General features: G+C 38.2%; 2 pseudogenes; both read left to right on the top strand.

Moving 5' to 3' along the window:
• Positions 1-13993: 13993 nt before the first annotated feature.
• Positions 13994-33611, top strand: LOC141498640 (tubulin monoglutamylase TTLL4-like; annotated as a pseudogene).
• A 417-nt stretch (positions 33612-34028) lies between these two features.
• LOC141498639 (tubulin monoglutamylase TTLL4 pseudogene) lies at positions 34029-36102 on the top strand (annotated as a pseudogene).
• The last annotated feature ends 35987 nt before the right edge of the window (positions 36103-72089 follow it).

Raw genomic sequence — 72089 nt, 5'->3', positions numbered from 1 at the left:
GCTAAAGACAACAAAAGACCTTTAAACAACAAACAAAAAAGTCTGTGTGGGAAACTCAAAGACCAAAGAAGATTTAGAGTTAACCTTAGGTAGATAGGACAATGACAATGAGAAACAGGAGAAAGCTGAAGTCATTCTTCATTTTTCTTCAGTTTTATTTTCTGTTTCCAATTTACCACTCTATTGTCAATTCCTGGGAAACTCAGGGCTCCCCACCCTGTTCTGACTAGTAATTTCTAATAATCACCTATTCTCAAAGTAGACTCTTGGGAATCTCAGGTTTGGCCAGCAGTTTCTTGCTGCTCTTGTTCCCAGATAGAGGGAACTCCAAGGACACCTGAGCAACAACTCCCTTCAGCAATTCAGCTATTCTGATGATCTTGCTTTGGGGTCAGGTCAGTAGTCTGCCTTTGTTGGCTAGAAGTGATCTAAACAGATTTTGTAGTATTTTTTTTTCCTAAGAAGGTGCTATCATTCAGCTTTAAAACCCTGTAATCCCCCCGCTGTTCCATCTATCTACCTAGCTGCCTCTCCTGAAGGTATATCACTTCTGTTTGGAGCTTCTCTCACTGAACTTTTTTTACCTGTGACAGTGAGTTGTTCTGGATTGCTAGTCCTTCATACTGAATAAATAAATGCCTTTATTTATTGATCATTTTGTTGATCTGATTTTCATGTAGGCTTGATATTACACTTCCACTCAAGAAGATGAAAACCTTTCTTATACTGTACTATTCCTAAATGGAAAGAATACTCTCAGTCACCACACTGATAATTTAGACTAGGATTAGAGAAGCCTTATCTTAATTGTTTAAATGTTGAAACACTTTGGGGCAGCTAGGTGGTGCAGTGGATGGAGCACCAGCCCTGGAGTCAGGAGGACCTAAGTTCAAATCCAGCCTCAGACACTTAATAATTGCTTAGCTGTGTGACTTTGGGCAAGTCACTTAACTCCCATTGCCTTGCCAAAAACAATGTTTAAACACGTCATTTGGTATCAGTGATTTCACTGGTATGGGGAATTCTCTGTATGTTCCTTATAGTCTTGACTGAGTTATTGTTTAAAATAGATGTTAACTGAAGTATTCCCAGTTAAAAATTTAGTATATGTCAAGGAAAAGAGGTAAGCCCAGGTCTTCTTGGCTTCAAGGCTGGTCCATCTACCCAGTATGCCATGTTGCCATATTCTATTCAGGTTTAGCTTATGTCATGGTACAGTAAATTATAACAAATATTACATTTGAATCATAATTTCAGATAAAAAGTTGGCCAATTCAGATATATTAACCAATAATCAAATGCACTTTAGTTGATATCTCTATCTTTGATTGGCTAATGAATATTTCCTTCTGCTTTTGGGTCTTTTTAGTTCTGACTAGATTCAGGATGTACAAAATTTGGGGGGACTGAAGAATGACTTAAAAACCCTCATCCTTAGAAGAACATTACCTTCCTGAAAAGGAGAGAATGGGAAGTGTAGCTCACTCTTATGAAGGAAAAAATCCACACCTATCTTCAGAATGGAAAGCCAACTGTCTTTTCCCCCCTTTAAAATAAAGGCATCACAAGCAACTGGAAAAAAAAATGTGGCAATCTTTACTTATGTCAGGCTAATTGCTCTATTTCCACCGTCAATCAAACATAACCAGTCATTCCCACTGTGTGGTAAATAGAATAGCTATCCACGCTATCCACGTTATTTTATTTCAAGAAGAATTTTATTGGACATCAGGAAATTAAAAGCCATGAAAGCACTAAAATGAAATAAATTATTAGGGTTCCAGGAATTTAATAACCAGATGGCATTTTTCATCTCAAGATGTACCTCAGTGAAAATAATTGAAATATGTAATTAACTTCAAATTAGAAAACCCAATGTGTTGTCTGTGTGGCTGCTGAAATGACCTGTGTGTCTTTCAAGCCCAAGGCTATTAGAATGAATGACAAGATGCATTTGGTTTGTTTATCATAGTAAAGATTCAAGTAGCCAAAGCAAATGGGAAGAAAATATAGAGAAAGGAATATTCAACAAAGACCTTTAAATGTTGATAGACCTTTTCAGAACTTTGGTTGAGTTGAAACAAGAGGTATAGACCATTTTCTCTCTAAAATCAGGTTATTTAGAGTTTATTAGTCATAAAAAATATTCCAAATGGCTGCCTAGAGCAGAAATCTGCTTCTCCCTTTTTTATACTGGTATCATGTAAATTTTAGAACAAGGCAGAAGAAGGACACTGGAGGATATGAACTGATCAAAAAGGAAATTTAGAATGAAATTTTTTTCTTTTTCTATTTCTGCTTCTTGTTCAAGGCAAAGTACCTTGTTGTAAAATAATTTTACAAGCATACTTAAAATATTAATACTTCTTTCCATATTTTGCAATAGAGGAAACCTATGAGAGTAGAGCTGTGTATTCCAATTTTCTCATAATTAGATTTCTACAAGAGTTGAATGGGATAGGAACAAAGGAAAAGAAGTTTCCATCACTGGAGCCAGAAGATGTGAATCAAAAGGGGCATCCCTTCAAGGGGATATTGGACTGGATCACTTCTAAAATTCTATGACATTGACTCCGGTCAGGCCTCTCCTCTACTGTCCCATGATGCAAATCAATACCAGTGAATAGATGTGAATTGTGAGGAAAGCCAGGAGATTAACAGATATGAGACATGAATCAGGGAAGGCTACATGGAAGAAGAAGGGACTGAGCTCCACTTTCAAGGGTTTCCTATTTGGAGAAATAGGAAAAAAAGAGAACTATGAGTGAAAGGGACAATTTTGTCAAACATTGACCCACTTGATCATCCACTGAGACATTTCCACTTTTACTATTGGTTAAAAGTTTCAGTTGGAAATTAAGTAAGGCACATTCATCGTCAGGCAAAAGAGTCAGATAAATAGCAAGCAAAATGTGCGACAATAACCATTAATTTACAAAGCCCTTAATCGTCTGGATTCATCAAAGAGATAACAAGCAGATATTTTTCCTTTTCAAATTTTAATGAATATGTTCTATTCCTATTTGTTATTATACATAAATAATGAATAATTCTAGTAATAATTATCAAAGTGCTATATTTAAAAGCCTAGCACTTTATAAATATTGAATTCTCAGTTATATATCATTATTATTTATTATTGCTGTAATGCCATAAATTTGCATACATTACATCCTTTTTTTTATATAGAAGCTGCGTAAAGTGATGGCATAGAGAACTAGGTCTATAATTTCTTCCCTAAAATTTCAGCTACTTGTCTAATACTCCAGAATGAAAAACAAAATGTAAAGTAACAGTGTAGACAATAAGGCATGACGCATTTTATTCAATCAAAATAGTATCTACTGGAATAACAGAAGAGGATAAATGTTGAAAAAGGCAGTCAAACTGCTGGAATGTGTGTGTGGTATCCACATACATATATCCTATGAGCAGGGGGTATGGGGGACAATTAGAAGCTCTAGGTTCTAGTCTTGGCATGCTCACATATTACCTTTTCATTTCTCTGAGTCTTAATTTAATCATCTGCAAAATGAGAGCATCAATCCAAATGATCTCTGAGGTGGCTATTAACCCTGTCATCCGATGATTTTATAATTCTCCAAAGCAAATAACTGGGCTCTGTGATTCCTGCCTCCTACCCTCACCCCAACTTCCCTTAGTCTCATTAAATTAACTGTTTGGTTAGCTGAAATAATCAATGGTTTGAGTGTCATTCATTTTTTGAATTATAACTTACGAAGCAATGTGAAAATGAATGATATGTCCAGAAACAAGAGTTTCACTATTCTTCTAATACTCACTATTGTCCCAATGGTTTCTGTTTTACTCCCTACTCCTAATTAACTAATTAATCAATAGTCTTTTATTTATTTATTTATTTGTTTGTTTGTTTGTTTATTTATTTGCAAGGCAATGGGGTTAAGCGGCTTGCTCAAGGCCACACAGCTAGGTTATTATTAAGTGTCTGAGGGCAGATTTGAACTCAGGTACTCATGACTCCAGGGTTGATGCTCTATCCACTGTGCCGCCTAACTGTCCAATCAATAGTCTTTTAAGAGAAGACTCTACTTAGTCCCTTCCTCCCATTCTCTCATTCCTATTCTCCTCAACCTTACCTCACTCATGTCCTATTCCAACCCTGCCCAAATCTTTCATTGTGCCTTTTGAAATTTCTGTTCCATAATGAACAATCTTCTCTTTAACTTGAACCTCCACCCCATTTCTTCTGTCTCACTGAGACCTGACAACAGCTATCCTCTCCAGTACTGGATGTACCTTCTCTCACATGTCCAACACAGTGCTTTAGGAGGGAGAATAGGATTTGCCTTGCTCCCCAAGTCTCACTTCCACAAACTACCTTTATCTCTTTTACTCAGCAATATTTCATCCCATAAAACCCAAGCACTCAAACTTTTACTCTCAATCTAAATTAAAATAGCTGTAGTATACTGGTCTCAAAATCACTTTCTCCTTTCTCAATACAGTGAAGTGAGAATAGTAATTAGGGGTGAATCTTGCCTTGGCTAATTGGAAAACTGAATTTAAGAGGAGGTAATGTGAACTTGATAACAAAGAGTATATTTTAATAACTAGAAGATAAGAGTATTTTCTAAAGAAGTTACAGAATTAACAGTCTCAGAGTTGAAAAGAATTGTAGAGACCTCCTGTTCAAACTATTCCCTCTACAAGAGAGTTTTTAAATGTGAGGTCCATGCTTTTTAATATTTTGATTTTTTAGTTGTATTTTACTATAATTGGTTTTATAATCCTATGTGTTTTATACATTTAAAAGAAATGAGAAGGGGTTCATAAACTTTGACAGTATGCTAAAAGGGTGGAGGACACAGCAAAGGGAAGAGTCCTTTTTTCTATAGCTTTTCTGACCAAGCTTAAGTATGCCTCTCTTCAACTTCCAATTATACTTGACTTGAAGGAAGGAGAACCCTGAGTCCAAATCCTGGTTTTTTTTTTATCTTGAGCAAGTCAGTTACTTTTTCTCAGTCTGTTTTCTAATGTTTAAAATGGGGAGAATAATATCTGTAGCACCAACCACACAGGGTTTATCATGAATATTAAATACAATAATCTACATAAAGCACTATATAAGAAGTGGTTGGTGGCACAGTACAGAGAGTGCTGATCCCTGAGATAAAATCCTACCTCAGACACTTACTAGTGGTGGGATCTGGGCAAGTCACTTCACCTGTTTGCCTCGGTTTCCTCGTCTGTAAAACGAAAATAATAATAGCACTTACCTTGCAGAGTTATGAAGGTCCAAGAAGATAATATTTGCAAAAATCCTTAGCATATTGTCTGGCGTGAAGAAGGTGATAGTCCTAGTCCTGCAAGTAATTTTACTCTTCTTGCACCCTTAGCTAAAAGAATCTAAGCTCCTTCAAGGCAGGCATCAATTTCCATTTGACATGATTTCCCCAGCACCCAGCACAGTATCTTGAATTGTCATGTTCGACTCTTGGTGATCCCATTTGAGGTTTTCTTGACAGACATAATATGATGGTTTGCCATTTCCTTCGCCAGTCCATTTTATAGATGAGGAAACTGAGGACAACAGGGTGAAGTGATTTGTCCAGGGTCTCACAGCTAGTAAGTGTCTGAGGTCAGATTTGAACTCAGGAGGAAGAGTTGTCCTGATTCTATTCCTAGTCTAAGCCCTGCAGTGCCCCCTAGTTCTTCTATCTTTCCCATAATCAGCACTAAATAAATACTTGTTGGACTGGATTGCGTTGTATGTGATCTTTGAAAAGCCAGACCTTTCAGTGAAGCCTAAAAATAGATTCTATATGTAAAATGAGGGGGGACAGAATCAATGATCTCTGATTCCACAATCTATATTTGATGCTTCATAAAGTATCTATTAGAGTTTTTCCCTCCTTTTGTTTCATAAGTATCTATAAGAACAAATATTGTTCCAACTTCAGTTCAAAGGACTGATCTCAGAAAAGGGAGAATGTAGAGGGCTATTCATGTTTCCACTGAATTCACATCAGGTGCAATCACCAAGGTTTTAATATTCCTTGTATGGCTCATCCTCCCTCTAGCTCGTCACTTCAAGGAGAAATCTTAGAGATCTCAGAATAACAAGATAGAGAATGATTGTTTTTAACGCATCTCTTTGGTCTTCCTTCTGTGTCCTTGAGTGCTGAGGTGTAAATTCAATCTTCCTTCTTAAGTATGCAGCCTCCACCACCAACCACCATGGTTTCTCTGCTTCCTCAGATGCTAGATATGCTTCCAACCTCTCAGGAATGTACAGGAGTAAACTTTTCCCTTAATTCTTCAGAGGTCTAAACAGTAAGAATTGTGTGGCCTACTGCAGCACTATAAGGATCATAAATCTAGAGCTGAAAGACATTTCAGTGGTTGTTTGGTTCCACTCCTTAATTGTACAGGTGAAGAAAGTTAGACCCCGTTTTCCCCCATCTTTCCTGAGGGGAAACAAGAAACAATCTTCCATGAAGACAGAGGGGATTAATACTTTAAAGGCCCTGCGAAGTATTTTTTCAAACCCCTGAACTCTGAATAGGATCACTTTGGTGGGAGTGGGAGAAGAGCTCACTCTCTTCTCTCTCTCTCTCTCTCTCTCTCTCTCTCTCTCTCTCTCTCTCTCTCTCTGACTGGGTCTGGATCAAGTAAATGATTATATGCCTTGATCCTTCTCCCTCCTTTGTTTTCAAAACAGCATGATGACTATAAACTCTTTGGTAAAAGGTTCATATTTATATAAGACTTTAAGGTTAATAAAGTGCTTTCTTCATAACAGCTGTAAGATAGATTTTACCTATGTTGGAGAAGCTTGTGGCTCATAGAGTATTTGAACCTAGGCCTCCAGAGTCCAGGCCCAGCGATTTAACCTCTAAGGAGACATTCCTTTAACCAAACCTGCTAGGTTACATAAAGTCCAGGAATATGCTGGTCCTTCTACAACCAAAACATTTTAAGATTCTCAAGAAGGCTTTCCAGGGGTGGGCATTAATCACCATTAGACTAAATGTATATGCCTCTAAAATTCCCCACTTCAGACACATTAATACCAGAGAAATTGATATTGATGAATGTACAATACCTCCCAAAGCAATTCATAAGCTAGGTCACATAGAAAGGCTTTGACCTTCTGAGCTCAAGGGTCTTCTTACAATAGCTGCTCACTGCAAAAAGACAAAGCCCATGTCTGCTAGATCCCATTGACCTTAAAACTGAGGTCAGATCTATGTCTGTATCCAGAAACAGAAAGGACATGAGAGGCAGCCCAGTGAGTAGCCATAGTGCTAGCCTTGGAATCTGGAGCCCTGGGTTAAGTCTCAGATGAGCACAAGGATATACCCTCTGAAGTATTTGCCCCAGAGAAGAAATTGCTAACAACAGCTCTGACTATAATCACACTACCTCAGTCCAATGTGTTCTGGGTAGCTCAGTCAGCTGGAGAGAAAGAGTCCTATATCAGTGTCACAGCTGTGATCTCCCTATAGCCCACCTTACTTAATTTCTGTTCATTTCCAGCTCCCACCACACACACACACACACACACACACACACACACACACACACACACACACACACACTACATTACCAACCACAGTCAGTTGTATTTTCACTAATGTATGCCCTTATTCAGAAATATACTGTGAAGTAGTGCTGAGCAATCCATGATAGGACTTTATTTCCCTTGATGCACTCACAATTCCTGCCTAATTTTACTACTTTTATATATCCCATATCTTTTTGTTCCCTTCTCCCTTCCTAATGGCCTAATTGAGAGAGCACTTGGCATGGAGGAAGGAAGTCTGGTGTTCAAATATGGCCTCAGAAATTTATTAGGTATGTGACCGTAAGCAAATCACTTCACCTTGCCCAGGTCAAGTGCTTTAGCTTCTTCAACTCAAAAATGAGGGTAGCAATAGTGCTTACCTCCCAAGGTTGTTGTGAGGATCAAATAATATGTTTATAAAATACTTAGCAGATCTGGTCTGTAGCAGGCACTTGGTAAATGGTTCTTTCCTTTCCTTTCTTCCTTTGCTCAGTTTAGCCTCTGTCCTTAAATGGGGGTCAGCCCACACTTGCTGAAGGCACTCCCTTCCTTCAAGACCCTAACTTAGTAGGGGCCTCCTCTGGGAAACCTTTCTTGGCTCTAAAGGTGAAAAGTGACATTTTCTCTCCCAAATTCCCAGTGCATTCTGCCTCATCCTGGGCCTGCACTTCTCTCCCTTTCCTTAGGATTATAGACATTTGGGTAAATGATCGCCTTCTTCTTTGCCTAGAAACTCATCTTGTGCAGCAGCATCTAAATCTCAGATAGATTTTTATTCATAAATGGATGCTAGGAGGAGGCAATCAGGAGTTTCCTAGAGAAGTTAGAGGCAGAAGACCTTGCCTTGAGTCCATACTAGTGACACCATTTACTAGGGGGGTAGCCTGTTGCAAGTGACCTTCACTTTGGAGACCTCCTTCCCTCATCTCTGAAATGGGAATGTTAATGCTTAAACAACTGCGGGCACATCTTTGTTCTGAGGTTAGCATTTTGGAGATCCTGGGCCTTTCCCTCATTTTACAAAAGGAATCAGTTAACAATCATTTTCTGAAGTATCCAGTACCATCCTAAGCTCAAGTAAAGGCTAGCCCCCACCCTCAAGAAACTCCCATTCCAACTGGGGAAACAACCTGCCTCTCCCTTTGTTCTGAAACTCATACAAGATCATGAGTATAAAATGCAATATATATGGGATCTTATTGTTTTATAGACTGAAAAAGAATGAGACAAAATCAACTTTCCTCAAAAGAAGAGAAAACTGGAAAGTATAAAGCAAAAGAAAAAGAGAAACTGAGACCTACTTGGAATAGATGCTGGCCTTACCATGCCCTTGTTATCTCATGTTCCACTTCAATGTCCATGTAGTCCAACTCTGAAACAATGGCACACACTTAGTAGGTAGGCTCTTGGTAAACTCTGGTTTCATTGATTTAAGGCATGAACAATTGGTTGTCCAGTCTTTTTCTGAAGCAATGGGAAATTTGCTACCTAATGAGCCTGTTCTTTCCATTTTTGGATACTTCTACTTGTTAGAAACCTCTTCCTTAGGTTGATTTAAATTTGCCTTTCCAAAACTATCACCCATGGGACTCAACATTGTCTTTCTGTGGCTATTAAGAATGACAGCTCCCTCTTCTACATAAAACTTCTTCTGGGATCTGAAGACAGATATTATCCATGCCCTAAATCTTACCCACACACTTCTCCATTTTTGACATCTCTAATTTCATAGATATATCTTATGAATGTGGTTTATTCTGGGCAAGGTAGGATGGCACCATGATCTGCCTATTCCTGGATACTATACTTCTCTAAATGCAGTCTGCAACTGTGCTGTTGTTCAATCATGTCCAGCTCTTGGCGACCCTGTGGACCATAGTACACCAGTACTGTGCATGGAGTTTTCTTGGCAAAGATACTGGAGGGGTTTGCCAGTTCCTTCTCCAGTGGAATTAATGTAAACAGTGTCACATAGCTGGTTAAGTGAGAACAGATTTGAACTTAGGTCCTACTTGGCTACTGAGCCACCTAGCTGCCTTAAAGACTACATTAGGTATTGTCAGTGTCACATCTCTTGTATTTAAAATTGAGGCTCCTGATCAAATGCCAATTTGCCTTGATTTCCTTGTAACATAAGTTGTTGAGGAAAAGAATAGAGCCAACCAGATTGGTGTCACTGTAGTTTCAAATACTATCTCAGAAGTTGGCTTATAATTGGAGCTCAGAACAGAAAGGTAGCATTTTTTCTTCAGGGCGTTTACAGAATATATACATACTTAATGAACTTTGATCAGATAGATTTACTAATCCTTTCTCCCCTTCCATTGACAAAATTAGCTGTATCCAGTTAATAGAACTGTGAACTTAAATCATACTCTTCCCAGGTCTCTGCAAATTGCTTTGACACCATCTGGACATTTTGGGGCCCAGTGAGCTTGAACATTATTAACTTGTCATTGTCATCTGGTAGCACACTCTCATTTCATGGCCCCACACTCTATTTAAGGCAAACACCTTCATTTGGCATTGGTGGACTTTCACACCTACCCCTATTCTTCAAGTGATTACCATGTGAAAGAAACAATCTGAAATCTAGAATCACCAATACATTTTACATGGAAAGTGTTTAGCTTTGTTTTCCTTCATCTCCATTTCTATCGATCTCTTCCTCCAGCCCTCTCTACATCTCTATCTCTATCTCATTTGGGAGGACAGTATTTCCCTAGTCAGTGTTAAGGCTTTTATATTTTTCTAGGTTTCGACTTTTCTTTGTTTTCTGTTGAGGTCTTATGACTACTGACTGAAAATGTCCTGTAGACCCTGGTAGAAGTCTGCTTAAGAGAAGATGGCAGTGATCAGAAGGGGTTTTTTTAAAGATTTTATTTATTTTGAGTTTTACAATTTTTCCCCATTTTTGTTTCCCTCCCCCACCCCCCAAAGAAGGCAATCTGTTAGTCTTTACATTGTTTCCATGGTATACATTGTTCTAAGCTGAATGTGATGAGAGGGAAATCATATCCTTAAGTAAGAAACATAAGATATAAGAGATGGCAAAATTACATAATGGGGGTGGCTAGGTGGTGCAGTGGATAGAGCACTGGTCCTGGAGTCAGGAGTACCTTAGTTCAAATCCGGTCTCAGATACTTAATAATTACCTAGCTGTGTGGCCTTGGACGAGCCACTTAACCCCACTGCCTTGCAACCCTCCCCCAAAAAATTCCACAATAAGATAATGTTTTTTTTTCTAAATTGAAGGTAATAGTCTTTGGTCTTTGTTCAAACTCCACAGTTCTTTCTCTGGAAACAGACAGTATTCTCCGTTGCACACAGCCCCAAATTGTCCCTGATTGTTGCACTGATGGAATGAGCAAATCTATCAAGGTTGATCATCATCCCCATGTTGCTGTTAGGGTGGACAGTGTTTTTCTGGTGATCAGAGTGGGTTTTAAAGCATAGTTGCTGCTGATGTGCCTTATAGTACAGAGCCATCCCTGCTTGATCTTTTGATTTAAAATTCGGATATACTATGGACATCATCTAGTCTGATGCTTTCATCTTACTGATGAGGATACTAAGGTCTAAGCCCACACAAATAGGATATTTTGTTCCTAAGACTCAGAAATCTTACAAGACAGTCCAATGCAGGAGGCTTTCTCCAGATACACACAACTTCAGGACATAAATGAAAACAAAGGAAGAATCGTTCAATTTACCAAAGTTACACTATTCTGTATTAACAAGATCGTAGGAACCTGATTAGAAAAAGTCCTTAGAGATGATCTAGGCTAATTCTCTCATTTTACAGAGGTGTAAACTGAGGCTCAGAGAGGTTAAATCTTGCTTAAGATCACACAGCTAGTAACAGGTCTTCTGATTCCAAATCTACCATACTTTTCAAAGGACTGTTCTACCTTTTAGGTGGCTAAATTCTCTTAACTCTTTACTCCTAGGGGGCGGCTAGATGGCACAATGGAGAGAACACTGGCCGTGGAGTCAGAAGTATCTGAGTTCAAATCTGGCATCAGACACTTAATAATTACCTGTGTGGCCTTAGGCAAGCCACTTAACCCCATTGTCCTGCCAAAAACACCCCAAAACTCTCCCCCCTCCCCAATTTCATTCATATAGTCACAGTCTAAATAGTAATTTTGATATTATAAACCTAGAAGCTTTGGCTTTCCTTTCTTTTATTGTGAGACCAGGCCTCTACCTTGCACAATTAGATAGTGTCTTCATTAGAAATATTGGCAGTAGTTGCTGGCTGCCTTCCTTTCTCTGATTGTGATAATACTTTTAGGAGAGAGACAGCACCTTAGATCTTGGACTATTTCCATGATTGAGGATCTAAGCTCTCATAATATGAACAAGTAAAGATGCTGCTCAGTTGTTTTCAGTTACGTCTCACTCTTTGTGACCCCATTTGGGGTTTTCTCGGCAAAGATACTGAAGTGGTTTGTCATTTCCTTCTCCAACTCGTTTTACAGAAAAACAGGGTTAAGTGACTGGTCCAGGGTCACACAGCTACTCTCTGAGGCTGAATTTAAACTCAGGAAGAGGAGTTTTTTGATTCCAGACCTGGCTCTTTTTTTTTTTCTCCACTCTGCCACCTAGCAACCTCAGTGAAGATGACTTTTCAAGTGGAAGGGGGAAAAGTTCATCAAAGTGACACTGGAGACCAGCCCTGAGCAACAACAGATCTTGGTTGTGAACTGGCTGACACCAAGTAGCAATTAAAGGAAACTGAGGAGGGATTATTTCAGAATGTGACCAACTAGCAAAATTCAGTACATAAAAAGAAGAGGATCCCAGATACAGGTCTCTGTCACCATTATTTTTCCTTTTGAGCACATAAATGTTCTTTGACCTAACCGGACCATATTTAAAAATAGCAATAATAATTCATTTATTACATTCCTAATAAATAAAAATACATGGGTTGGTCCCCCTATTCACTGAAAGACTGTTGCCATGGGATTTTTTTTTTTTTTTTGGTATGAATTAGATCAAATGACCTCTGAGGACCCTCCTAATTTATACAGTTTTATGGCTTATTTATACCATCCATTGCCTACAGTTGGGATATTCACTTCATTTGGTTTAAAGAGAAAAAGAGCAACAAGAACACTGGAAAAATTAGTATGCTCTCCTTTCTAAGCAATGCAATCCATAGTCCTTAAGACGCTACTTTTGTCCACATTCTTTGGTCGCTAACTGTTCTTAGCGATCAGGGCTCTGTCTTGATCATCAAGTCAAGAGATCCTTTATTTGAAAGCATGCCTTGATTAACCCGTGGCTTTCCTTGGCCTTTCCACCACGTTGGCAGGCTCATTTTCCCTTCCACCAACACTCACTATCTTTTTCACTGTCTGACCCTTTCCCATTAGTTACATAGGACACAATGAACTAATCCACTCGTCATTAAGTTCCATTAGCTGAGCAGCCAGTGTAACTGATTATTGGAGATAACATTTTTAATGCTATTTAACAACTTGGCAGCTTTTAAAGTTAGGAGCTCAGGGAAGAAGCTCTCTGACTGAAGAGACATCAAGGGGTGGGGGGGTGGGGGCAGGGAGGCAGGAGAAGGCGCCCAGACTTTGGCCCAGGCTTTCTGGAGAAGGCTTGACCCTCCCCATGGCTGTGGGGTGGGGCTGCAGTCTTAATCTGACCCCTACCAGATAGAGACCCAAAGGCTGCCACCACCCTTTCTCCCTACCTTTTTTTTCTTTTTTCCCCCTGGGCTTCCTCCCAGACTGCAGGGGGAGGTCAAAGGTCATCTGAGCCAATGCCATACAATTCCACTGTCACTTTTCAAATGGCCTATTATTGCCTCCGGGCACTTCCTGCCCTTCAGAAGCACCCACTCCCTCTGAGGATGGGGTCTGGCCAATAAAGGGCCTGGCCAGGGTCTCAGCATTCTAGATGACTTCAGGATGGCTTCCTTAAGGCAGCACCAGGCAGAGCCCTTTGTGCATGCTCCCACCTTTCTAGCCTCCCTTGTCCCTAAGGAAATGTGGTCATTTCAAAGTGGAGTGAGAGAGATGGGGGCGGGAATGAAGAAAAGCTTCTGCAGTTGAGCCCTGAAGCCCTCTCAGGGGGCACAGGGAAGCATGGGTGGAGGCCTGCAAAGGGTCATGGGACTCAGGAAATGCCCCCTGGCAGGGGCAGCTGATCCTAATAAACAAAGTGGTCCCCAGGCAAAGGGGGTGAAACTGGGGTGCTCTGCCTTGGCCAGCGGCCTGCATGAATGGGTGGAGCCAGGGTTTAGGGAGGACATTGAGCAACTCTTGGAAGTCCGGAGGGGAGAGGCCCTGGGTCTTGAGGAAACTAGAGACTAGGCCTTGTGAGAACTGTTTGAAGGAAATGAGGAAGAGGAGACATTTAAGGGGACAAGATTGGCTTCCTGTCTGTGAAGGCCTGACCATTTGGGGAGATTTTTCTAGATAATGGGCCTCCAGCCTTCAGCTGCAAACCTCAAGTGAGAGAAAACTTGCTGTCACCTAAAGCAGCAGTTCCTTTTCCTTTGGAACAGTTTTTCCTTCCATCAGGTCTAAATCAGCCCCTCACAAATGTCTGCCTAGTTCCCTAGCTAATAATAGCTAACATTCTTATAACACTGTATTATACTGTCCTAAGAGCTTTACAAAAACTATTTCATTTGATCCTCAAAACAGCCTGGGGAGGTAGAGGCTATTTCCTTCTCCCCCATTTTACATTTGAGGAAACTGAGGCAGATATAAGTTAAGTGACTTACCCAGGGTCACACAGTTAGTAAGTGGCAAAAGGTGAATTTGAAATCATGTTTTCCAGACTCAATGTTCTTTATCTACTGTGTGACCCAGCTTGCCTTTGTACTCTGCTCTGGAGCCAAGCTTACAAGGAGGTGTTAACAATATTAGAACACTGTTTTCAGATCCCCTCCTTTTATCAAACTGGGCCAACTGTTTTTGTAGATTCTCTAACTTACAAGAATTATTATTAGTGATTTCCTTTTGCATAGCATTTTAAGGTTTGCGAAACATACATCATTACACTTTACATGCATCATTACATTTTTATCTTTCCTATAACACGGTACTCAGCCATGAACAGTGTACTCCAGCTGTGTTGTAGACCAACACAGGAAGAGTGCAAAAGTCTATCACTTTCCTAGTTCTAACCACTAAACTTCTCTTTCGGTATCCCAAGAGCTTTCAATTCACTAAAATCAAAAGATCATTTAAGAAGGGCTGATATCTGTCTAGTTTCACTTTTTCCATCTCATAATTAACAAGGTGATTTTTTGAACCCATATGCAAGATTTTACATTGATCCTTATCAATAATGAAATTTATATCTTCTTAGATTTAGCTAAATATTCTAGCCTATCACAGGGTTTTTAGAGATTGATTCTATTATATATATTGATAGAGTATACACTATAAGAGCCAACGCTCCACACTTTGTGCATTCTACAAATTTAATAACCATGTCATCTATGACTTCAAATAAGTCATTGATGAACATGTTAAATAGCACATTAAAAAAAGTCCAGCCCAAGGTGGGATCCCTGTGGCTCTCTGCTACAGATATCCTTCTAATTTGAGTTATTTTTCATGACTCTAGAAGACAGAACTAGGAGTAGTGGCTAGAGATAGAGAGAAGTAGAATGAGGCTTGAAATGAAGAAAAAAATCTTTCTTATTCATTATTTTTTTAGTAAGGCAAATGAGGTTAAGTGGCTTGCCCAAGGCCACACAGCTAGGTAATAATTAAGTGTCTGAGGTCAGATTTGAACTCAGGTACTCCTGATTCCAGGGCTGGTGCTTTATCCACTGTGCCACCTAGCTGCCCTTTCTTATTCATTATTAAAGGAGCTCTGGCTCCTTTCCCTATATTAGCCATGGTCATGCTTGTTACATATTCAGTTATCATTTATCTGCCCATCTATTGATGATCACCTGTCTCTGAGACGTCTTCAAAAAAATCTGTTATTTCTCAATTAAATTGAATTCATGCAGGTACTATAGGTCATTTGGATCATATGTTGTTGTGATCCATAACTTCAGCATCAGAAATTACTGAAGATTGTCCTCTGCACTCCCAGCTTCCCAAGGAACGCATACTATTTCTTTCTCTTTCTTCCATCCCTCCATCCCAACCAGTCATCCATTCAAAACCTCTCCCCAGGCAATCATCTATTAAAATCATTACAACTTTCCATTAAAACCTGTTCTTAACAAAAGATCTGAGAATTTTACTGACATTGAAGTTCATATTATTGATAGATGTTGGCTTTTAACTGCTGTAGAATTAATTTCTAACAGTGGAATGTGAGACCTTAGTATACTTGGTGGGAAAGAAATATGAGATGAGAGGGGGAGGAGGATGGGGCAGACCACCTTAATATCCTCTCAAGCAGTCTCAGGCAATCTGCTATATAGTTAGTCATGCTACCCGAAATTAGCAAAGGTAGCAAAAATTTGGAGACTAACCATCAGCTTGCCAAAGTAATGGCTATCTGCTGCTCTCTATTAACCCTGATCACTCATTCACAACTTAAATATTAGTCATTGGTATATTCAAAAATAACAAATAGTACAACTATGGCCTAAAGAAACTCTTCACATGCTCCAAGGGAAAATGGACCTGTACGGGGCCATAGCAGCAGCTCCCAAGACAAACACGTTAGGCTATTGGGAACCCCAGCTACAGCAGCTGGAGTGCTGACCCTGCAAAGGTTTGTGGATCAGACCCAGGTTCAGAGGACCTTTATGGGTAGCAGGCAGCTTTCTCCAGGGCATTCCAATGACTTTAGGAAAGCTGCCTAGTAGCCAGAAGTTGGCAATCTCCAGAAGCCTAATCCATGAAGCTTTGAGCACAGGTCTTGCATATCTCTTGCCAAATTTTCATTTCTCTAGAATGGTTCTCTAAACCCTCTCATGGTTATGAATGAGACAGTAGGTGGTGTAGTAGATAGAGCACCAGCCCTGGAGTCTGGAGGATCTGAGACACTTGATACTCACTAACTGTGTGCCCTTAGGCAAGTCACAGCCCCATTGCCTACCAAAAATAACTGGTTATAGGTCACCAATGTGTCACAGTGAGGCACAGAAGGAGGGTGTTAGTCCCATAAAGTGGTAGGATCGAGGGAATGAAGATGAATGCCGCTCCTTCAGAAATGACATACAAACAGATCAACAGTCTATGCCTGATAGAAATTCATATTAAAAAGACTTAGGACTGAAACTAGTAAAGACCAGAGGAATTTGCTCCAACAAGCCCCCACATGGCTCATTTGATTCTGCTCTGTAGTCCAATCAGTAAGCAGGGAGCATTTCTACAGCAACTGGGGCAAAAATCCCTGTATAAAGAGGGATTGTAGAGAACTAGGAGGCAGAGATGAAGACGGGGAGAGGGAGACAGTATTCTGGGCCAGAGAGGCAGCTATGTAAATACAAAGTCATGCCCAGAGGAAGAAACCATTTACCAACTCTGGGCATCAGAGTAACCTTTTTGAAGGAGAAGGTAGAAGCTAAGCTGAGAAGGTCTGGACCATCACCTGTAGAGATGACAAGAGGCAGGAAAGAAAATGTCAAGACCATTTAAATGTCCAGTTAGACAGAAAATAACCTCTGTGAAGGGCCATATCATCAAAAAAGGTTTAAAAGTTGACAGGAAACATCCGTCAAGCCTTTCAGTGTCAGACTGAGGAGTATTTATTTTATCCTTGAGGGACTAAGGAGCCAATGAAGATTTAGGGGCAGAGGAGTGTTGTGATCAGAGCTGAGCCTGAGCAAAACTTTTCTGGCATCTATGTAGGGAATAGATCAGAGAAAATGACTGAAAGCAGGGAAACCATTTAGGAGGGAATTCCTTCTTTAGCTGTCCTCTTAGTACTTTCTGAAGCTATATAAAGTTCTTGAGGGCAAGAGTAATTTCCTGTGCCCGGAACAGAGTAATTATAGCTGGACAAGACTTTAGAGTTTAGAGGGAACCTGGTTTGAGGACTTTATTTTATAGAGGGGGAAACTGAGGCCTAGAGAAATTGCTTGCTCAAAATTGCAGTCAGTGCCAGAACCAGGACTCAGATTCAATAGAAAGAGGAGGTGGGGCAGTCCATTCCTCTTGGTCCCACAAGGAAGCAGAACTAGGAGCAAAGGACAGAAACTGTAGAACATGTTGACCTGGATTAGAGTAATTAAGATTGGACCCCTAAATTATTTGGGGATCTTGGGGGAGTAAGGAGAAGGTATGAAGTGAACAAAGATTTGCTAGTACTTATACCTTCCTTAGTCCTAAGCCAATGACATTGTGCTCTGAGATCCTTTATGACTCACCCAATCGGGTTGCTTGATTCATAACTGACTAAGCAGGCAGGGGTAGCTATGTGTCTTCTCAGTGGCTCTGAGTTTTGAGTGTCTGGTTCTCCAACTACCTTCAGAGAGAGAGAGAGAGAGAGAGAGTAAAGGAAGGAAACTCAAAGATCATTCAGAACAGTCTGATCTTGAAGCAAGAATCTCCTTCACAGCACCTATAAGGGATCATCCAGCATCTGCTCAAAGATCTTTAGTGACAAGGAACTCACTACCTCACAAGATAGTCCACTATGTTTTGAGGCAGATCTTTTTTTTTTTCTTTTGAGCCCCAATCTTGAATGTTCCAAGAGCCCAAACCAAAGAGATATACAGACAGGAAGCCCAGCAGCCTCTTTGTAACTTTCAGCCATTTCCCCCTTTGTAATGATTTAATGTGATGGAAAGGGGACAAGGAACCTTTTTATTTATTACTAACTTTAGCTATAATTAGCTAATTGTTCCTGCAGGTTGACTGTACATTCTTATTTTTTTGTTTTCTATACTGGATTGTGAACTTGATACATATTAAATGAATGGAAATATTTTCACACTTTCTGAGCCTGTGATGGGAAAGTCAATGAAAACAACCTAAAAACGCCTGCTATGAGGGTACGGTACCTAGCACTGGATTGGGATTGACCAGTCTCTTGAACCAACAGTACATTTTAGGATGAATGCAAACATCTCATTTGTGAGGAAAGAAGGGAGGAACAGAGGAGGTAATCAGCTATGTGATATGATCTCAGAGCACTCTGAAGGTATCCTCTGCCCTGAATCCCTTTACTTAAAAAGAAAAGAAAGAATAACTCTTTTGTCTATGTCCTGGCTTTGAAATTTTACCATTAGAGTCTCATTCCTTTGGCAAAACACAAATATTCCTGGGAGGTGGAAACAAACATAGGGCACCAGTAAGTTCATTGAATGCTTTTCCTGAGCATAGCTTTTGCTAGAGGAGAGAACATGAAGGAGACAATGGGGGACATAAGGGAGGAGGGGAGCACATGCAAACAGGAGTCTGGGGATGCAAGACTTCAGTGCTCCATCCAAGGGCTACTTGAAGGAGCTATTTCACATTTTAAGGCAGCAGGGAAGGAGTTGTCAACTTTCTAGTTCATGTCAAATGCACTGAATATCAGAGCAGTTCAATAATTAATAAGGTCTGAGCTAAAAGACTTTTCAGCTTTGAGAACATCAGATAGAAATGCTTTTGAGAAGCAGGTTCTTTGCCCATGCTCATATTCTGGAATCCTTTACAATAACTCATCAGAAAAGACTATGAAGAAGTTACCAACCAGTTGTACAGAATTGCTAAACCCATTTTTACTGTATTGACCAGCTCTTGTCCTCAATTCCATTATAGCTTAAGGTCTTAAGAGAGAATTATAAAAGCCAAAATTGGAAATGAGAAGCAGCCCTAATTCTTTCCAGCCAACATGATTTTTGTCACACCAAAGCGGGATCAATTTTGAGTGGAAATTGTGAAGTTTCCTAGCACTCAGCACATAGTTTGGAACATAGTAGGCACTTAATGAATGAATAGCAACAGTTCATAGTGCTTATATGATACCTTGAAGGTTGTTTATGGGCCAAAGACCTGTGGTATTTCTCAAATACTCAGTGCTAATGAAGTCACATTGATTAATGATAGGAACCTGATCCTAGAGAAATGGGCTGAACACTTGCAAAGTGTTCATAAAAGGCCATCATCAGGGTGACTAGATGGCGCAATGGGGGCAGCTGGGTGGCACAGTGGATAAAGCACTGACCCTGAAGTCAGGAGTACCTGGGTTCAAATCCGATCTCAAAAACTTAATAATTACCTAGCTGTGTGGCCTTGGGCAAGCCACTTAACCCCATTTGCCTTGCAAAAACCTAAAAAAAGGCCATCATCAATCAGTGTAGAAGCCATTGACCAAACATTTATCTCAACTTGGAATCAATCATTCCTAGCTGGAACTCCAACTGAAGAAGAGGTTTTGAATGCCATTAGGTTCCTTTCATGTGGCAAAGCACCGGTGCTGATTCTATTCCAACTAAGATTTACAAGGTGAGGGGTTCATTGCTCATACAAAAGCTGAAATTTTCTAGTTTTTTTGTCATGAAGAGGTTATCCTCCAGGAATTCAAGGATGCCTCCTTGTCCATCTCTATAAAGGTAAAGGGAATTGATTGTCCGTGACAATCACAGGGGTATTTCTCTTTTCATTGCCAGTAAGATTCTTGCTAGAATCCTTCTCAATAGGCTGATCCTTCACCTGGAAGAGGTGAAGAGCCTGTATGGCTTCAGAAAGAATTGAGGAACAGTTGTTATGGGGTTTACTGCCCAACAGCTCCCGGAAAAATACCAAGAGCAGAATAGAAGTCTGTATACAACGTTTATAGATCTGGCCAAAGTCTTTGACACCATTGGCCATAAGGGCTTATGGAAGATTATATCAAAATTTTGTTGCTCAGAGAAGTTCTTCAATATTGTAAATTTCATGACAGTTTGCTACCCTGGGTTCTGTATAGTGGATGATGCTCTTGTGATTTCTGAGTCACCAATCTAGTGAAACAGGACTGTATCTTTGCTCCTTTGCTTTTTAGCATGATGTTTTCAGCCATGTTATCAACACATTCACTTGAACATGATATCAAGGTCAGCTACTGTGTAGGTAAATTCTTCAACATGAAAAGGCTATAAGCCAAGTCCAAAGTGGAGGGAGTGTTGGTACATGATTTTCTGTTTTCAGATAATTGTGCATTCAATGATTCAACAAAGAATGGATTGATTCTCTACTGCTTGCGCAAATTTTGGCCTGGTGATTAACACCAAGAGAAGTTCTCCATCCACCAGCACCACCTCATCCATATGTGAAATCATCAATTACAGCAAATGGAGTGCTGTGGATTAGTTCACTAACCTTGGCAGTGTACTTTCCAGGGAGGTGCACATTAACAATGAGGTTGATATGCGTATTGCCAGAGTTAGCTCAGTATTTGGAAAGCTCTGAAAGAAAGTAGGAGAAAGAAGTGGTAAGACTGACTATTAAACTGAAGGTTTACAGAGTGAAACCTACATTGTAGTCAAGTGTCTAAACCCTTTCAAGTTAATCTTTCCATATAATACTATGTTGAATCCCCACATTTTCATTGTTTATCTGTCTAGATCTAGTTTCTGAATTGACTTACTATTTATATCCTTTCATTATCAATGGTAAATTTTAACATGATATAATCCCCTTGTTTCTGTCCTTTTCTGTATTATTTGAATTCTTGTTTTTCCCTATAAAATCAGCTCCTAGATATATTAGCTCAATAGTTTTTTGTTTGTTTGTTTGTTTATTCTTACCTTCAGTCTGATTAATCTCACCTTCAATTTTCAGGATTTCCAGTTTGTGCTCATCTTGGGATTTTTAATTTGTTCTCTTTCTAGTTTTTTTTAAGTTGCGTACCCAAATTCATTCATCTGTTCTTTTTCCATTTTGTTGATGTAAGAATTTAGAAAAATAAATTTTCACTGAAATACTGCAGAAAATATTTTTAAAGAGCTAGGACTAGTGATAAGAACTTGAAAGTATTTCACAAATAATCTAAGGAAGACTCCATCTTTCTTCCTTTCTCCCCTCAAAATCAAACAATAGAAAAGCTTGGAACCATGTTAGATGATGTCACTTTATTGCATCATCTGAGCATAGAGGAATGCACCAGAGATCTAGAAGACTGCCATGATAGTAACACAGGTTCTTCTTCATTTCTTGAACTAGGACTAATATTAGCATGACAGACTGACTTTCTTCTTATGTTACCATCAAAGGGGCTTTCTTAATGTTCAGATGCTTTCTTGAATCCTTACAGTGATGACAATGGTTTTCTCAATGATGTTCATGAGTACAGTCAGGGTTCTGATCCTGGATCTGTCCCCGGTCAGGGTAGATGGTGCCATCATCAGCATGTTCTGCCTTATGGAGGCACTACTGTTAGGGAGGTTGGAGATGGAAATCTCAACATTGACGATGGTGGGTTTGAGATTAACTTGGAATGTGAACTACTCCTGGTTCTGGAAGCTCCCCATGCCTCCCTGGAAGATGTATTACCATAGCCAGCACTGGCAGCTCACAACCAGAGTAAAAAGGAGCTGTCACATAGAAACCTGCAAGATGATTCTGAAGCCATTTTCTTGCCAAAAGATGACCAAAGCAGAGCAAATCTCTTGCATGCTGATATAGAGAACCTGACCTAGGTGGTATCTCAGGACACAAACGAAGAAGCCTAAGGATGAGGACCGTGAAGTATGTAGACTCTAATGAAAGACCTGGTGGTATGGGGCCTATATGTATGAGATGAACCTCTAACTTAGAAGTTGGAACAAGGCTGTGCATAACTCTACAAAATGGCTTCAGCATGACTGCCAGGGACAGTTTTAGCATAAACTAAGTCTAGTTTAAGCTTAGCTTCTCTATTCAGAGGATTAGTGGCAGTTCAGGACTGTGAAGGACTGAGGCAATCTCTAACCCCAATGGCTCAAACTCTGTGGAACATCACTTCCTGTGGTGGCTGTGGGGGAGGACATCACAGAAGCCTGATATTGAGGGCCTCCCAAGGGAGGCTAATAATATTAGAATAATACTAATAAGACATTTATATAGAAACTTAAAGCTTTCAAGTGCTTCACGTGTACCTTTCTACAGTCCTGTGATGTCACTAGGATAAATATTATGACTGTAGGTAGCATAATGCAAAAGAGTTCTGAACATGGAGTCATGGATGTGAGTTCAAATACTGCCCCAGCCGCCAACTAGCTGTGTGATCCTGAGCAAGTCATTCATCTGTAAGATGGGGAGAACAATAGCATGGCCCTCTGAGGCTTATGTTGAGACTTAAATGAGATGAAATATGTAAAATGTTTTACCAACCTCAAAGCAATATGACAGTTTGAACTACTATTATTATAATTCTCTTCATTGTTGTTATGAGGATATTTTAAAAACAACATTAAAGTGGTGAATAGTAATAGTAGCTAGCTTTCATATAGCACTCTAAGGCTTATAAGACTCTTTACAAAATTTCATTCATTTGATTCTAACAACAATTAATTTATAAATCAAGAAACTGAGGTTCAGAGAAGTGAAGTACCTTGTCCATGATCACACAGCTAGGAAGTGTTTGGCTCAAGGGTTGAACTCTCTTTTTCCTGCCTTTAGATAAAGGAACTGAGGATGAGACATGAAATGCTCAGCCCACATTTACAAATGACTTCATGCATCCCCTGAATCCCCATTATTTTCCCAAGTAGAAAGACTGCTCCTCCCTCCCAAATGACTTTCTACTCTGACATTACATTTGTGATCTTGCACAAGTCATGTTTCTCTAGGTTTCAATTTCCTCATCTGTAAATTCATGTGTGTGTGTGTGTGTATATTGTGGGAGGGGGGACAATTTCAAAAAACACACCAGATGATGTGGAATGTCCTTGTAACTCCCAAAGTTCTATCTTCCTCCCCCTCCTCCTCCTCTTGGTTTCTTTTTGTGGCACTAGCATCCACTCAAGTAGAGCATCTTGGTTATCTTTATTCTCATCTTCTTACCACAAATGTCATTTTAAGAAGAGGAGAGCTAGAAAGGGTAACAGTGTTTCCAGCTATTCCAGAAAGGGGGTAATTTTAAGGAGAACAGCTATAACTGAGCTCTGGGAGACACTAAGCAATGAAAAGAATCTTAATAACTGAAGTCATGGAATTGGAGAACTCTAGAACCTAGTGAGTTTGAAGCAAAATAAATACTGGACCTACCCACAGATTTCAAAGGCAATTGACTATTTTACTGATAATTTTTGCTCATTTTATTATTAATTGCTCTGTTATCTATGTAAAGTATTGGTTCGCCTAAGGTTGGGTTACCTTAGGTTTTATACCTTAGGTTGGGGTTAGTTTTTCTGACAGCGCTGCACTTGTTTAAATAAAAAAGGAAATTCCCTAGGCACCATATAGTTATCAAACAGTGTTTCCCACATTATAGTCAAGTGTCTAAACCCTTTCCAGTTAATCTTCCCATTTGTTAGTGTGTTGAATCCTCACATTGCCATTGTTTATCCGTCTAGATCTATTTTTTAACTGACTTACTACTGATATCCTTTCATTGTCAATGGTAAATTTTAACATGATATAATCCCTCTGTTTCTGTCCTTTTCTGTCTTATTATTTGAATTAAACTTTAGGTGTTATTGCTGCAACCCTTGCTTTTCTAGAGCTAATAAATTTGCATAGGATCAGTACAGTAAATGTATTCCATCCTCTTCTTTTAAATCTTTTTTTTAGGTTTTTGCAAGGCAAATGGGGTTACGTGGCTTGCCCAAGGCCACACAGCTAGGTAATTATTAAGTTTCTGAGGTCAGATTTGAACTCAGGTACTCCTGACTCCAGGGCAGGTGCTCTATCTACTGTGCCACCTGGCTGCTACATTTCTTGACGCAGGAGAGCTACTTCACTTTTGAATATGTACCTTCAACCACTAAATACTGATTGATTGATTGCCAATCAACATTGCAGTGTGTCATGCATGAAGAAAGCTAAAGACATGCCAGATTTTAAAGTCAATATTACTGTTTTTGGTTTTTTTTTTAAAGTCAATATTACCATTTTTTGGTAAAAACAAGCAATTTACCATATTTGGTTTAAAAAAAGAAAAAAAAATTACTGTTTTTGATAAAAATGCCTGTCAAGCATTGTTGGGTGGGTAGGTGTGTTGCATTTATTGCAGGACATATATAGAGGATCAAAACCTATTGAAAATCCAGGAATGAGGGCATCAACTCCTCTCCACTAGGAAAGGGAATGATGCCCCACTGTTCCTAAGCTAATTAAAGGGGCCTAGGGTTGTTTTGGATAAAAAACCTATTGTTCCCCTACAACAGGTGTGGAGAACCATTTTACTGTCAAGAGTCAATTTATCTGCTGTATTTGGGTAAACATTTAATGTACCCCTAAAAAGTTATTGTCTGTGGTTACCAAAGCCAGTAGCAGCACCAGGCACTCAAATAGAAGATTTGGCTTTGTGTTACTTAGAAGTATAACATTCTGCAGTTAGTTAAGAAGTCTTAACTTTCTCTAACCCCCAAATCCTGTGACCTCAAGATCATATGGATGTAGCCTGTACATTTAAAAGAATATGAGACAAGGGTCAAATAGCTCTTAAATTTCTTAGACTTCATGAATTGACCCTGGGAAATGGTGTTTTCTAAGGAAGTATAGGAGCCTCCAGTTTCGGAGCACCACACATTACATGGCATCAGGATTTTTTCTTTTAACTTATTCAAAGCAAAAAACATGTAGGCTGTCCCTCTGCACCAACTCCCTGTTAGACCTGGGGCAGGAGGACTGCTCTGGATTACAGAATTCAAGACAGCATGAATTGTTTATTTAACTAAGAATTTCCTTATTTAGCCAGAGTATCATATAGAAATGATAGAAGTTGAGGCAAATAATACTTGCATCCAAAATGGGTGGAATTTCAGTGATCAAAGAAACATACAGATAGTCATACACACACACACACACACACACACACACACACACACACACACACATATACAAATGAGGAAATGAGGTATGAGGAAGCTTAAAATGATTTATATGCCATACAGGTGATCTAATTACCAAGGTCATTAATGCTTTTATCATGCTATCATACCATTAATTTGAAAAGCGAACCAACAATCTTAGGGAGAAGATTCTTGAATTCCAGTCTCAAAATAAAAGTATATTTGCGGGGAGGCTAGGTGGCGCAGTGGATAGAGCACGGGCCCTGGAGTCATGAGTACCTGAGTTCAAATTCGATCTCAAACACTTAATAATTACCTAGCTGTGTGGCCTTGGGCAAGCCACTTAACCCCATTGCCTTGCAAAAAACCTAAAATGAATGAATGAATGAATGAATGAAGTATGGTATTATTTAGTAGAAGGGCCAAGTAGTGCCAGTAAATATCCTTCAGATGGTTGTTTCAGATTAACTAAATTAAGCAAATCATTGTATACAGGAGGGAAGGAATGAAAATTCTTTAAAGGACTGACTTTGAAGTGGGATTAATGGAGAAACTACAGTTAAAATGATGGATCTATAGATATGGATCTATGATTTACTAATATAGGATGCTCCCAACATTCAAACTCCCTTCATTAATGCAGATCCTAATCCCCAATCTGTGAGTTAAAAGGTATATAATCTAAGACTTAGTCCCCTAAGGTACAAAGCTTAACTTTCCTTAAGGTCACAGGGTTGAATAAGTTAGTTTTCCTAGATATATTACAATGCTTTCAGCTGGCATGTTGTGAAAGACAAACATCTTTCTGTCACATTTTGTCACAGTAGTAGAGAATGCACAGTAAACATTATTATCCCTATTAAAAATGTTCAGTCAATGAACCTCATAGGCATTCTTGTAGCTATGGCAGTGAATCTAGTGACCCTACCCCTAACATGCATATAAACCCAAGTAGAGCCTAAGTTGATGACTGATGTTTCTGGCAGAATGACAGCCTAAAGAACATGACTTAGCTAATGATCAGTTTCTTTGGTCATATATATATATATATATATATATATATATATATATATATATATATATATGCATATATATATACACACATATACAGTATATTGAGAAATGTATCTGTACAGAAAGTGAACGAAATTATAGATCCATGAAACATTGACATAACATGAAATATTGACAATAAAATCTATGTCCCTACTGCTGCCAAATACCTTCCTCATCCCTGAATGAATGATACAGAGCTGAAAATATATACCTAATTCTTTTTGTAATGGGATCAAGTCAAGAAAATAATCATTTATTTATTATATGCCACAGTAATTGGGCCTAAGGCAACTAGGTGATGCAATGGACAGAGTTCTGGGCCAAGAGTCAGGAAAACCTGAGTTCAAATGTGACCTTAGACACTTTACTAGCCGTGTTACCCTGGGCAAATCACTTCACCCTGCTTGCTTCAGATTCCTCATCTGTAAAATATGCTACAGAAGGAAATGGTAAATCTACTCCAGTATCTACCAAGATAACCCCAAATGGGGTCACTGAGAATCAGATGTGACTGAAAATGACTAAACAACAGCAAAACTATGTGCATGATATGTACTGGCCAGCATGACTTTAATGTTAGATGGACCCATGAAAGAATCCAAAGCCTCTACCAACATAAGTTGCAGTAATTGGTGATTTTATTAGATGGATGCAGAGTGTTCCCTGAATCCAAAATTTCTTAATTTGTTATTATTCACTTTCTCAGAGACATCATGAAACCTAGTAATAAATAACATAGGCTAAGTATTCATGATCACAAATGCATCACATGCTCTCTCTCATTATCTTACTGGCTGGGGACATCACCACTGGCGTGTTCACAACAATGATCCTGCTGTTATGATACATAGAAAGTGTGTGTGGGGGCAAGTTGGAATAGAACTAGGTGGCACTGTAGTGGAATGAGCACTGGCCCCAGAGTCAGGAGGACTTGAGTTCAAAATAGAGCTTCAGGGTTTGGCTAGGTTGCTCAATGGATAGAGCAGCGGCTGGCCCTGGAGTCAGGAGTACCTGAGTTCAAATTCAGCCTCAGACCCTTAATAATTACCTAGCTGTGTGGTCTTGGGCAAGCCACTTAACCCCATTGTCTTGCAAAAAACTTAAAAAAAAAACAAAAAAAAAATAGAACTTCAGATAATTTACTAGCTGTGTGATCCTGGGTAAGTCACTTGACCTCTTTTGCCTCAGTTTTCTCATCCTTAAAATGGGAATGATATTAACAGCACCTACTTCCTGAGGTTGTTATGACAATCCAATGAGCTAATATTTGTAAAAATGCAAGGCATAGCACCTGACACATGATAATATAAATGTTTATTGTATTTATTATTACTTTTGTTATTGTTATCATTATTCTATTATTATTATTATCATTATTATTCATCTCACAATGATCTTTGAAGAGCCTTTCCAATTCGTATCCCTGTAAATTACCCATTGAAGAAATGGGGTAAATTTTGCTATTAAAAACAAAATGATTGAATTTTGCCAAAACATGAAACACCTTAAATCTCCCATTTGTCTCCATATTGAATGATTTATTTTAAACTATTCTAAATGCTTTCATTTAAGGACATATTAGCTTTCCCTGCCTCCCTTTTTTGCCCCATATTTTTCCTATAATCTAAGATGACAAAACTTTGAAGAAAAAGAGATATGTTTATGCTATATCACATTTTTCATGGTATTAGTTAATGTGTTTATGTTTACATGTGATTTGATCTCAAAGGTTTTTTTATGCCTGGTCAATTTGTATCCTTGCACATGTTCAAATAACAAATGAAATCTCTATTTTCTTTTTTTAAAATCTCTATTTTCCATTCACTTCTCTCCATTGTTTTTTAAGAACGAGACATGCAATTTCACTGATATAGAGAATGTTCACTATGGAAAATCTATTCCTTAAAGTAGCTCAGTTGGCTTAAAGTAAAGGTCAGATGTGCTTCAGAAAGGCAGGTTTTAACCTGGGTCCTCCTAAGACTTAAGCTCTACCACACTACTGCTTTACTCTCTGAATATATAGTTATCAAATCCAATGGCTTTCACAGTTATTTGATATCCTTTCATTTTAAATAGTAACTTAAGAAATGAATGAATAAAACATTTATTAAATTGGCTTACTGTGTAACCAAACACTGGATTTTCAAATAGTCAAGACAGACTGCTCCTCCAAAAGCTCACACTCTAATGGGAAAGACAATACATATGAAACATTTTAGCTGCAAGACAGCTAGACCACCCATGGTGCTTAGGGTGAAGTGGCAAAGCTAATGGTGAAAGCTCTTCCAATAAAATCTTAACTCTTTCTGATGTTGAACCATTGGAATTAGTATCAAAGAACTTAGGGGCAAGAACATGCATTTTGGGGTCCTCTTTTGGTAGGATTTGCAAGTGAATCCTACCAAACATTTTCAGAACAATTAATTCCAATTCTATATAAACTATTTGAAAAAATAGATGAAGATGGAGTTCTGCCAAATTCCTTCTATAACATCAATATGGTGCTGATACCTAAAGCAGGAAGAGTTAAAACAAAGTTATAGACCAATTTTCCTAATGAATATTTATGAAAAAATTTTACATAAAATATTAACAAAATGATTACAGCAAGTTAGGATTATGCACTGTGATCAAGGAGAATTTATTCCAGGAATGCAAAATTGGTTCAATATTAGGAAAACTATCAGCATAATTGACCATATCGATAACAAACCTAATAGAAATCTTATGATTTTTTCAATAGATGCAGAAAAAACTTTTGACAAAATACAGCACCCATTCCTATTAAAAACACTAAAGAACACAGGAATAAATGGAACATTGCTTAAAACAGTAAGCCATCTAAAACCATCAACAAGCATTATATGAAATGGAAATAAGGTAGAAGCATTCCCAGTAAGATCAGGGGTGAAACAAGGATGCTTGTTATAACAACTATAATTGAATATTATATTAGAAGTGTTAGCTTTAGCAGCAAGAGAAGAAAATGAAATTGATGGAATTAGAATAGGTAATGAAGAAACACCACTCTCACTCATTGCAGATGATATGATAGTATACTTAGAGAATCCTAGAAAATCATCTTAAAAAACTACTTGAAACAATTAGCAGCTTTAGCATAGTTGCAGAATATAAAATAAGCCCACGTAAATCATTAGCATTTCAATATATTACCAACAAGACAGCAGCAATAGAGAAATTCCATTTTGAATAACTATAGACAGCATAAAATACTTGAGAATGTACTTGCCAAGGCAAACTCAGAAACTATATGAAACACTTTTTCACAGAAATAAAATAGCATCTAAATAATTGAGCAAATGTCAACACCTCAAGTGTAGGTTGAGCTAATATAATAAAAATTAAATTATTTATTCAGCTCCATACTGTTCAAACCCCCAAAAATTACCTTACTGAGATAGAAAAAATAGTAACTAAATTCATATGGAGGTGCAATTTGGTCAAGATTATCAAGGGAATTAGTGAAAAAAATGTAAGGAAGGTGTAGCCATAACAGAGCTAAAATTATTATTATCCAGAATCAGACATCAAAACAGTTTGGCACTAGGTAAGAAATGAGTGGTGGATTAGTGGAATAGATTGGATTCAAAAGAAACAGTAGCAAATGTCTATAGAAACCTACTGTCTGATAAAACCAAAGATTCCAGCTTCTGAGATAAGAATTCACTCTGTTAAAAACGGCTAGGAAAACTAGAAGTTAGTTTGACAGAAGCTAGGCATAAAGAAACATCTTGGCATTATATACCAAGATAAGTTTGAAGTGCATATAGGATTTAGACATAAAAGGTGATGCTATAAGCCAATTAGGAGAACAAAGAATAGTGTATCTGTCAGATCTATGAAAAGCAGAGATAGAGAACATTATAAGGTACAAAATGGATAATTCTGATTGTATTAAATTGTAAAATTTTTGCACAAATAAATCTAATGAGGTTCTACCTCACACCTGTCAGATTGGCTAATATGACTGACAAGGAAAATGACCAGTGTTGGAGGGGATACTAGGACACTAAAGCATTGTTGGTAGAATTGTGTACTGATCCAACCTTTCTGAAGAGCAATTTGGAATTATACCCAAAGGGCAATAAAACAGTGCATATTGTTTGATCCAGCAAAACCACTCCCAAAGAGATGACAAAATGGGTAAAAAAACACATTTGAAAAAAATACTTTTAGTAGCTTTTTGTAGTTGCAGAGAATTGGAAATTGAGGGAAAGTCCATCAGTTGTGGAATAGTTGAACATGTTGTGTATATAAATGTGATAGAGCACTTTTCTATACTAAATCATTCAAGAGGGGACTTCAGAATAGCCTGGAAAGAGTTTCATGAACTGATGCTGAGTGAAGTGAGCAGAACCAGAACATTATATACACTAACAGCAACATTGTGTGATTATCAACTATGATGAATTTGTTCATTTCAGCAGTTTAGTAATCAAAGACAATTCTAAAAGATTTGTGATGGAAAATACCATCCAAATCCAGAGAGGGGACTATGGAGTTTAAATTCAGAACAAAGTTTACGCTCTTCAATTTTTAAAAGTTGTCTTATGTATTATGTTTTTTCTCTTTAATGTTATTCTTTCCCATTTTGATTTGATTCTTTTTTTACAACATGATTTATATGCATATAGGTTTAGCAGAGTTATACACATATAACCTATATTAAATTGCTTTCTGTCAGGGGGAGGAAGGAGGGAGAAAAACCTTACAAAAAATGATTGTTGAAAACTATCTTTGCATATAGTTGGAAAAATAAAGTATTTTTTTTAGGTTTTTGCTAGGTAATGGGGTTAAGTGGCTTGCCCAAGGCCACACAGCTAGGCAATTATTAAATGTCTAAGGCCAGATTTGAACTCAGGTACTCCTGACTCCAGGACCAGTGCTCTATCCACTGCACCACCTAGCCACCCCCAAAATAAAGTATTTTAAAAAATAAAGAAAATAAAATCTGTAAGTGCTTTTCTTTCTCAGATAACTTTGTTTTCTGTTACCACTATTTATATAGGTAATGTTTTCATCAATTTTAAGTTAGAAAGAACCTTAAAGATCATTAATTCAAGTAGTCATTGTTAAGTATGATGAATGCTGAGGACATGCCATATTTTAAAATTAGTATTACCATTTTTGGTAAAAAGGGCAGATCATTTTTTGGTAAGAAATAAGATTACCATTTTTGGTAAAAATGACTCTCCCAGATGATGATCATCTCACTAACTGTCAGGTGTCATGCATTATTGGGTAAGCTGGCATGTCTACCCTCTGGGAAGTATCTACAGAAGCCCTCCAGCCCTCCAGCCCAGTGGGAATATAAGCCTAGAAGTGAAATGTACTAACACCTCCTCTGCTAGAAAAGGGAATAAGGCCTCAGAGACCCTGGGCTCTAGGGAATGACAGATCCCTTATTCCTTAGAGCCCAGGTTTTAAATTCAAACTCTTTGAGTAAAACATTCTATACCTGTAAATTGCCCCTTAAACCCTCAGTCTTGCTTGTCGCAGGATAGGTACTCTACCCATGCAACTATCAGCTCTTCATTCTGACCCAGAAGCTGGATGAAAATGGCCAGGCCTTTTACTGGCCCACAGGGTCAGAAGAACCAAAAAAAATAAAGCTGAACTGTGGTACCATGGATAACTGCCAGAACTCTTAAACATTATTAATTCTGATAACTGAAAAATGTGATTTTCCTTTCAGTCATGAATGGTCTTAAGTATTTGGGTACAACATATACCAAAAAGAAGCAAAATGCATTTGTTCAATGAGACTTCAGTAAATCTTTGATGAACCAGTTTGGTTTTTTTCCCCCAAAATTTCTGGGTCCTGAAAACCAGGTTGAAAAAAAGAAAATTATTATTCTTCAAGCAAGTCAAGGGAACACATCAATAATGCTTATCATCCTTCAGCATAAATTCGATGAAATAAAATGAGGAGCAATAGATTCTTTGAGTCTTATGGGTTTTGTTTTTACTTTTTGATTTTTGCAAGTCAATGGGATTAAGTAAGTGACTTGCCCAAGGTCACACTGCTAGGTAATTGTCAAGTGTCTGAGGCTGCATTTGAGCTCAGGTACTCCTGACTCCAGGGCCAGTGTTCTATCCACTATGCCACCTAGCTGCCCTTTTGTATCTTATTTTAGCATCAATAATGCAATTATTTAAGAATTAACTAGTTAAGAAGCAGCGTGGACCCAGGCACCGAAGCTGTAATATAACAGTTACCAGTAAGGCTGATGAATCCCAAGGATGCTGCTGCTCCAGCCCGAGGCACAGTACCCCGTGCATAAGCCAGGCCCCATGTGGTTATGAAATTGCTCCCTCATGGCCTCTGCAGGGACACAGCACTAGCCTTGACCTTTGCCAGGGAAACAGCTTCAAGCAGGGTAGTCTCCTAGGGTGCAGAGCTGACCCTGCCAGCTAAGAAACCCTCTGAGGGAAGAACCTTATACTTGGAAGTTGGAGAAGCAGTATGTAGACACCCTTTCATCAGGGCAGGGTCCAGGTGCCCTGAGGATTGCTCCCCAACCAGCTCACTTTTTTTTTTATTCCCAACACCCTATGTAATCCTGGGACTATAGTTGACATTGTAGGCCGCAGCAGCTCTCCCGATCATATGCCTTCCCTCCTGGACCTTTTCAGACCCAACTACACACACAAACCTTATCAGCAACTTGAATCTTTCTGTTTATGGTCAAGCATATTGGAAAAAAGACCCTTAACTCTTTCCAGAAGGAGTCTCTCAGTTGCTCTTCCTGCCCCTAAGGTCATCATCCCAGCCACAAGTTCCACCCTTCCTGGGACTATTACTTCCTCAGCCTGAGACCCCTGTCTCCCATTAAGAGCTGCAGGGGAGCACTCTTCAGGGAAGACCCCTGCCATCTCAGGGAAGATCACTTCCTTTCCCCTCCTCCTAAAAGCCTGTGCTCAACAACAATTCCTTCCTGAGGCCAAATAGCACTAAAGTTTCTTCACAACAGGGCCTGAAGCTGATCCCCTCACCCAAGATTGAAAAGCCTGCTTCTTGGCATCGTTCAGGCGTCACTGGAGACTGTTACCCCCTGCACCTTGATCACAAGTTATTCAAGAGCAGTGGCACTGTCCCTGACCATGCCACTATTATGCATTTCCAGCCTTAACACTCTAACCACAACCATCATCAGCCCACCCTACCAGAGGTACCTATCTCAATCATAACCATAATATCTTGACCTCAAGGGCAGAGTGGTCTTCCTGGACCATAGAGGCTATAGACAATTCCTGACCCTTTTCCAGGGAGATACACTTGACTAAGGCTGTGCGAAAATTGACAGGGAAGGACATTGCCAAGATGGGACAAGGCTACTGGCTTGAATAGTCCTGTCTCATGAACCCTAGCTTCCACTAGAATCTCCTTAATGGAAATGGACAGTGGTGTACCCTTGGTTTGCCTGAGAGGATTTAATTTTGGAGACTAGACCTATTCCTGATGTCACAACAATGTGGGGTTGGACAGCACTTCTATACAAAAGGAATCAGCATTCACTTCCTTGCCTCACATCCCAATCCTCCCAACAATGAATCTGCCTCTGGGAATGGGACTAGAATCACTGGAGAAAAACCCTTGGTCCGTAATGTGACAGATGTGACTAAAACTGAATTTCTTCCATCTGAGCCAGCCAGCTAAAAGACAGAAAGAAGGCCAAGGAACAGGAGCAGCAGCAGCAACACTCATCAGTTATAAACTTTAATTCAAATAGTGATACATTCCTTGGCGAGTGCGAGGATGGCAAATTAGAGTTGGGAGACAGTATAGAAGATGTCTGTAGCCAAGATGAGGATGAATAGGAAGACAAGGACTCTGAGTATTCTTCAGTCTGTGGTGTCTCAGCAAATGAATCAGTTACAGTGATTGCTGGGAACTGCATAAAGTTCTGGCCAAACCCCCTGCCAAGTATGAGAAAGTTGTCTGGCAGACCCTTATCTACAGCCTCTTTCCTAATGTTCCTCCTACCATCTATTTTGGCACAAAGGATGAGAGAGTAGAGAAACTGCTCTGGGAGCCGAGGAAGCTGCATTGTTGTAAATTGAGTAACTTGACTCCCAACATTGTCAAACAGACCATTGGACTCTCCAACTTCAAAGTCAGCATGAAAAAATAATGATTGGCTGGACTGATGGAATTGTCACATGAAATCTCCCAGTTTCAAAACAATTAGGTAGCATCAGAAACTACTACTTCCCAAGCTCATTCCAAATTAGGTGGAAGGACCGACTATAGTGTTACCTATAGTATATGTAGAGCCACTTTAGGAAGAAGGAGTTCATCTTCTTTTTGACTAATCATTCATTCATCCTCCCACCAGATGCGAAACTTCTGTGGAAGGCCTGGGAGTAGCAGCCATGAGAAGTGGATTGTGAAGCTGCTGGCATCAACCCAAGGCCTTGGCATTCAGTTCATCCCCAAATGGAGCCAGCTACCGAAGCGAAGACCCCTTCTAGTGCAGAGGTATCTGCATAATCACTATCTCATGAGTGGGAGTTAGTTTGACCTTTGTATCTATGTTAATGTCACCTCATATGATCCCCTTTGGATCCACTTCTTCGCGGATGGACTCATCTGATTTGCTAGCTGTAAATACTCCTCTTCCATTAAGAGCCTTGGCTACAAGTTCATCCATCTTAGTCATGACAGTATGAATAAGAAGAATACTGAGTACCAGGCCAACACTGATCAAACTGCTTGCCAGGGCCATAAGTGGGCATTGAAGGCCCTGTGGAATTATCTGAGCCAGAAAGGAAAGGAATCAACAGAAATGCCATCTGGGAAAAGATTAAGGATGTTGTCAAAACCATCATTGAATCAGAGCCTTATTGTGAACAGTTTGCTCAAGATGTATGTGCCCTGGCACTACAGCTGCTTGAGCTCTTTGGTTTTGATATCATGCTAGATGAAAATCTGAAGTCAACATCTCTCCAAGCCTTCACTCTAACACACCACTAGACATCAGCATCAAGGGCAAGATGATTTAAGACCTCCTGAACCTGGGGAACTTTGTTCTCCCCCATGCAGAGGACATCAGTTCCACCATCAGTCTTAGCAGTTCCACAAAAGAGAAAACAAGGCTGTCTCCAGAGGACTTCACAACAGAGAAAGTGAAGAAAACCTGACCCATAAACTACCTGATCAGGATTTCTATGCATTGGTGATGGATTTCCTGATGCTGGGTGATGTTCAGGTCCTTCTGGAGATGGAGGATGAGCTCTGGCACTGAGGTCAGTTTGAACAAGTCTTTACCTCTAGAGTCTCTGTCCACTATCTCCTTTTCTTTGAGCAGGCCTTGTTATTTTAATATCCTGACCACACCGTGGGAACAGAAGTATCACAGCAACAAGCTCAAAAGGGTGGACCTGCTCCAGAGTAGATGCTACAAGGGCTTTCACACCAGAGCTGTCTCTGACTCTGCCCTCATATGGTCCCTCCCAAGATCACATATCATAATGAAAGGTGACATCTTCCTCAATGCTTTCTGTAAAACAGACCCGGACAAGCTGGTGAAAACCTCCCATTTTACAAAGGAGAATGAGGATAGCACCCAAGACTCTGGCCCCTGCCCTTCAGTGTTACCTATGCTCCAGTATTCAGGGTAAGCTCAGAGACACCCTATTTCCTCAACTCCCAAAGCCAATAACAACTGTGTTGCTTCTGTGAACTCATGATCAGCTTCCTTCCATTAACCCCACTTCCTCCCAAAGAGCACCAGTGATAGCTACCTCATGGGAACCTTGCCCCTAGTCAGAATATTTTTGGAAAAGGTTGAATTCCAGAGCGGGGGTTTCTATGGGGCTTACAGGGATGGTGGAATTGGGGAAAGGGTAAGGAGGGGGCTCTGGTCCACTCTTCTGCCACTTGCCCAGCTCTGGTCATCCCAACAGTGGCCATTTCAGCCTTATAAAAGCAGGGTTTGTTTTTTTTTTTAAAAAAATGCTAGTTAAGAATTCTTATTTAATGTGCCTTATGTATTTTACTGTGTCAATATTAGAAGCTACATTCAAAATGAGTAGTCTCACAAATATCTCATTTAAACACGGTGTTAGGTTTTTTGTTTTTGTTTTGTTTTTGTTTTTTTACAAAGGAGGAAATGAGGTCTCAGGGAACTAAAGTAATTTTGAAGGACTCTGACAAGGTAATTAAACTGTGTCAGAAGTATGACTTGTTACATACCATCAATTCTGTCTGAAAAACAAATCAACAATTTTTTTTTTTGCAAGGCAATGAGGTTAAGTGGCTTGCCCAAGGCCACACAGCTAGGTAATTATTAAGCATCTGAGGCCAGATTTGAACGCAGGTACTCCTGACTCCAGGGCCGGTGCTCCATCCACTGCGCCACCTAGCCACCCCAACAAAAATTTTTGAAGGACATTCTTAAAAGTTCAACCTTAGAATAAAGGGAAATTTGGGATTAACTCCTGAGAGGTAGCCAAGGCAACTGAAGGACACAGTAGAATCTTTCAACAGTCAAGATGCTGGACTATCTAGGGAATCTCAGACTTATTATAGGACAAAATTTAGCCACTTTCAATCCCAAATATTGCTTTATGAAATGAAATATTATATGATGAAATCATGTATAAGGTATGTGTGTTTTGGTATAATACTCAATATTTTGATGTTTTTATCAATAAATATGTAGTTTGGGGACAGCTAGGTGGCACAGTGGATGGAACACCGGCCCTGGAGTCAGGAGTACCTGGGTTCAAATGCAGCCTTAGATGCTTAATAATTACCTAGCTGTGTGGCCTTGGGCAAGCTACTTAACCCCACTGCCTTGAAAAAAAAATATGTAGCTTGATAATCATATTCATATATATATATATATATATATATATATATATACACACATATGCACATACATATTCCTCTATGTAAACAATATATAGGTAAATAACTAATTCTTATTGAGCCATATGGCTCAATTACATACAAAGTGCAAAGGGATCTAACAGATTGTTTAAACATGCTTATGTTTTGTTTTATTTAACCAATGAGGAATGAGGGTTCTGAGAGGTAAAGGGATATGAAGGTCACGCAACAGTAATTTATGTGAGTCAGAAGCATGTGTATCAAATTACTAACACAACCTGAAAAGCAAATCAACAAAGATCTCTGAGGAAGTTTCTTGAAGTCAAGTCTCAAAATAAAGGGACATTTGGGATTAAAAAAAAAAAAAAATCTTGAGGTAACCATGGCAACTGGATATAACAGTATAATTCTTACCTTTCAACAGTCATGATGCTGGACATTCTAGAAAACCTCAGTTCTATCTTACCACATTCAGGACAACACTGAGCAGCTTTCAACTCCCAAATTTTAGATTATCATGATGGCCCTGCTTAATTATGTATATGTTATATATTTATGTGTGTGTCCTGTTTCTTGGTATATACTTTATCTGGTTTATTTCAATATCAATAATAGTTCAAATGGTAAAGAAATTGTTTATTTAACTAAGAATTTCCTTATTTAGCCAGAGTATCATAGAAATGATAGAAGTTGAGTCAAATAATACTTGTATCCAAAATGGGTGGAATTTCAGTGATCATAGAAACATACAGATATTCACACACACACACACACACACACACACACACACACACACACACAAACAAATCAGGAAATGAGGTATGAGGAAGGTTAAAATGATCTATGTGCCATACAGGTGATCTAATTACCAAGATCATTAATGCTTTTATCATGCTATCATACCACTAATTTGAAAAGCGAACCAACAATCTTAGGGAGAAGATTCTTGAATTCCAGTCTGAAAATGAAAGTACATTTGCAGGGCGGCTAGGTCGCGTCGTGGATATAGAGCATGGGCCCTGGAGTCAGGAGTACCTGAGTTCAAATTCGATCTCAGACACTTAATAATTACCTAGCTGTGTGGCCTTAGGTAAGTCACTTAACCCCATTTGATTTGCAAAAATGTAAAGAAAAAATACTTATTTGCGTTTAAATCCTGAGAAGCAATGAAATCTAATGTGTTCAATCCAAAATTATTATCAACTTTGACCCTGGTGCTTGTGTGTGCTTTGTTGTAAAATACACTTTGCCTGTCTTAAAAATATCAGTAATGATGCATTGATTTCATTAAGAACTCCTTATTTAACTAACATTATTATTATGGAGAAATGCTAAAAACTGAGCCAATGAGATTATTATACAATGTGGGACAGATCTAAAGATCATTTGAATATGTTTTATGATTTTTTTTGACAAATAAAAATAGGGGCCTGCGGAGATAAGAATGTTATGTTACCATATGACGAAAACAATCTGAAAAAACAACTCAGCAAAGGCATTTGAGGGAAATTCTTGAAGTTCTGCTTAAACATAAATGGATATTTAGGATTGAATCAGGAGGCATAGCCATGACAACTGAGCATCAATTTTCATGGTCAGATGTTGGACATTTTGGAGAGCCTGAGCTTTGTATAGTGTAGGGGTAGAGAACCTTTTTTCCTGCGAAGGGCCAGTTGGAAATTTGTAACATCATTCACGGGCCATGCAAAATTATTAACTTAAAAATTAGCCTGCTCCATTTGTTCAAACATTTAATTCTCCCCTAAAAAGCTCCTAGATTTATTGAATTTCAAGTCCCACCTGAGGTTGCCATGGTAGCACCAGATCAAATGATTTCATGGGCCTTATATATCCAGTGGACAGGACATTCCCCACCTCTGTATAGAGAGAGGATCAATTTTAGCACCTTACAACCAAACAATGTTGTATCATCATTGTTGACCTTTGTGCCTGTGCATGTGTGGATATGTTTCATGTACAAATACACAATCTGTCTTATTTTAATATTAGTAATGATATAAATATTTAATTAAGAATTCCTCATTTTGTAAGCATCATTATTATTATGAAGAACTGCAGAAGCTGATCTACTAAAATTGCATCCAAAGTGGGAAAGAATATCATAGGTCATTTAAACATGCTTATTTTTATTAACAAATGAGAAAGTAGGGACCCAGGGAGATAAAGTAATTTTGAAGGTGATACACAGGCAATTTACCTATGTCAGAAGCATATTATCATGTCACCATACACTAATTCAGTCTGAAAAATAAATCAAAAGTATTTGAGGAAGATCTTTTTTTAATGGGGACGAATCTGTAGGAAGACAAAGTCTTTTTATTTACCTAATGGACCCTGATGGTATGACATCAAGGATCTTTCGACTGTAGTACTGGTCCCTTTGAGGGAGATGCTTGAAGTTTAGCTTCAAAATGAAATGAATGTTTGGGATTACATCATGAGAGGTAACTAGCAATTGAACATAATAGAATCTTTACCTTTCAACAGATGCTTAACATTCTAAAGAGCCTCAGCTTTGTATCTTACTTCATGTAGGATCAAGTCGAGGCCAACAATGTAGACCTTTATTCTTATATATTTATGTGTTGGTTTTTGGTAATATGTTCACAAGTATACATATAGTGTGATATAATCTGCAAACTAAATCAGTATAGATCCTTCTGGGAGTTTCTTGTTGTCCAGACTCAAACTAAAGGGATATTTGGCATTATATTCTAAAAGTAATCTTGGAAATAGACTTATCATCTTTGATGGAACTTCATGGTCAAACACTTCACATTATAGTGGACCTCTGCTCTGTATATATGAGAGCTGAACCTGTACTGTCTAAACAACAATACTGAGTTGGAAATGATGTTCTTTCCTGTGTGTCAAGGAATTTTTATTTATATTTACATGTATTTGCTATAAATACCAACTACCAATACTAGATAAAAAAATATAGTTCCTTGAGGGAAGTTCTTCATGTCCAATATCAAAAAATGGAATATTTGGGAATAAATAATTGCTAAGTTAACACTGGCGATTAAAGATAAAAGAATCTGGGATCACCATAATCTAGATGCTAGAGAGTGAGCCTCATCTCTTTATCTTCATACAAATGGCAATTGGGACCTGCAACTTCTTACAATGAACTTTGTTTCTGTTTCTCTCTCTCTGTGTGTGTGTGTGTGTGTGTGTGTGTGTGTGTATGTGTGTGTGTGTTGTGTATATTTGTATAAACCAAATTCTTGTTGTTTGGTTTATCCATAAGTTTTCAGGGGTGGAAGTATAATCTGAACAAGTCACTAAAAAGCCCTTGAGGGAAATCAATCATGTGTCCAGCCTTCAAATAGAGGGATATTTGGGGTTCTATTTTGAAAGTATACTGGTAATAACTAGACCAAACAGTTTCTCTTGTATTTTTCTTTATTTTAGGTTTCTTTTTGCAAGGCAAATGGGGTTAAGTGGCTTGCCCAAGGCCACACAGCTAGGTGATTATTAAGTGTCTGAGGTGGGATTTGAACTCAGGTACTCCTGACTCCAGGGCCAATGCTCTATCCACTGTGCCACCTAACTGCCCCAGGTTCTCTTGTTTTGAAGGTCAGATAATAGATATTTGAGAGCCTAAGCTCTGTGTCTATATGTGTATAGTCCCCAGGACAAAAGAGAAAGTCAACAAATCAAGGGGAAAAAAAAAGACAAAAAGTGAGTTCATCGATTTGGAATGCTTCCTAAATAGTATCAGCCATAGGAGAATTCAGTCAACATAACTATTTGATTACCTTGTATAAAATACAAACAAAAAATTAAAATTATGTGAGTGGAAAATCTACTTGAAAAAATCATTCTAAATTGTTTAAAGGAGGGGCAGCTAGGTGACACAATGGATAGATCACTAGCCCTGGAGTCAGGAGGACTTTTAAAATCCTCCCCTCAGACACTTAATAATTACCTAGCTAATGTGACTTTAAGCAAGTCACTTAACCCCCCTACCTTGCAAAAACCAAAATAACAAACAAATATTTTTTTTTAGTTTTTTGCAAGGCAAATGGAGTTAAGTGGCTTGCCCAAGGCCACACAGCTAGATAATTATTAAGTGTCTGAGGCCGGATTTGAACTCAGGTATTCCTGACTCCAGGGCCAGTGCTCTATCCACTTCGCCACCTAGCCACCCCAAATAAATAAATTCTTTAGAGGAATCAGTACTTTAAAAAAAGAAATAAAAAAGGAAAAAATAATATGAATGCCACAAGGCTTAAAACTATGAGAATTTCTTTGCCCTCCCTCAACACACATATCTGGGAATGATCCTAAAATATAACCATGAAGAAATAGAGTTCCCCAAAAGACTTAGGGCAATTTTAAATTGTAACAGTTGAAAACTGCCCCAAGATTTTTGGGACACCTAAATATCCATGGCAATGTTTGCATTGTATGGACTCTTACCAGCTTGGTCTAGAGGGCTCACTTCTGCTCTTGCCTTGATATTCAGTATTAATTCTCCATTAGTATCTGTTGTAGCATGGTACTGAGATATTTCCATTCTACGTTTATATCTATTATACCATGGCACTGAGATAATCCCATAACCTACAAGTATCAGCAGAAAAACTTTGATCTGCTTTGTCCCAATATGAACCAATTGGACCCTCTTTAGAAATCCACTGGCAGGGTTTTGCCACACAGATGCCAGACTAGACTCCAACCCAATTAGCATCAGCCCTACTATAGCTTAGAACTCTCAAGCTCAAGTGACCCACCAGAATCAGCCTTCCAGTAACAAGGGATTATGGATAAGCATGGTCACACCCAGTCATGGTCACTCTCAAAGAGGATCGTCTGCCATGTCAAATGAATCTTATCTATATAAATGAAGGAATCAAAATATTCAAACATTAGCTATATATTGTTTTGCTCAGAATAGTCTCCCTTTATAAATAACTCTTGGATTATTGTTTGGATGGGGTAGAGGAGATTATTGGGTACGAGCTGAGAAAGATAAAACGCCAACATGCCAATAGGGGATACATAGTCTGATGAGGCATAGACTAGGAATTTTAAACAGAATAAAGGCAACTAATGAATTCTAGTTGTATAATATGAACTGTCAGTGTGGTGAACTCAGTATGTAAGTGCCTTTGAACCAAGAAAGAATTGATAGGGGCTCCCTGATGTACCAAGGATTTGTCCAGGATCATATTAACAGGACTGAAGCCTAGGCTTTCTGATTCTAACTAGTATTCCTCTAACTAGATTGTCCTCCTTCTGAATACAAGTTAAACAGAATAACACATATAACTTAACACTATTATTTTAAGTATAACTAAATCAATTTACAAATTAAGACTTTTTTCAGTCTCTGGTTTATGGTTTGTTAACTTTATGTTAGAAACACCAAAAAATGGTTAACTTGGAAACTATTAAGTATCTGATGAGAGCAGGTCATAAGTTCTTCACTTTTTTTCTTTTTTCTTTTTTTTTGGATCACGGGCCCTTTGGGAGTCCCATCAGTCTAGTAAAATCCATAGATGTACCCCTTCTCAGAATACTGTTTATTGCCTACAATTATAATTGTAGGAAATGAAAAATTAAGGTCCAGAGGTATGTAAAGAAGGATGTGATTTTGTTCCTCTCTGAATTCATAGATTCCTTGAAATTTATGCACAGATCCCTTGGGAGTTCTTAGACACAAGGTTAAGAGCCCCTTCTCTAGCCTATCTTAGGGAGAGAATCAAGATACTGGTTATAAAAGTCAATTTTCATTCATGTTTTCAAGATTTCAATAGCTTTCTTTTTTAAAAAAACTTTCATTATCTTTTCTTAAAAAATGTTTCATTATTACATTTACAAATCATTTTATCATTTCTACTTTGAGGATTTGCAATTTCTCCAAATTCATTGTTCATTTGGTTGATAAATGAATCTTGAGTAATTGATGATAAAATTATTTTTTAAAATTTAAAACTAACTACTCATTACATTGTAATTAAATATGCATTAACCACTTGAAATATATATTTAATAAGACAGGATACATTTATGTTGCTGTTGGCTATCTACTGGTAATTAGAGGCAGGACCTTCATATAGACAACTAAGAACAATCAAAGATGAATTTTATTTTTTGTAATGCATTTCTTTAAATGGTGTAAGTCACTCATTGAAAACATGGGGCATAATTTGTTGAACAAAAGAAAAGATAAAATTTTGGTGAAAATAACCCTAAAATCTCTCATTTTTATTCCGTAATTTAAGTAGCATTTATTAATAAAAAAGTGCCTTAGCACATATGAAAATGAAAAGCTACAAAATTAGATGTAAGAGTGACTACAAATGAGGTTTATAAGAATCAAATCTTCTGAATTAGTGTCACGACAAGAAAGCTGTTGAATGCACACATGATCAGATGCTGGAAAATTACAATAATGATATGAGTCACTGGGTTTTCAGCATGAAAGCTGACAACTAATCTCATATTTGAAAAGGGTAAAGAGAACTGGTGACAATATTCCTTTAAACTTAGTTGGGGAGCACTCTGCTAAACAGAGAGACATAAGAAACCTTACTTCCAGAGAATCTACTTAGACAGCCAGTTAATAACTGGCTCATTATTGGGGATGATCTAGTCCCAGTAATTCACATCCTTTAGAAACTTTTAATGTGATTGTTTTCAGTGGTGCAGCCCAAGTGGCTGGGGCTGGTAAATAAATAAGTTAAGATAGAAGAATGGTGCAGATAAGACCAGGTCCAACTATGTCAGCAACAGCTAACCAGGGATTTTGGATGACTGAGAGCAGAGGAGATGGGGGGTATTGGGGAGAGGGAAGGAGAGATAGAACTTAGCAGGGTGACAATGTGCAGATATGAGTTATATGCTGCTTGCTGAAGATTACCCAGCATCCTTTTACTCTGTAAGGGGGAAGCTATAACTTGTAATGTACTACAATTTATGAGTCAACCCCTTGGGTCTTAAGGGATCAATTTAGAGAATATGAAAGTTTACAGATTGAATCTTGTCCTGTTTTGTAGGAAGGGAAACTTAAGACTTACAGAGAGGCCTTCTGAAATGTTGACATCACATAGGTAAAATTTATGCTAGGTGGTTCAGTGGATAGAATGCTGGGCCTAGAGTCAAGAAGACTTGATTTCAAATATGACCTCAGACATTAGCTGGGTATTTAATTTCTGTTTGCTTCAGTTCAGGGCATGATAGTAGCACCTCTCTCCCAGAGTTGTTGTGAGAATCAAAAGAGATAATATTTGGAAAGGCAGAATGCCCATAGGCAATATAGAAATGCTTTTGTTATTACATGTCAGCTTATTTTTAATGACAACTTTGGAATCAGATCAGATGAAGGTCCATCTTTGGAGGTAAGAAGACTCTTGATAAAAAGATAGATTGTTCTAAAAGTGGGTTGAGTTTGGTTGTTCATCCTCTACCATTTGCCCCCAGAAGAACAAGAATAGCCCTCTTTTGTATGATGGCCCTTTAGGTACTTCACCATGGCCAAATTTCCCTGCTTCAACTACTTTCATCATTTTAGAGTTGGAAGAGACATTGGGATGAATGACAAGCCCAAGGTCCCACAAGTTATGGGGAGAAGAGTTGGAATTCAAAGCCAGTTCTTTTGATTTCAAATTCACTGTTCTTTTTGCAACTTATCTTTCTTTAACCTCATCTTCCAATCTGCTCATTCTGCTTTGAAGGCATTTTAGCTTATTCTTGGGTTCTCTTTGGGTCATCACATTTTAGGAAGGGCATTTTCTTCCTGAACACAGTCCTTAAGAAGGACTCTGATCAGGGCGGTACCAGTCTCTCTCTCTATTCCTAAATATGCTGTTTTAAGATTGGATTAGCTTCCCCTCCCTCCAGCTTCCAGCCTTTACTTGATCTCAGTCACATAGAGATTTCCCCTTGGCCAAAATTTTCCTGACTTTTCTCAGTCCAGGAAGTGGGCAAGACTATAAAAGTCTGGGCTAAACTCTCCTCATAACTGGACTCATTAGAATCTAAGCCCAACCAACTCTCATGACTGCCTTCCTGTCTCTCTTTCCCTTAGGCACTCTCACCTAGACCTTTGGTATTCACTCTGTCCTCAAGCAGCTTACTGTCTCTCCTGGATAAAAGGTTTTAATCTGTGAATTTTGCAGGCTTGTGCAATAAAAATCCTGAGCTTTTCCACCAAAAAGATGGATTAACTCTTTGGGCTACCATGTAACACTGTTAACTCATATTGAGTGATCCATTTAAAACCACAAGTTCTTTTTCATGCAAGCAATTGTCCAGTCACACTTCCTTTATTCTGTGCTTAGATATCAACTAGTCAAATTAGCTCCTGTATTTTATTAAAAAAGGAAAGTGAGGCACGGACCTTAGAAATCAAAAATCACTAACCAGGATCCTCCAGCTCACTTTGTACTACTACATGATGTCTGATTAGTTGTCAGCCTAAATGGCTTCATGCTTATAAGTTAAAGAGATATCAAATTTCTTTATTTAGCGAGCATATATATTCATTTATGACCAGTAGAAATTAAATTAGAGGCAAAATAATGCTTATGGCATATGCATTGCTGGTTTTGAAGTTAGAGGACCTGAAGGAGTTCAGGTCAGATAGGTCAGACAGTATGAGTGTGATTCTGGTGGTCAAACTTTCTATACCTCAGTTTCTTCATTATAAAATGGGAGATAATGTTACTTCTGTTCCCTTCCTCCTGACTATAAATGTGAATTATTAGTATTATTTCTATTAGATGCCATTTTGTAAAGTGTATTAGTTGTATATTGCAAAAGCACTTAGAAATGTCCAATGATGAAAAATACCCAAACATAATAAGAGGAATATAAAGGGAGGGTGGAGGGTGGAGGGAGGAGAGCATAAAGACAGCTTCCATAGAAATGAGGAAAAAGACAACAGTGTACAACTGTGGTGGGCTGATACAGGATGTGAGGAGAAGAAACACCAGAAAACCAGGAAATCAGTCTGACTTCTTAGGAATGATTCTATGGGTTTGTGACTACCAAAAAACTCAGGTGCACACACACACACACACACACACACACACACACACACACACACACACAGACACACACAGACACACACAGAACTTTTCTACCTTATTGGAAAGTGACTCCTCATCAAAATGTGCCCCCCCCAACCCTAAAAACAAAAAAAAAACCTGATGATCTGGATAAACAGTGTTTTGTTTCTACCTGTTTTAAAAATGGAAAAATATAACCCTGGTAGCTATTTCTTCTTTTCATCAGAATATCAGGGACGTGGGTATGTACAATGTTTGATGTGAAAGTACCCCATTTACATAGATTTTGCTTCGGTGCAAGGGGAAGTGCTGAGAGAACGGCTGAGAGCATCAAATAAAGAAAATAGGCCAATCCAGTCTTTTGAGGGATAACTGTCATTCTATGATTGGCTTATCAGCAAGAGCAGTAATCATATCATAACTGCAGCAGTCTGACACATGAGTGACACCCATTTCATGATTTATTTTGCAGGAAATTAGTGATCCTATGTTGCTGTTTGTCCTTCTTTTTCAAAGAGAACAAATGAGATCATGGGTGTTGACATGATTCTTATATGAATTGGATTTAAGTGAGGCAAAATTGCACAAAGTTGTCAGCCTTACTCTTCCAGAGACATTGAGGTCCATTGGTGGGACAAAAGTCAGTATAAATGGACTGACAATGGCACAGGATTCAGGGTATGATCTTGGCATCTTTTATGCCTGACCAATCTCTAAGCATCTATAACTGCCTTCCTGGACTTTGGAACAAATTGTTCTCATCTACCTGTTCTACTAGGGGAAGTCTTCACATGCTTGGGATAGACACCCCCTAACTCACTGATGTATTTGAGATCTGTCAGTTACTCTCAACCTGGTTAGTCTGTCTGCCCAGACAGTTTACCAGGTTGTGGCTACTATACATGCAGACTCTCTTTGAGATGTATAGTATAGGTACTATCACATCATTTCTACAGAGAAGAAAGTTGAAATGTGAGACTCATAGATGTTGTGTTTGCATTAGTCATGGGCAGAGAACAGGGGTGGGCAGAGCATGGTTTCCATGTCAGCGATAGACAAGATATTTTCTAAACTCTTCATTTCTTAAGCCAAAGAAACCTCCTCCTAAAAGCTCTCTGAGCCCTTGCAGACATATGTGTACTCAGTGCTTCAAAACCAGATATTTAAGAATAAAATAACTGTTATACTATCCTATGTAGGTGAATTGAGCTGATGGATTGTCCAAAGGCAATGAAGAAGTGAAGGGGAGGAGTACATATCACATGACAAAGGAGGAATTTGTCCTCAGAGAAGTGTATAATTGGAGAAGAATATCTTTTTTTTGATGTTTAGTACCCTAATGGTTACCAAGGAAACTATTTACTTACCTGAATGGCTCTTGGTGATGATCTGACTTTGTTTATTTGACCCTTTATTTGTTATTTGATTTTATTTTTTAGGTTTATTCAAGGCAATGGGGTTAAATGGTTTGCCCAAGTCCACACAGCTAGGTAATTATTAAGTGTGTTTGAGTCTGGATTTGAACTCAGGTCTTCCTGACTCCAAGGCCAGTGTTCTATCCACTGTACCACCTAGCTGCCCCTATTTGATATTTAAAAAATATATATATATATATACATAAATATATATATATATATACATATATATATATATATATATATATATATATATATATATATATATAATTTAATGGATTGGGGAGAGAACATGGGGATTTAGTGCCTAGGTTCAGCAGGCATGGCTCAATTACAGTCAACATCATTAAAGGGAATATCTACATCAGTGAGGTCACATACTCATTAGAGTAATGAAATATAGTAGAGCATAAAGAGACCTTAAAGATCATCTCATTCAATTTCTTCATTTTACAGAGGAGGAAACTGAGGTCCAGAGAGGGGAAGTAAATGCAATAAATAATGGAGAAGACAGTCATATCCAGGTTCTCTGACTCCCTATCACTTTACTTCATTACCGTACTAGCCTCCCTAGCTAGGTCCTCAATTTTCAAACTGATTTCTCTTCATCCCTAAGTCTCCTCTTCTTTCCAAATACTCATTCCAGGACATTTGGGTATTAGATTTTTAAAAAGTTAAATCTTCCTGCCGGTAAATTGCCTTGGCAACAAATTGGGCTCCTCTTATAGGTTGGTGAGCAATATGGGGAAACAGACCATCTCTATGGCAAAAAATTTACTCCAGCAAGTTGGAACTGAATTTATCAGGGACAAACACATTGAAATAACTCGACTCCCTGTTAGCAAACCTATACTGTATATATTTAGCAGTATTTTTAGCAGGTGAAACTGGTTCTTATGTAAAAGAAAATTGGTAATCTCATAATGAAGCTGTATTTATGTACATCCACAAAATGGAAAATGATTTGAGCATTAGAATGCAATTTATCATGTATTTTAGTGTCTCATTTGCAGTAATATATTCATCCCCGAGAAAGTAAATTGCATATAAATATATTATTGCATTATGTATAAAGAAAATAAACTCTCTAATTGAAAATGTACTATATTTATTATTAATCATAAAATGAAGATGAAGTCATTTTTTAGTTAGTAGGAATTAGACTTTTAAAATATATTCATATGTATAGAAGTTTTCAATTTGACCATCAGATAGAGCTTTTAAAAGGAACCATCTGATTTGGTTCCTATAATCCAGTGACAATTTCTTAGGTACTGGGGTAGGGCTAGGGGGTTGGAGGGGTTCAGTGGAGGTAAGATTTTCCTTGAAAATAATGGTTTTCAGAATGTTACATTAAGTCCTGGAAAAACTTTTCTTCTCAATAGTTCCTCTGTTCCTTCCCATGCTCTCTTTTAACTGTTGTCTCCATGGTTCATTGCTTCAGTATAGGACAGCAAACAACAGAGAATAACACTGTGCCTTGGATCAATGGGAGGAAGAGGAGAATAATCTGTATAATGCTGCAGAATCAACAAATTCACATGAGAAATGCCATCTTTTCCCACTCCCAGTGGAGTGAAAAGAGCCATGACCAGAGATTTAGGAGACCTTGGTTTGGGGTCTCGACTCTGCCAGTAACTCATCCTCCCCATAAAACTCTGTATTTTTCCATACCATCATTCTTCCAGTCCCCCAGATGAGTAACATTGGAGTTGACCTTGACTCCTCCTCCTCCTCCCTTACTACCCACATTCAATTACTTACCATATTTTGTCAGTGCTAGCTAGGGTCATGTTGGGAGATATAGAATGGATGGTACTCCACATATACATATACATATATATGTATATATAGATATACATTTTATGTATATCTATATATATGTGTGAAACACTTCTAAGTCGAATCTGCCCTTTTTACATTTTCTCTATTTTTTTTCAGTCTAGACAATCAATAAAACATTAAATAAAACCTCAACTAATTTCAAAGTGTAAATGCCTACCCTGAAAATTTAACAATCAGCTCTCACAAGCAGATTCAAACTAACTCCAGCTCACCTCTAAGTCTGCCTCTATCTGTCTCCTTATATCCATTCTTACAATCACTACCCTAGATCAGCTCCTCATCACATCTCACTTGGACTATTGAAGAATTTCTTAATCATTTTCCCTGTGCCAATCCATCGCCCAGACAGTTGTCAAAATAATCTTTCTAAGACTGTAAGAGTGTATTCATAAACCTCATCTACTCAAAAGCTTCCAGGATACAATGAAACTCCCTAAGACCCCAACTTGCCTTACATGAATATTCACAAATTCCATTCCATTCTAGCTAGACTGGGTTGTAGCTAGATTTGGAATCAGAGATCTGGGTTCAGATCTCAACTCCATCACTAGCTGAATGATTCTAGGCAACACCCTTCTCTAGGGCTCAGTTATTTTATCTGTGAAAGGGAAAGGTAAGATTAGATGACTTCTAAGTCCATTTCAGTTGCACATTACCCTTCTCTCCTTGCACATGTATACAAACCAGCTCCATTGCCCATCTCATCTCTGTATTTCAAAATCTTGATCTTTTCCCTAGACTCATCTCAAGTGCAAGCTATTTTATCATCCTTTCAAATTTTCCTAAAGAACTTTACTCTCTTCCTTGTTCTCTCTCTCTAATTCATGTTCATCTCTTTTCCTCCTCAGGACTTGAAGATCTGCCTTATTGGATTGAACTTGCTGTGTTTCAATTTCTGTCCTTTGGACTCAGTTTCCTCCTCTGCAAAATGAGGAAGATAATGTGTAAGTTGTCCTATCCAGAGCCAGTCCACAGTTCTGAGTATTTATTCATTTAATAGAGTCATTCATTGATCTTGATTTTCTGTGAGGAGTTCACATAGTGGGGCTCTTGATTTTCTCCAACTGCAAATGAATATGTGAATATCAAGTAAAAGGATGAGGGAAGACTCCTCCAGCCTGCTTATTTGGAGTTCTCCAAAGTAACTATGACAATTGCAGATTTCAGAACCCTAAATTGTTTCCAACGATGATTTAATGTTTTTCCCCAAACCATTAATTCCACAGAGAAGAAATTGATCCCCACTGGGTTGTCTGTATTGGGGGGGCAGAAGAGTTGAATAATGCCCTTTGGAGCTTGGAATTCAGTCTCTTACTGAGGTTTGGAAACTTTTTCAAGGATAGAGGGAAAGGAAGGAGGGAAGAGAATAAGCTAGGTACCAGGCCTTATGCTAAGCATTTTACAAATTTTATTATATTATGTGATCTTCATAAAAAATTGTGAAATAAGGGCCATTATTAGCTCTATAAATGATGAAACTTAAGCAGATAGAGGAGAGGTGACTTGCCCACAGTCACACAACTAACAGGTATCTAAGGCTGGATTTGAATTTAGGTCATTCTGAGTCCAGGCCCAATACTCTGTTCACTCTGCTACCTAGCTGCTTCTATTAAGGGTATTGTAGTCAGTGGTCCATAAAAGTATCTTAACATTATATCATCAGCCTTTTCAACTAAAGGGAAGGTTTAATTGGAGGTGGTGTTTTAGGGATTCTGTTGAGATATGAGTTAGACTATGTGACCTTTGTTAAAACAGAGAGGTGATAGAAAAGAAAGAATTCTGAATCTGAAGACAGACATCTTAGTTTCAAATCTTGGTTCTGTCTCAACCTTTCTAGATGTCTCTGACAACTTCTAGCTCCAAATCTGCAATCCTCTAATTGTATGACTGTCAAGGTCTCTTGTACATCTAGGAGTCTATGAGAATAAGAATGAACTTGCAGTATCTAATTGGTGTGCTAATTGAAGTTTCAAGAGACATGGATCAGTAGAATGACCTTCCCACCTCTGCTTTAAATTTAAGATACTTATTCATAGAAAGATGGTTGCTAATGACTAGACAAGCAATAAGCCCACTTCAGTGTTTTATGAGTCAATAATCAGGGAACTTTGTCATTTATTTTGCAAAGGGAACAGGATCATTGTCTTATAAAACAACAGTTTTGTGCTAGGAAGCCATCAGTGATTCAAAATGCACTTCAGAATAAATGTTTCCTACAGATATCCCTTCCATAAGAAACTCTCCAGAGGAGGCATAGCCCCTTATAGACCACAGCAATACTGTGCCTTTTTATGCTGTTTTCTCTGAAGAGATTATTAGATATATGAACTGTGTTTTTATTTGTCATGATTTGTATCTACGTATTCTTTTGGTTAGTAATATCTAGAGAGATATAAACTATGAGACAGTCAAGGCATTTGAAAACCTATTTGGCCCTTTCTCTTTGGCAACATCTCTATTCTCCACACTCTTTTGCCAACTAGAGAGCTGCCCCTTTTGCATTGAATTGGAAACAGTCTGTGTTTTCCCTTCTCCTGCTCACAGTTTGTTCATTTTCTCTTTACTACTGCTAGATATGCTCTTCCAAAAAGTGGAGCCCAGTGCAAAGAGTCAGTGTGGAGAGGCAGACCAACCTGGTACATTCCATATGGCCTTGGCCAGCTGCTTCCTTTCACAGACCAGAACCAGTGACCAGTTCTTTTCTCTAGAGGGCTTTGGACTGGCTTTGTGTGCACAATTCTGTTTCTGGACCTGGGCTCTCATCTATATGGGCATCTATATGGGTTAGCCCACTTTAGATGCAGATCAGCCAACAGTTTGGTAATAAACAATCTGGGGCACTGAGGGGCCAAGACGTCTTCCCATAGTTACATAGCTAATATATGTTAGAAGTAGACCATGAACCAGCTATTCCTGACTCCAAAGCTGTCTTTTCATATCTATGTATAGATATTAATTCATATAGATCATCTATATGAGATATATAAAAATAGCTAACATTTATATAGTGTTTAGGACTACTAGGTGACTCTGAAGAGAAAAGAATGGTGGACCTGGAGTCAGGAAGATCGGAGTTCAACCTCAATCATTTACTAGCTGTGTGACCCTGGACAAGTCACCCCTATTTGCCTCAGTTTCCTCATCTATCAAATGAACTGGAGAAGGAAATTGCAAACCACTCCGGTATCTTGCCAAGAAAATCCCAAATGGGGTCACAAAGAGTTGGATATTACTGAAGGTGACTAAATAACAATAATATAATACTGAGTACATGCTAGGTATTATATTAAGCACTTTACAATTATTATTTCATTAGATCTTAACAACAACTCTGGGAGGTAGAAGCTAATATTATTCCTGTTTCACAGATAAGAAAACTGAGTCAAATAGAAGTTAAATGACTCACCCTCAGGGTCACACAGCTAGTAAGTATATAAGATCAAATGTGAACTCAGGTCTTCCTTATTCCAGGCCTGGCACTCTATCCATTTGTCAGTCTCTCTCCACATATGTCATTATGTGTGTGTGCGTGTGTGTGTGTGTGTGTGTGTGTATATATATATATATATATATATATATATATATACATGTGCTCAGTGGTAAGATCTATACCATGTTAGTCTTTTTAGACAATCACTTATATGTAGATAACAAAACTGTTATAAACCATATCATCACAAAGGGGATAGATATTGACCCAATTTATCCTCCATTCCCTTCTTACCTATATCCACCCTCTCAAAGTTCCATCACTGCTATCAGTGACACTTTTGGTTAGCTAGTCTTGAATCCTAAGGATCATTATTGATACTTTTTACCTTGATGACTGTATAGATAGGCTAAATCCTGTATAATCTTTTTTAATGTCTTCCCCATATTATCTCCCCTGATAACACCCATACTACTAGAATCTCAGGGCTCTCATTTTATATCAGTCTACCATCTACCACTTTGATTAGTACAACTGCTTACATTATAATTAGTTATTTTTAGTTGGTTGGTTTTTATCTGCATCCAACCCTACCATATTAATCTTCCTAAAATCACTTTCCATAAGTCATCTCCAATTCAAGAATCTTCAGTGGCTCACTATTGCATAAAGGCCTAGACATATGTGCCTGTTGCTCCTCAATCATATTCTCCAGCTACTCTCACATACAAAAGTAAACTGGAGTCCTGACTAGACAAGCCCCATAGTATCTTCTATTACTTTTTTAATGAAACAAAGTGTTGTTTCTTCATCTTCAGTGTTTGTCTGAGCCCTTAACAATTTCGAGACCCATTTCAAATTCTTCGTCATACAATCTTCCCTCATTTGTGCCACTCCTTGGTGTTCATCCCTTGAAATTCCTCGGACACTTGTCTATATGATTCATTGGGTATTTTAGCCATCGTATACTTTATCACTACTGTTCATTCTATGCTAGATTGTAAGACACAAAAAAGCCAAATCAAATGCTGTTCTACTGCATAGGCTCCAGATAAAGCACATACTTCTTTTCTATGGAAAGTAACAGCTAGAATAACAAGAACAATTGTCTAATAAATCCAGTTGTTCTGCACTCCCAGAATGCTTAGGAGGGGTAAGATGGAGGCGTTACATCCACTACTCTATAATATTGCAACTATCAATTTCAATTCCAGGATGGGCAAGATGGAGAGATGTGAGCTAGATGCTAGTACAGTTAGGTAGATTAAAGAGTTATTGAATGTTCAGACACCAAAAATAGCATTATTTGATGGTAACTTAGAAGGTATACAGTGGTGTGCCCCAGGGATCTTTACTAGATCCTATTCTAGTTAACATTTTTTATCAGACCCTTAAATATAAATCAGCTAACTTGCTTAATAAATTGGCAGATGATTGAGATATAGGATTGGAAGACAGAGTCTAAAATATCGAGCATAATTTAATAATATGAAATCTAATAAAGGTCAATGCACATCTGAAGCTGGAGCTTCTAAAAATCAGCCTCAAAAGTACAAGAAAAGGGGAGGTATGGATAACAACAGTTTTTCTGAAAAAGATTGGGGACTTTTAATGGCCCACAAGCTCAGTCTGAGCCAGCAGTGTGATGTGGTAGCCAGAGAGGCTGATGTGATTTTGGATCACTTTAAGAATGGCATCATACCCAGGTTCTATTGTGTTCCATCCTGGTCAGGCTACATCTAGACATTGCATTTCAAAGACTTTGACAAACTAGAGAGCATTCAGAGGAAGAAAATAGGTGGTGACAGGCTTTGATATCATGCCATATTAAGGTCACAGCTTGGAATGTTTTGCTTGGGTAAGGCTTATAGTTAATGTGATTTGAGGGGCCCTCATGTGAAAGAATAATTAGACTTGTTTTTCTTGGCTCTAATGGGGAGAATTGGGAGAAATGGATAGATGTAGGAGAGAGGAGATTAAAACTTGATAAGAGGAAAAACTTCCTAATCGAGTTAAACAGAGGTAGAATGTGCTGCCTTTGTAGAGAGTGGATTTCCTTTCCACCCCCAAACTGGAAGTCTTCAAGGCAAGGCTTTGTGACCACTTCTTAGATATCTCATAGAAGGGATTCTTGCCCAAACATGGGTTAGGCAAGATGATTTTTGGAATTCCTTTCCATTCTGCATTTATGTGAGTACAACAGGAAAGATGTGGTTGATTTCTTACCACACATGTTCCCCTATTGCCATAATTAGTTCTAAAACCAAATATTGAAAACAAAGGTAAGGAAGTAGTAGGTGAAATGCCAAAAGTAGCCATATATGTTTTAAGAAATGAATCAGTAGTTTATAGGCTGATTGCTGTAGGTAATGCTCCCCCTGTCCCCACAATAGGCACATGGGGTTTTCATCCTCACCTCTCATCCTCATCATGCCTGAAGGAACTGATGGGGAACCCTAGCATACCCCATTAGAAAGTTGGCTAATAACTTCATATCTATAATCAGTTGTTCTAATATAGACTCATAAAGCAAATAGAAGACCTAAAGTCAAGAATCTATGACTTCCTTAAAGAAATCATTTCCAAGATCTAGGAAAGATCCCTTACAGTTTGTAAAACGTATATTGTTTCTTGATTTTTGTCCAAAGCGATATTCTATGGGAAAGTAGGGAGGTATTTCTTCTAAAAACAATGCTGCTTCATTGTGTTCAGTGCTGGATGCCACATGTTAGAAAGTATATTTATAAGGTGGAGAACATTCAAAAGGATGTTATCAGGATACTGAAGTGGCTCTAGTTCATGTAACATGAGGATAGGAAGAAGGCATCAAGGATTTTTGACTTGGAATGAACACATAATGGGAACAAGACAGCTATCTTTTAGTATTTGTAAGACTGACCCTTGGAAGATAATAATAGATTTTATTTTCTTGATCGCAGAGAGCATAGAAGTTATGGAGGTAGATTGTCTTGATGTACAGAAAAATCCTTAACACTTAGGTCAGGACTTCTTATCTTTTATGAGCCATGGACCCCTTTGACCATCAGTCTGAGGATGCCTTTGGACTTTCTTCTCAGAATTGTGTTTAAAAATGAATAAAATCAAATACATTAGATTACAAATGAAACCAAGGGTTAGTGAAAATCAGGATGGAATTTTTCTCCCATCCAAATTCACAGATGCCCAGAAATTTATCCACAGGCCCTTAGGGGTTGCAAGTACTCCTGACCTAGAGCTATACCAAAGTAGAATGAGTTGCCTTGGAAGAAAGTAGGCTCCCTCTCCTCCAGCAGAGTTTCAAGCAAAGGTTGAGTGAGCATTTGTCCGACTGTTCTAGAAGGAGTTCTAATTCAGGGAAGGGCTGGACTAGATGGTCTCTGAGTTCTCTTCCATCTCTTCTATTTTGGGATATGGAAAATGGAGTGGGGTAATTACTCAGCTGGAAGAACAGCTGAATGAAATATTTTTGTTTGATATAATTAGATAAATGCAACAAACCTAAAGGGAGACAGGGTGGCTAGGATGGACAGAATTCAATTATACAAATAAGCATCTCAGGGCTTCACTTTAATTGGGGATCGGATATAATTAAAATAGCCTCACAAAAAGTACATCTCTACCATTCTGAGCTACTTCACAATATCGGTGGTTTCAAGCATACAAGTTGTTGGTTGTACGTTATGGACTAGAACTGTACAGTTTTATTCTATTCATCTTTTTAATTTCCTAATCACTCAGGAAACCAAGCTCTCTCATGTGGGTTTCAAGATGGGCAGGCCTATTACATCCTCTCCCCCACCTTCTGCCCTCCACCATCACTTTCTACTGTCTTCTTATGCTGAAGACATGTGACTACATCTATCTCTTTGGTATCCCATAGTAACAGAAAGAGGCTGGAGTTCTTAGCTGATTGGCTAAAGCTAGAAAAGTTCTTGCTCAGTAAGCTCTGTCCTTCCTCAAAGGGAGAGTCAAAAATAGATGCTGATGGAGTCTTAACTATATTGCAGCAGTGCATCCATCAGGATTATTCACTGAAATTATCCTTCATTGCCTGGGCAGTAAAGTTTGAAACTATGATAATTTTGATTTCCAGCTGCCTTGAGATATAGCAAATCATGTAGAGGAAAATAAGCATCATTTCCTCTCAATCTATGGTAGTAGTGAAAGCCACAGTAAAAATTGAGAGGAGTAAGGGAAAAGTACAGTAATATTGCATTGGGGTGTCATTTTCAATGGCTCTTCTAAGCCCCGAAACTGCACAGACCAATTCACCAGAGAACAGAGGGGCTCTGCCATTCCCCTCAGGTCGGCCTTGGCTAGAGTGACCCCTGCAGGAAAATAGAAGAAACTTCTTTACTTAGCACTATTAAATTTGTCATAGTACAAATTTGTTACAAGGGTTTTGTTATTCTTTTTCCTATTTTAGGGGATGGGAGATATAAGGTAGAAAATATTAATGTTTGTTAGTTGAAAATATTTTAAAGAAATACCATAATATTACTTGTTTCCAGTTCCCCTTGGAATATTTTGTTTTCTTGCAAGCATTCCAGGCTAACAAGTCATCAGGTACAGAAGCTAGGCAAGAGGAGTGGAGGATTTATTTCTGGGTCTCTAAGAATCCCTTTTCCCAAGTGTTTTTCTTTTTCTTTTTTCCTTTTTTTTTTTTTTTTTTGCAAGGCAGTGGGGTTAAGTGGCATGCCCAAGGCCACACAGCTAGTTGATTATTAAGTGTCTGAGCCTGCATTTGAACTCAGGTCCTCCTGACTCTAGGGCTGGTGCTCTATCCACTGCACCACCTAGCTGGCTCTCCAAGTGTTTTTTCTGAGAAGGCATCTCAGAGTTAGGCAGCTCACTGAGTGCAGCAGCTTCATTACATTCACTTCTTCCTTATGCAGCCAACAACAGACTGCCCTCTTTCAAGGTTGTAGATCACCTCCTCATCAATCAACAGTCCTTGGTGAGGGTCTATATACTCATTATGGGATTGTGTTCTCCTATAACTGGGTATCCCTCATCATCATTCTCTCCAATACAAGGTCACAGGACATTCCCACTTTGTTGGTATTTGGGGGATATAGACTCTTTTACATACTGCTACCATGGGGAATGCTGACTACAACAATGACAATAAAATTAGACTCAGTGACACCTCAGAATGTCAACAGTGACTTTTGACTGAAGTTCCAGACTCACAAAAAGTAAGTATAATCTTGACTTTCAGGTTCAAAAATAACTCAATGGCTATTTTGTCCTGCCCCCCCCCAGCCCTAAAGATTCTGAATTATTCTACTACTCTTCTAGGACTCAGGTGTTATTCTCCCAATAAGGAGCAGGGCCTGAATGGGCCCTTTTTTTGTTTAGTGTCATACTTTCTCCACCTTAAGGATCTAGTCGCAATGCCCCTGCCTAACCCATGATATCAACTAGTTAAGGCTTTGCATGTGGCTATCATGACCCTTGGGGCTACAGCATGTTTCTATTCTTAATTTATAAACATGAATGGAACAAAGCACATCAAAGTCATGTACAACTAGGAAAGGTGATAGGCTGGTTAAAAAGTGAGCAATGACTAAACAGCTGAAGTGCAGTGCACTTAATATAATCACAATAATGCATTTCATAACACCCCATTTGATCTTCATAGTAACCCTGTTAGCAGGGCTGAGAGATTTTATTTACAATTAAACAAATTTAGAACAAGCAAGAGGTTTGGCCATGGGTCACACAGCCAGTAAGTGCTCAAATCAAAATTTGAACCCACATTTCTTCCAAGGCCTGTGCTTTTTCTGTAATACACTGCCTAAGAAATGCAGCTTTAAAGGCATGGGAAAATAATTAGCATGAACAGAGAAAAGGGCAATTTGTATGATCTAGTTAGCTGCATGGAGAAGTTATCATCATTCTCCTATTTAAGACTGGAAGGGACCTTATCAACTCCAACTTTCCATTTCATAAAAAAATTGAGGGCAAAAGTAGTGGGTTACTTGCCTAATTTCCCACAGGTAGGAAGCTGAAGAATCGGTAGTCAAAGCTAAGTCTCTCTTACTACAAGTTCCAAGCCCTTTTCTCATGTTTTGAACAAGACACTGCTGAATTTAGATTTGAAAGGGACATGTGCAAAAGATGCAAGCAAAGGTCGATAGCAAAAGATGAATTCAAAAGTGTAGAAGAATGAGAACAAAAGGGCTGCCGTTCAAAATAAGCTGAAGCTAGTAAGAAAAGCCAAGGAGAAAAAAGTGTCTGTTGTTTGTTTTTAAACCATACTGGGGACAAAGGAAGAGTCAATGAAGGGACAGAGCCACTGCTCAGGGAGTGTGGGATGATAAGAGATGATAAAGAAAAGAAAGATGTGTTTAACTTTGATTTTGTTTCTGTTTTCTCTGCCAAAGAGAATGATCTCTCAGCTGGAAAGTACAAAATGAAAATGCTAAGAGGGAGATGAAACCTAAGACAAGTAGGGAGATAGTAAACACATACATAGCTACCCTTGATGAGTTCAATTTGCTAGGCTCAGATAAACCACAGCCTAGGGAACTGAAAGAATCAACAGGCATGATTGCTGAAGTCATTGTTAGTGATCTTGGAAAGGTTGTTGACAAGAGGAAAGGTACTGCAGAACTGAAAAAAGACAAGTATTGTTCCAACTTTTCATGAAAGAGAAAAGAGTAAATCTTTAAATCAGTGGCAAATGGGTTGGATTTTGAATATAGGAGGAAATTCCAGAACAACTGAAAAAGGAAGCAGGACTGATAACACACACACACACACACACACACACACACACACACACACACACACACATACACAGAGGTTTTGTGATTTTTGGTTAGCATAAATGAAAGGTCATAAAGAAGAAGCCTGACCCTCCTACAAAATTCTATAAAGGGCACCAGAGTAAATAATGATAAAGAAAACCAAAGAAAAACAGCCATAAGGACTATATGAAAAAATAGCCATATGCCTAAAAGCAGCAAGAGATAGGTACAACCTGGGAAGCTAGCATTAACTTAGGTGGCTGTCTGGAAAACTGCCAGTGTTCTGATTGGAATACTCTAAAGAGCAAGAGGTGGTAGTGGGAGACCACAGCATGCTCTGAGAAGAGACACTACAGTAAGTCTGTGGCACTCTGACTAGAATACTCTAGTCATCTCCAAAGACTATAGAGCAAGTGACTAAGGTTGGTCTAAGGTTTGCCAGCAGAATAAGCACAAACACTCTAGATGAAATGGAAGCCAGTTTATAGGAAATGTCATAAATCAAGAATGAGATAACAGAATTAAGGACAAGATCAAATAGGGTCTGACCTCCCAATCTAAGTGGGAAGTTGTGGGGGGGAGGGCAGGGAAAGGGGTTCAGATCTGCCCTGGCACAAAGTCCCAGAACAGGAACTGGGGCTAGAGATATAAGTAAACAAAAGAATAATGAAAAAATATTAAAATTAAATTACTTGAATGTTAAAGCAGTAGAAAGTAACTCCACAAATATAAGCAGAGCCTGAAGAACAGTATAGAGAAGATCTGAAAGAGATGGATCCAAAAATAAGAAGTAGAATTAAAAATTGCATTTAGAAAAAAAATTAAAATTTAATAAAAGTTTACTTTTTTAAATTTGAAAATAATTTTGCTCAAAAGAATAGTAGTTTATAACAGGAGGTTGATAACCTTATGCAAGCAGTAAAGTCTCTGAAAATAAGGAAGAAAAAAATGGAAATCAATGACTTCAGATGACAAGAAATATTAAAACAAAATCAAGGGATTGAAAAATACAAGATAATATGTGGGGATCTGCTATTTTTAAAAAATATGACTTGGAAATCAGGTTGAGGAGAGGTAATTTAAGAAGAAATAGATTTCCTGAAAACTAAGACCAAACAACAATAAAAAAAAAATCTAGACAACATATTTCAAGATATCAGGAGAAAAAAACCTGCAAGATTGATTAGAACCAAAGGGCCTAATGAAAATAGAATTTGCCATTTGCCTCCTGAAAGAACCCCCAAAATGAAAACTCTCAGGAATGGCATAGCCCAAATCCAATTCAAAGAAGAAATAGTACAATAGCTAGAAACAAAAGAGGGAATCACAGTATAACAAAATTTCTGATAGCAACTTCCATGAAGAAAGGAAAATTTTTGAATATGACATTCTCAAAAGCAGAAGTCAAATACTTCTTCTATTCATGAATAACTTATCTTTGCAAGACTGAGAATTATCCTGCACAAAAAGGGACCTTCAAAAGACTAGAGAATCTTCAAACATTCCTGGATGGAGATCAAAACTGAGTAGAAACTTTGACACTTAAAAATAAAAATCAATAAAGATCTAGAAAGAGATACTTTTGAGCAACTGAGGTGGACTAAATGTTGATGATGTGATTATATTTTTAAAGGAATAGGGTGGGGAACAGATAAGTGGCCCTTCAAAATGCCACTGTTCTTTCTTATGGATCACAGAGGGAGTGAAGAAAGACAAAGACAGTACCTGGGGTTGGTATTGTTCAGTTTTAATGATTTTAAGAGAGGAAAGAAAAGAGAGAAAAAAGAATCAGTGAGATAGAATTATAGAATATGGAGGAGGAATTTATTATTTCATATAATTGATATACTAGAGAACAATATATAAACATGGGGAATGGAGTTAAAAGAGAAGTCATAATTCATGAACCATGGTCTTATCTGAAAAGGAGGGCTGAATGCATGCATGTACTTATGGTTGTGCACACATGCATACAATTTAATGTAGGAATACATGAATCTCAACATGCATACATATGGGCATGGAAAGGGGAGGAGGAGGAGGGTTCCAGAGAGATGGCAGGGTCAATGAAGGAGTAGTCTTAAACATAACAAAGGAAATGAATGAATAGTCTAAAAACAAGTTAATGAGATCAATAGAAGGTGGAGAGACAGGAAATGGAATGGCAGTAGAAAATTTCAGTTATAAACGTTTAGTAAGATAATACTATTTTTTTTTCATTTTAAGGGATGGGGATAGAGAGGGGAAGAGAGAAAATAGTGCTTGTTAATTAAAAGAAAAAGAAAATTTAATTTAAAATTGTGAGTTATTAGTGTTGTTTATATCATCCATATTTTACCACCTTCCACTTCTTTATTAAGAAAGGGGTTGAAATGAGCAGGGTGAAGAGAACATAGCATTATTTGTTCACCAACTTCACGCCAGTTTCACATTACTAATATAGAAATGTTTAACATGATTGTATATTTATAATTTATCTCAAATTGTTTACTGTTATAGAGAAAGGATAAAAATTTAGAGCTCAAAATTTTTGAAAGAAAATAAAAATCATCTTTTCATGTAATTAAAAAAGACTTATAACAACACCACCAACAAAAAAGAAGGGAGCAGGGAGACACAAAGAGAGGAAATAATATGAGGATGTTCAAAATTAAAAGTCATTAACTATGAATAAGATAAACTCATCTATATAACAAAAGAGGGCAGCATAGCAGTGGAAAAGGAGAACCTATCACAGCACTGTTGATAAGAAACACACTTGAAACTCTAAGATTCACACAGAGTTAAAATGAAGAGCTAGAGCAAAATTTATATGTATTAGGTAACCTCAAAAAATGCAGGGGAAACAATTGTGATCTCAGATAAGGCAAAAGTAAAAATGGACTGGATCAAACAGATAAGTAGAGAAATTAGAGCAGGCTTAAAGTCAGCATAAATAACAAAATGATACCAGTATTTGATTCTTATGCATAAATAAATACACATATACATATACATATTTATATATATATATCTTACGTGGTTTGATAGGTATGTATATATATTTATATTTATGTACATATATATATATATAAGATCTAAAGGAAATCTAATCAAAGAAGAAATAAATAGTAAAACTATAATAATAATAATACCAAAACTGCTAACATAAGCACTAGGCTGGAATTCCCCGCCCCCCCCCCCCCCCCCCCCGATGAAGCCCTGAGTTACAAGAGGAATGTGCAACAGGAAATCACATCATGGAGCACAGTGGTTGTACCAAGTAGGCCCAAATAGTACTTGGTCAAGAAACACTTCATAAGCCCCACAGACCATGTCTTACTGTATAGGGAACACAAGCAGTGGTCCTGATTCTCTCTAAAATGAGGCCTAGTAAAGAGAAGGGGAAGGAGATGCTGCAATTGCAATCAAGGTGCAAAGCAGTCCCAGCAGGAGGGTCACCAAGCTTCTCAGTCATGAACTTCTGAAATTAATCTGTGTACTTCCTTTGGAGTTGGGAAAGTGTTTTGGACTAGAGGGACAGTAGGAGCTAGACACAGGTAAAAATCAGATGAATCTGAGTCAAAACCCAAACTTGTAGCAAGCAGTCCCAGTAGGGGGCCTTCCTTGAACTATAGTAGAGAACTTTAAAATCAGTCATCAGATTGCCTTTGAACTTAATATTTCCTTAATTGGATTAGAAAGAGGAACTCAACCAGAATGTCCAAATAAAAGCCCCAGATAGAGTATCGGAAAGTACCACAAAAAAAATCCAATGTGGCAGCAATTGGTCATAGAGCTACTTGAACATTTGAACTGGTCATAGAAATTTATCTTTAAGATGGGAAAGAAAGCAGGAATGAACCAGGATGGACACCCAGGTAAAGAGAAGAGGAATTTGTATTGTAAAATCCACCTAAGGGAAAATGATTCACAGCACAGTGGGCATCATAATACAGGTTCCCTAAAATCTGTGTACAAACAGTCTGAAGACCACAGAAAGTGTGATGCAGGATCACCCCCTCCCCCAAATGCCCCTTGTAAAGAAATGTGAATGGACAGCAAAAATCCACCCAGGATTTGACCACTAACAGCAGTGGGATTAGCATGGACTCTAGCAAAGCCCCCTCAAATACACAGACTACATGGCTTCCCAAGACCAGTTCAACATACACAAGTGTGAGTATACTTCAGTTTTATGAACTCTTGACCCAAGTTAAGAGATGTTTGGCTTTGGGTGGGATGACACAATTCTTTTGATTCTGAGGCCTACCCTAAGGAAACATGTAAAATGGGCTTCAATAACCTAATGGCCTTGGTCATCAACAGCATTTTTTTTGTCAAAATGGAAATTGGGAAAAGAGGAGACAGAATCATTTCTATTTGAATATTTTAGTCAGTCATTATTTTTCTTTGCTCAGTCTGATACTATTTTTATTGCCATCCAATCTTAGGCCTACCGCTCTCTAAGAGCTTCAGACTGATAAAGTTTCCTCTTTTGTTAAGTGCTTTTCTATCTAGCAACATTTATACACAGGCTGGGCATGGAGATAGGCCTAAGAAAACAGTGCCCTCATTGCAAACGTGATGTAAATAGGAAAAACACATTTATAGCCATTTTTCATTAAGGCTCACAGTCCTAAGCATTGTTGCTCTTAAAGATATCAAATGCATAGGCCTCATATATATGAGGTGCTCAAATAAATTTGTATTAAACAATCCATCTGACTGACTGACATTTATATAGCACTTTGTGGTTTACTAAGTCTAGGCAACTTAAAGAAATTTAGTTGAAATTTCTCACAGCTAGTAAGCGGTAGAGCCAACTTTCAAAAAGCTACTCTAAGCCAAAGACTCTAAGTCCAGTGCCCTTAACATTATGCCACCCTGAAAGAAGGAAAAATAAGTATTTCTCCAGAACTTTAAAATTTATTGCGCATATATTATCTCATCTGAGTCTCAGAACAAACCCTAAGAGATAATGTACGAGAGGTATTATAATACCTATGTTACCAATAAAGAAACGGTTTCAGACAGGTTTAATTTCCTTGTTTTGGGTCACATTGCTAATAAATATTTGAGGCAGGATTTATACTCAGGCCTTACTCACTCCAAGTCCAATGCTTCAAGTCCATGGTGCTATGTTGCATGTCAATATGAAAGGTGAAGTTATCTACTTTTGAAGGGTGAACACCTGAGTGTGGTTAATATTCTATAATAAGGTCAATAGCCATCATTCTGTATGACTCTCTCTTTTAATTCTCACTGCTCTGACCCCAGTATTATCACTAAAGTTTAAGTAAAGCTGAAAGAATTAGTTCATACTAATTATCATAGGAATGTACAATTACAGACAAGCACTGAAAGGAAAGTGAGAAGTTTAAATTCACTTAAATCCATGATTCTATCATGTAATCTAATCCAACTCTAATCTTATGAGGAAATTGAGGCCTTGAGTGCTGAAGTGACTTGCCCAAGATCACACAAGTAGTAAAAGATTACTGAGTTAGAGAGTCAAGATTTGAACCCAGGTCCTCTGACTGCAAATTTAGCACCCTCTCAGTTACACCAAGCTCCCACTCCAAATAGCATATTTGTTAGTCATTTGGTGCAGGACTGCAATTTTCCTGTGTGTATCACCTAAATTCATTTTGACATGTTTTTGATAGTTTTTTTCCTAACCTCATTAGATGTCTAATCCATTCACCCTCTCTCACCTCTCATGTATAATAATAGCACATGAGTTGATAGATGGTCATAGTATTTGACGGTGACCTCATTTGTTTGGTTCACTATTCAAGTGAGGTAACCATCCACAGATGCTTATAGTGGGAGAATGTACATGCGTCCCAATATCTTAAGAGTTTCAGTTAAGATTAGAAGATTAAACAAACAACCCATCACCAAAAAACCTCTGTCAAACATTTTTAAGGTAATGGCAGCACTTTATATTTGTTAACAGGTGTTCATTTTACAGATAAGGAGCCTGAGGCCCAAGGAGATTAACATGCTTCAACTCTAGTGACAAAACTGGGATTAGAATTGAAGTTTTGAGATTCCTAATTGACATGATTACTTTCAAAAAGAAAAACTTGTGTTTCCTTTGTACTAAGGTAATAAACAGTTTAGCTTCTTTTGTTAGAGAAGTTTTTCTTAGCAATTTCACACTTAGCAATGCTGCATTTCAGATCCCTTGAAATAACCTTTATCCTGCACCCTAGTGCAATAAAAAATATTAAATTAGCTAGGAAAGATGACATGACTCACCTTATCATGAACATTGAAAATACTTAATCTTTGGAAGTACTAGGGACAAGTTGAGAAAAGAATGGGCATTTTTAAAGCCATTTTTAGAAATAAAAAATGTGCTTTGTTCTCCAAGATGGGTCTATTTAAACTACATAGAAACAATAGAAATGGAAATCTGAGAACCATTAAATATTTCATGGAAAGCACTGATAGCTACCATTTTATGGACAGAAACAGAGACTTCTGATGAGAATATTTTATCCTATACCTTTAGCCCCTTGATTCTACAAGGAAAAAAAAACCAGTACCTATCGTTTGGCCTACCAAACTCCATAAACACATTGCTAAATATCAGTTAGCTATGTAAAAATATAGCAGAAGAAATAACATCACAAGGGGCAATTAGTCCCATAGGAATAATGCTTATTCAGTGAACAATAAAGCGACAAAATGATCCTTTCTGGTTATCGGTATGCTCCTTTTCCCTGGCTTCTCTCCCCGTCCCAAATGTGTGGGTGTGTGTGTGGGGGCGGGGGTAAATACAGGACAAAGTCTCTAAAACTGGTTTTAAATAAAACTCCTGTTTGGATATAAGGTTTTCCATATCCCAGGTAGGTCTTGACTCTTTAACTCTTATTCTGCCACCATTCGTAATCTTGTTTCCACTGATCTTTGTCTTCCTTTTTTGCTTGTTTCTGATATTACTGGCTGGCAACATTACTGGTTCTGCCATCTCTCCCTTCACTTCCAATTCCTTCTTCTGTGGTTCTTTCTCAGTACTAAGTTGCTTTCCTTCAGATTAGCATTGTTCCTATTCCCTCCTTCTCCTTCAAATTCAACCATTACTCCCTTGGAGTATCTCCTAATGTTTCATCTTCCATTTACTTCTGGGGGCTGCCAGAGAACACTCCCAAGGTCCATATAAAATTATCTGAAGTTAAACAATAGAGCAACCCTAATCCCCATTCTTTGGGTTGACTGTTCCTAACTCACCTCTTAGGCTGAGTACTATAACTTCTCCCCTTCAATTGCCTAGAACTTTATGTAATTCCAGAGTAATAACCAGTAGGCATATCTGAACCACTCCTCTGAGCTTTATCTGGAAGAGGGACATTGCTCTGATATAGAGTGTGTAATGAGTGGGTAAATGGGAAAATGGATTGGGAGAGCCAAATACTATGACAACACTCTTGAAATTTGAGTCTTTTATCTGACCACTGCCAACACTGTCTTTCCCTCTAAAGAATCATTGCATATAGACCTTCTAAGCTATCTCAGAAAGTACTGGTAAGTCCTAAGTTGTTCCAGGATGAACTTTAGTAACAATGACCCATTCATATCCTGCTTTGTACCTTTGCTGCTAGCTGCATGTGTTCTGGATATTCTTCACTGGGAAAACATGCTGATCTACAAGTTTCCAAATAAGTATCCAAAGTTGCCATAACCTTTTCGCTAAGCTAAATTCTGCCAACTGAGGTCAAGCAGGGCAGGCCCATTAATAGATGACCACAGGCCAATAAAATTTCAACTGCTGTAACTCACAAATGCCATCTACTAAGATATAAAAGGTGGCCATTTATACTGCTTAATGGATTGTACCCATACTATCGTAGATAAATTCAGAAAGGAAAGTATACAGGGGCCCAGGCCAGGTAGTTTGGCAGCAAAGGTCATCATCATATCTCTGATCAGCAAAGGCCAAGACCAATGGGAGAATCCATTATAAAATCAGGATCATTGGCAGAAATTGGGAGAGACTACTTAACCAGTAAAATTGTCATGAGTGTCATGTGGTTTTGGAGTGGCCAGCTGATATCATTTCTTTTCGGTTTTTTTTTTTTTGTTTTTTTGCAAGGCAATGGGATTAAGTGACTTGCCCAACGTCACACAGCTAGGTAGTTATTAAGTGTCTGATTCCGGATTTGAACTCAGGTCCTCCTGACTCCAGGACTGGTGCTTTATCCACTACATCAAATAACTGCCCCCTGATGTTATTTCTTAAGGGGTTATTTGTCTTCCTCCTCTGTACCACTTTTCCAAACTTTTTCCACTCCTGTTTCACAACCCAATTCCAGAGAGAGATGTTCATGCTTTGTAATTGAAGAGAACCATGTGGTCATATACATGATGACAAGACTTGCACAATTATGTTTATTAGAGTGAGGGGAGTATTTAAAGACATCCTTCTCACTTGCCTTTACCAGAACCACTTCACCTAAAGCCTGATTTGATGGGAAGCAGGACTCCTGGTGATGGTCTGGAAGCTCTAGGAGTCCTTGGTCCTCAAGGATGATTTTTCCCTCCCATGCCAAGTGAAGCACCTCAGTGCTCCAGTAACACTGGGCAAAGTGCCAGTATGTGATATCTGGCGACAGAATGGTGACTCACAGTCTAAGAGGCACCATGACAAAGGGCAATATGTTGCTTTTTGACAATATGGCTAATCTGAACCTGCCTCTTCATGGTTAAATAGTCAGAATAGCCTTTTCTTTCAAAACTTTAAACAGTAAGACAATGTCAGTTTGCCGTTCTCTGCTAGTATACACTCCAGAGTTCGAGCTCACAGGATACCACTGGAATAGCAACCTTCCAAAGCCCCAGGGGAAGTGTCCTCTTTACTTTATGAAAGGAATGGGTTTCACCCTAAGAGATGGACCCATGGAATGGGTTCACCCTGAGAGATGGACACATGTCTTGGAGAGTCGAAGTCCAATAGAAAGAAATAATAATGTTCTCAAGAGACTCATCTAGGAAAAGTAAAATGGATAACAGATCACTCCAGCCACTATGTTGTCTTTAAAAGGGTCAACTCAGAAAGTACTAAAAATCATGAGGATCCATATTAGTATGGGGAATAGCATCTGATTCCTGTCAAATTTCCCTTCAGAATTAAATAATCCAGTTTCCATTGTGACCATGCTAATGCAACAATATGGAAATTGAATATGAATTAAATTACTTTAACAAAAGTGTGTACTGAGAAATCTCCAGGTAGATGTGAGAGTTGCACCAGGTAAGAGAAAATGGGAAGGCTTGATTTTTAATCATTTAGATTCCAATTGCCATTTCCAAAGAATTTTTTTCTTCCATTAATGTAGACATGTATAGGTTTACATGAAACAACTTCTACAAATGTTTCGGGACTTATTCTACTCCACTCGACTCTACTCTTTAAGCTTGGCAAAGTAGAAGGAACCCTGACTTGAAAATAGAAGCTGTGAATTTTGATCCCAGTTTTACCATCTACTAGCCGAGTGACTTTAAGGAAGTTACTTCCCTTATATGACGTTCAGTTTTTCTCACTCTACACTGGGGGTTGGACTAGATGACCTCTAAAGTACCTTCCAGCTCTGATGCTATAATTGTCAGACTAGTTCAGAGCTCCCAGATAATTGTATATATTTTTTTACTCTGCCATGCTCTGCCTAACTTTATTTATGCCCCTGCCTCATCATTCCTACTAGACTGTTAACTCCATGATATTAGAGTCTTATGAAATCTCTGCATTCTCTTTTTGTTTTGGTGGTTCAGACTTATAATATTCCCCATTCAGAAACTTCCTCCCCAGAAGGAGGTAGAGAAATGGACGGGTAGAGAAATGGACACGTATTTTCAGGGCAGTTTTACTGTTATCAAGTTAAATTTAAATGGAAGTGAGGAGATCAGACCTCTAATTTCATCAGTAGAGGGAAGTCTTGGAGAGTAATTTACTCTATCCATGCACATCTTCCCCTATTCTGTAACTAGGGCTTTAGAGAAATGTCTGGGGAAACTGAGATGAAGTGAATTGCATCAGGTACCATAGCTAGTGTGTGGCACAGGCGAGATTTAAGCTTTGTTCTTCCTGATTCCAAGATTACCTCTCTTTCCTCTAGAAAAAAAAATGCCTACCGTCCTTCAGTTTTGTACACTGGAAGATGGTTGCTTAATGGTATCTAAAATGGAAATTGTTACAAAAGAAAATAAAATCATATGGGTTACATCTATCCACGACTCCTCTCATCTATCACTTGAAGTCTTAGACTTGTCTGGGGCATGAAATACACTAAGTGATTTGTCCAAAGTCATGCAGCTAGTAGTATGTCTGAGTCTGGAGTAGAAACTAAATCTTCCTGGCCCAAAGGCCAGCCCTCTAGCTCTACCATGCTGTGGTACACAATGTCTACATAAGCAAATGGTCACTAAATGGATGTTTGATTACGAAACTTATTAAACCAAATCCCTAAATGATGAAATTTATACTACCCCCTTTCATGCCATTAATTCTTGAGATGAAAATTTAGGCAGAGAATATTTGGATTGAATTTCAAGCTTTGTGTTTATAACTCAGTGGGAGAAATCGTGCCTGAAAAAAAACCCTTTGAAAAACAAACAAAATGAGTTTTTTTTTTTTTAAAAAAAACAGCTTTTTGTTTTAATTAATGTTTTAATTTTCACAACTACCAGTGAAGGAGAAAATAGAACTCATGCTAATGAAAGTAAATGAGTAAATTTTAATACAAGACAAAACATTCATAACTTTGGCCTTAATTCATTCCAAAAGACTATAATTAGTTAATTCCTTCTAATCTCTATGAAACAAAGCATCTGTGCTACAATGACACTGGTTCTGTAAGATTCTCTGCTTTCCCAAGGGTATGGTGGGTGATACTGTCTTGGAGAGATCCTGAATCTCATTTTATAGATAAGACTCTTGGTCCGTTTCTCAATCTGTCCGAATTCAGCCCAACTATTTGCATGCTGGGTTATTCTTCCTGGTCTATAAGAAGTCCTTCACATACCCTCTACAAGGAGCATTGGCTACCTTCCCATAAATCTCTGAAGACATTATTTATTCCAAGGAGCAACACGAACTGCTAATCTCGTTTCTGATCATAAATAAAGTTTTGGATATCTTTTAGGCTGCTACTGACCATCTCACCATGTCACTACTTGCCACCAAATAGTTAAGCAGGTATAGCCAACTACAACCTGATCATGTCTATACCACATTTCTCTGTCACCTTTCTCTGTAATATAATCCTAATAATGTAATAATTATTTATAGAGGCACTGTACTTACACTGTACTTTACAAATATTAAATATTATCTCACTTGATTCTTAAAACAACTCTGGAAGGTAGGCACTATATTATCCTCATTTTATAGTTGAGGAAACTGAGTCAAACAGAGGTTACCAAGGGTCACACAGCTAGTAAGTATCTAATATTCAATTTAAACTAAAGTCTTCCTTGTTCCAGGCCCAGCACTTTATCCACTGTACAACTAAGCTGCCACCTCATGTTATTTCTCCAGAGATCAGGATATGACATGATTTGCAGCTATATGCCAGAGAGCACTGGTGATAAAAAACAAAAAATTGGAATTTGGGGTCAAAGTCTGGCTTGGGACAAGTGAAACCATGGCACCATTTCCTTTAGCAAACTAACCCCTGATGTTTTTGGTCATTAATTTCTAGCATGGAAAACACAAGCTAGAACAGGTAGTTTTTCCTGCAGTTACTTCTTGGGCAGAAATTGTATCCATTGGGTAGTAAAGGAGTGTTCAATAGAAAACAATCATAAAGGCCTCATTTAGTAAAGGTGGGAAGGTGAAAGTAATCATAAGTAATATTATGATGGGACAAAGGGAACTAAAGATCAACAACTAAGCCCCAAGATAAGATATTTTATCATATAGTCTATAGGTAATACATATGCTATAAAATATATAGCATACATATGATGTACATCACATGCGAACATAAAAATACATAAACACATATGTATGTGTATATATATATACACATGCATGTGGATATGCACACACATATGTGTATATATAGTTGGTCTCCTTCTCTGGTGCCATAGCACTTGCCTCTTCCTCAGAGACAACAAATAAATAGGAAGCTGCCAAGGGAGTAAGTGGCCAAGTCTAGAAAACAGGGCTGGTCTGAGGAAGTTCTAAGAAGAACTCATCAATGGGAGAAGAGGCCCACAGGAGCACTGTCAGGAGGCAGCTGAGGTAAAGGGGCTAAATCTGGAGGATGTAGAATAATTAGTCTGGGGTTCTTCCAC

Source organism: Macrotis lagotis, chromosome X (genome assembly GCF_037893015.1).
Source record: "Macrotis lagotis isolate mMagLag1 chromosome X, bilby.v1.9.chrom.fasta, whole genome shotgun sequence".
In the NCBI taxonomy this organism is placed as follows: domain Eukaryota; kingdom Metazoa; phylum Chordata; class Mammalia; order Peramelemorphia; family Peramelidae; genus Macrotis; species Macrotis lagotis.
Note: the sequence above shows the minus strand (reverse complement) of the source record. Positions and strands in the feature narration are given on the sequence as shown.